At 48.1% G+C, this 72089-nt stretch overlaps 1 protein-coding gene and 1 long non-coding RNA gene across 2 annotated transcripts; one reads left to right on the forward strand and one right to left on the reverse strand.

Annotated features, from left to right (window-relative positions):
- Nucleotides 1–32479: 32479 nt before the first annotated feature.
- On the forward strand, nt 32480–33990 carry LOC136475274 (5-pentadecatrienyl resorcinol O-methyltransferase-like). Its single transcript, XM_066472828.1, has 2 exons — nt 32480–33342; nt 33492–33990. Exons 1-2 carry the CDS (start codon nt 32524–32526, stop codon nt 33801–33803), a joined length of 1131 nt encoding a protein of 376 aa, XP_066328925.1. The 5' UTR covers nt 32480–32523; the 3' UTR covers nt 33804–33990.
- An 18266-nt stretch (nt 33991–52256) lies between these two features.
- LOC136475275 (uncharacterized) lies at nt 52257–52761 on the reverse strand. The gene is made up of 3 exons (XR_010763145.1): nt 52615–52761; nt 52439–52531; nt 52257–52357 (listed from the first exon to the last, which is right to left on the reverse strand). It is a non-coding gene; the product is annotated as an uncharacterized lncRNA (long non-coding RNA).
- Between the last annotated feature and the right edge of the window lie 19328 nt (nt 52762–72089).

Here is a 72089-nt window from a genome sequence, read left to right on the forward strand (position 1 = left end):
ATGGTTTCCTCATGTACATGCTATAGCCGGTTGCATTGGAGATGGTTCGGGTATGTGTCACCTTCTTATTGCACAACATGGACATCTCTGGTTCTTGTATGTTTCAGGTTCTTACTGGACCACGTGTCGGGACCCTATTGTTCCACATGTCAGTTTCTATTGGCACACGTGTCATGTTGTGGTTGGGTCACGTGTCACTTCTTCATTAGACCAAGTGTCATATTTTTATTGGTCCACGTGGTGTGACCATAATACCCCATGTGTCTTTCTTTTACTCGACCACGTGTCTTAATTCTGTACATCCGCGTGTCAGTATTTTATTGGGCCACATGTCGCGCCCTGAGCTACCAACGTGTTTTTTCTGATTCGACCACATGGCAGGACAGATTTGTACCACATATTTTGTTTGTATTGGCCCACATGCCTTGTCGTGGCTCTTACACATGTTGTCGGATACCGTGAGAAGGGGTACCCTAAGCAAGATCCAAAAAAACGATTGCTTAGACTTCGTAAAAAGGTCGAAACCAGTTAAACACCGCTAGCCTCGGCCAATTCTCCGACTCGCCTGAGGACCCCTCACCGCTGACCTCGGGCGATCCCCCACCGAAGGCCTCGGCCGCCCCCCTCTCGTCGTGGGTCTCGACCGGGCCGCCGACCCTCCGTCTCGCGCGAGGCAGGCTCGGCAGCACTCTGCTGCCTCTTCCGTCACCCATCCCTCTAACAAAACGTCGCGTCGCATTACCTCAGCCAACCGCCGCCCCTGGCGTCGGCCGCATGCTCAACACAGTACAGAGGAATGGCCGACGGGACAGGAGGCAGGACTGGGCAGGAGTTACCAACCACTATGCCAACCACTACGCACATGGTTGACGCCCATGCCTCACTGTGCTGCCAACTCCTGCTCCGAGAACAACGCAGCATGGGGAGAAATGTCTGGGATACTGTGGCCTCGGAATCAGTAACAAGGACCAATAAGACAAATGAGGTCTCAGCCAGAAATCTCCGATTCGCCCGAGGTCCCCTCGCCGAGGCCCCTTCACCCGAGGCCCTCTCGCCGAGGCCTCAGAAGAAGTACCGATTGTCCGATTCGCCCGAGGCCTCCTCGCCAAAGTCTGTGATCCTCCTATTTCGCGCGAGGCCGGCTCGCCACCTGCCCCGCGACCACCGATCTGACTAGACTACCCGGCTGGACATCACATCTAATCAAGGCGCTCAACCGCTCCGACAACCACATGACGGCACAGTACGGCGAAGTAACAGACCAGCACGTCAGCGCCCTGCCATCCACGACGGGACTATGCAGGGGTTACCGGCTACTGTGCTGCCTAAACTCCTACACCAAGGACGAACACGACGTGGGGAGTCAGAACTGGGTTCCCGTGACCTCGGGACCTGCGAACTGACCGAGTTCCGCCTCGCCTAAGACTCCCGATAGGGCCTCAGGCGAGCTGGCCATGCTCCGCCTCGTCCGAGGCTGGGCACGTCCCGCAACCTCGTCGCCTCCGCCCCAAAAGTCGCCCTAGCAAGCTGTCGCATCCAATCAATGCGTCCCGCTGCACCCACTACGTAAGCCACGATCGGCAATGCATCACGACAGGAGCGACGGGACAACGGTCAAATCACCTTTTTACCACCCCTTGCTGACAATATAGGGTACCATATCCTGTAGACGCATGTTCCGCACTGATTTCGCCTAAATCAACTACGACGATGGCCGCCAAGACCCCGCATTGCCGTCTACAAAGGCCTCGGCACAGCAAGCCTCGGCACAGCGGGTCTCGGCCTCGGCACAGCAGGTCCCGGCACAACCGACCGCAGCAGTCCCCAGGCCTCGGCACTTCACCAAGTCAACAAATGTACAGGAGCGTAGCAGGTCGCCGGCCTAGAGACCATACCGACTAGACACCGACGGGAACTCCCACGACGCCGCGCTGCTCCGAGAAGCAGAACACGTCAGCAGATAGTAAACTTCTCATGTACTTCTAGCTTCCTCCTTGTGGTTATAAAAGGAGGTAGCCGGTGCCATTTCAGGGGGGAAGGAGGGGGAACAAGAAGACGAACACACCGATAGAACCACGCTTCCACGCTGCTTGGGAACAACGTCTCGAGCAGTCCGCACCACCCTCGCCGAGACCTGGGGCTAGCTCCCTCTCTCACATAGCTTGTAACCCCTACTACGAGCACTTAGGTGCAAGGAATACAAGATCGATCTCTCAGACTGGACGTAGGGCCTCGATTGCCTGAACTAGTATAAACCTTGTGTCTCTTTGCATCACCATCCGGGATTAGGGGCACGCAGCACAAATTCACTCGTTGGTTGAGGGACCCCCGGTTCCAAAACACCGACACATGTCATTCACTGGTTCGTTCACGTGTTAGATTCTTATTTAAGAACATGCCTATGCTAGATGTACTACGTGCACACCAATCATTACATCAGAGAAAATGATTCAGATCTACACTGCTGCAAAATGACTACATGCATAATTATATTGAACCTAAATCAAATAACAGTAGTTCAGCTTAGCAGCAAACCATTGACCGAGTTCACATATCAAACCGCCAAAATTTCACATCAAAACAACAAACAAACTACATGTTCACTGTATCAACAAGACTGATAGTTACCAGTGCTTAAGAGCATGATATGCTCTCGGATCCTATTGTACTCCTGCTATTGCTATTTCTTAAACTTCTCAAACTTCCTATAAATGTTTTCTACCTTCCTCTTTAGTTGATCCACTTGTTCGACGAGGACAGCTGAACTTTCCTGATGAGAAGCAAGCCGTTCTCGAAGTCTGGAGCAGCTTGTCCTGATACCAGCATTCTTCAAAGGAAAGGTATTGCAGCTGGCCTAGGAGAGGACATTGGAAACAACATCAGCAACAGGTTCTGCTCATATAGTTTCCATAGCTTCCTACGAAAACCAAAGAGTAAACATTAGGAAGAGGACTTAAATTGCAGAACCAAGCGATTGTTTCGTTACAACTAATGCATAGGTCTTCCTCAGCCTACTGCCGACTGAGATTCATAAGCACAATGCATAAGTAACATATTAACTATTGTAATATTACAACTTCAAAATGATGGCGCCACTTTAGGCTGCTCCTACTTTTTCTTCTTTTATGCCAATGGCTTCAGCAGATTTCAAGGAAAGCAAATGAAGGTACTTACCACTGCTTCTCTTGTAGCATGGCTCAGTCCCGTGTTGCTATTGGTATGGAAGTTGTTGAAGATTTCCACTGCATCAACATCTTCATGAGGTCGGTCATGTTCTTCAATGAGCACTTCTTGATCGTGTCCTGCGTCCTTCCTATTTTTGTCCTTCTGTTAAAATTGCACATGCATTTTTGTTGATACAAAAGGCATTGCGTATTTGATATAAAAAGAGTAACATAACCATCACTTACATATGCTTGCAGGTGGGCAATATAGGAGCAAGATCCTATAACCTGGTGGCACTTGACTTTTGCACGGTTTCGCTTGTTCTGCTTCGAGACTGCCTATAACCACAATTGTGTTAGACCACAGCACAAGTAGACCACATAAAGACTAGACAAGAAATAAATGAGTTCACATACACATACACATACCTTGTTCTTGGAACTTAACCGCATGTGGACAAGTGCACACCACTGTGCGTCATTCATGCAAGACATAGGAGAGGTCTTTCTGATTTCATCAGCGGGGACACCATTGAAGTAAGATCACTTGAACTTGTACTGTGTCTACCGTGCAATAGAATGGAATATACTCGTGCATGCTTCTTTTGTTCCTTCATCATTGTCATCAATGGCCAGCCTCAACTGCAGAAGTGTGAATTCAAATTAAATCCATTACTAAGTTGCTCAAGGCTGAGTTGAATGTCAACAGAGGATATACATACTTATAGATAGCTTAGCTACAAATCTATTGAGATGTTTGATCCATTGCTTGTAATGTTTCCAGTGCGGGAAAATTGGTACTTGAGACCTGACTACTACACCTATCTTTGAGGCACACTTGGCAGCTTGCAATGGATCATGTGGTCTTATGTTCCCCTTGACAACCGAGATGGGCATTTTTGTTCCCATTGATTGTGTGGTTTTGTGATGCCCAACCCCCTTAGTTGCTTGCCTCGACTTCCTCGCTCTTCTCTGCAATGGTACTACATAGTTTTCATACATTTAGATTGTTAGAAAAGTAACATGGATATCAAATAGTGTGACTTGATTTATAGACATGTCTAAGGTAGTACCAACCTTCGTAAGTTTTGTCATTCTGCTGGTGGGGTGGTGGAGTCTCCTCTTTGGCATGGCTAAGGTCATCTTCACATGACCAGTCCCTCACATGACTTTATTCGCCTTGTGCGTGCTGACTTTTGGACCTAGTTGGAACTACAAGATGCTGCAACTATTCTGGACTAGTTGGCTTCACTCTCTTGGATTGCCATCCCCTAGGACCCATATCGGTGCTACCTTTTGCCCTACTGACAGGGACTTCTCTATGGCTTGTTCAACCCATAGCCTGAAATTGGATAAACAAACTTAAGCGACAAGCATGTAAAAATTGCATTGCTATCCACACAGCAAAGAATTGAATTGCACTGCTACCTAAACCAACCCCCTCCCATCCCAACATGACAAGATAGAACAAACACCTCAATTGCAAGGGGTACTCGCTCTTCTAAATCTGTATCTGTATCACCATATCCCTGAACACGCTCCCCTGCTTCAGGGAGATATTCTGGATGTCAACATGTAGATCACAAAGGCATTTATTGAGTTAACCTTGTGCCGAATGTCAACAAAACAGAGCAGGAGCGTACAAATTAGGCGCCTAAACTATAGCTTATACGGAAGCCATTACTTGAATAAAGCACATGTGAACTACAACTTATACGAAAGCTTTTATACTCGAATAAAGCACATGTGAACTACAATCAACTAAGAAACATGTAACCCCGTCACTATATATCTACATGTCCCAGGTTCAACCACTAGAGTACAACACGCATCATAAAAGTAATTTGGGTACCTCTTCCTATTCCTGGCTATGCTGCATCGTCGGCACCACCCTCTTATCATCCCGGTCATGGCATCGACGAAGGGGTAGCAGATCTAGTGTGGCGGTCGTCAACAATGACGCTAGAGCTTGGTCGTGACAGGTGCCGATGTAGGGGGGCCAGATCTAGCGTGTACCGCCACTGACGGCGGTCCTTCCACCATCAGTGGACCTACTGTCGACGAAGGGGATTGGATTCGGCTCCGGCTCCCGCTCTGGCTAGGGTTTAGAAAGGTATGAGAGAGGGTGCGGCTGGAGAGTGGAGAGGGAGTCAAGCTGCTGTACTGATGCGCGTAGCTAGGGTTCGAACTAGGGTGGTAGAGGGGGCTAGGCTTTGGAGCAGGAGGAGAGATGATACGGCTGGTCCGGCTAGAGAATGGAGATGGAGGTGGAGACGATGACTCCTTGTGCTTTTATGTGGCCATCACAATACCGCAAATACCCTTGTCTGAAATCGATGGCATGGTAAACCAATTTTCCACAAGGAGGGCAAGAGAGAGAGAGAGAGAGAGAGAGATGTAATTTTTGGTTCGTGTTGGCGGCACTGTTGGACGTGGGGATTTCATTTTTGCCCGAAATCAAAATTTTCGTGCGGGTAGATCGCCGCCCCATCTGGCGTCTTGTGAGCAGAGATCGAATTTTATATGACGAATGGTGATGATATATACGGAGTAATACACTAATGTGTATTAATCATTGGATCACCAATATTAATCCCCCAAGTTTCGGTGGACGGTGACTCTCGACAGCGTTTATGTGTCGGTGATGCAATTACGCGGCACGTGGGACAGTCCGCTACTAAAGGCATTCTCTGATCAGTACCCTTCTTTTCCTCTTTTGCGCACCATTTCCGTCGCCGTTCGCCCCCTCCGGTGCCACCCACCCCCTGCACACCTCCCTCCTCCACCCACCCCCTACACACCAAAACCTCTTGCCCAGATCCTTCTATGCCACGGAGATCTACCGCGCCGCGGTGATCTACCGCGCCGCCGTCTGTCAGCGCGCCACTCCTCTAGCGAGCAAGCCGGTTGAGATCGCCTTCTCGCCTTGGCACGGTGAGGCCGTCTGCAATCTCCTCTTTTTTTCTTCATGAATTTATGGTGTTTGATGAAATGAATGTGTAATTTTTTTTCTGATTGTTACAGATGACGCGAGTTAAATCAAAGCGGATAGAACTACCACATCGCAGAAAGAGCCAGAGGCAGGTAACCATTCTCCGAGAAGTCGAGGAACAGGCACTACCACAGTCCAGAAAAGAGCCAGAGGAAGGCTCGCAGTGTCCCAGAAGCAGAGGAACAAGCACCACCACAGCCCAGGAAGAGGCAGAGAAAGGCAGGCTGTGACAGAACCACCCAATTTATACAAGATCAAGTACGGCTGTCCCCGCTAGCACATTGACATGCGCATACTTTCACTTATATAAATCCGGTAGTCCGCCGAGTGTCACGAAGGACCTTGGTAAATCAACATCGCAACTAAGATCGTATGATTAGGCAAATACATATCACATACACAGAGTTGCAGCGGAAATAATAATATTACAAATGGGTTCACAAATAATAGTACAAGCTTGGGTTTCAAAACCGGTTAAGGGAAAACAACATAACTTTCAAATGATTACATTAATATAAGTTCCAAATACATTGCTAGCATAAGTGACATCCTCTGATAAAAGCATATAGATGAGAAATAAATATAGAGTCACCGAGCCCACTGGTGGTTAGCCACCATCTTCAGCAGGCCGAGAACTTCACCTATAATATGGTGGGATAAACTCTGAGTACTCGAATATAGTTAGCTAGACTTACCCGTCATAAACCAGAAATAAAGTGACACCAAAGAGTATGCAATGATTTATCGGTGGAGCTAGCTTGATAAAATTTTGCATAAAAGCCACTAGTTGAGCTATACATTTGATAATTCGATAACCAAGTTAATTATAGCTATTCATCTCTAGATTAGCAACTAACATATGCCAAACATGTGGAATATCATTTAGTAACATGCAATAGTAACCATAACCGGTGTAACAGTTCCATATTCATCATAACCATCAAATTACACCGATTAATGCTACGTTGCCACTGCTCAGTCAAGTTCTCACTATCCAGGAGAGACGATGACTCGAATTGATTCCAACCTAGCTGGAGAGTTATTCCTAAATAAACCCAGACATACCTTAGCCAAGGTAGTCTTAGGTCACCTTTGGTACAACTCAGGAACCAACTTCACGGGTCCGATCAGGGCCGCACCCTCAGAGATTCTACCAGTCTGCTAGGAAGTAGGCCCGGCCTGCCCTTAGACTCACACCACTGGCTCTCCGCACATCCTTACTGCCTCCAGTGTGCGCACTTTCACTTACCGGGTCCCGACCTGAGTTGAGCTACTCGGCTTTACAGTCAGAACGAGTTATCCGGCCAACTAAGTGCTAGGCATGCGTTCAACATGACATGAAGACGTACAACACATCGGTCCTTAACTGACACAGACGGGGATAAATAGGCACCAAGACCTCCATGCCTTGTTGCTTCTCTATCACAATCCTGCCCGGTCTCATTTTATTTATCAACACATGGTTATTTCCACGATAGCAAATATAGCCAACCGTGCTTTGATATCCACCTATATCTCGCAGGTGATAGAAAATCACACGACTTCTACCGGTCTAAGCATTTCTAAGCATACATTCGATCCTAGACCTACATAGGGTTCAAGGTATATTTCTGGACAAGGTAGTTCTATGCATCAAGTGGTTCCAATCTCTTATAACCTAATACATCAAACATAAAGGACTCAAGTGATATTTGTAAAAAGATAGAAGGCTTAGAATGCTCTGTGGCTTGCCTAGGATTCAACACTAGGTTCGTGTTTGTGAGATGACACTCGCTTGGCGAGCATCTCCCATCTCAGCACTTGCTTAGTCCTTCCGTCTTCTGGATTCACCAAACTCCATCTTCGGGTTCGGCTCCAACATCACGTCCTTCACGTGATTCATCTAGCGTACTTAGATGAGATGCAAGATACAAGTGTATGAATATGAAGAATGGTCACATCATATTGATTTAAGCACTAGAGAGCAAGTCATTCAACTAAGTAACTAGGGCTACATAATGGAAGTGGATCTCTGCCATTGACGTGAACAGAAGAAGAGAAAACGGAGAGATGAGATAGGTGACATGAGAGCATTCACTTGTACGTGAACTAAGCTTGATGATGATAGTCGAGTTCAAAAATTAAACGAGCCTAGCTATACCATTAAAAAAAGGCAAGTTAATTAATTAAATTAAACACCTAAAATATACTGAGGGTTATCGTCAGCGCTCTGCCAGTCGCCCTGCTCACCCCTCGCTCTGAACGAGAAAACGTCTGCGCCGGTCACCCCGCTTGTCCCTGTACATCTGGAATCCAAACAAAAAACGAATACAAATCGAAAATGACACCCACTGGTCGCTCCTGAGTTCCAGTGCGCCACCACGCCATCGCCAAAATCATGACCCCGCTCGGCTGCCAGGCGAAGGGATCTCGCCCGCCACCGCCGCTCGCGTCGGGGAGGTTGCTGACACGCCAACTCGCTGCCCACCAGGTACCATGGTGCCGAGGGAGAGAGAGCCTGCGTGCCAGCTAGCTCTCCGCGCCGGAGATGGGAGACGTCGACGGAGGGAGGGAGCTGCCAAAGCCCTAAGCCTAGTCTCCGTGCGAGATCCCCGTCGCGCAAACTTGCCGTAGTACCAGCCGCACCGTCGTTGTGCCAGCATGCTGGGGACTCGCCGTGCATGCGCGCCAGGACCAGCCACTCCTGCTGCTTCCGGCTGCGGAGTTTTTTATTTCATCCACGAGAATAGAGAGAGAAACAGATAGGATTACGTGAGGGAGGCAGGTGGTGTACTGTCGAAGGATAAAGGATGGCGGTGGACGACAGTTAATAAATGAGGTACCCTATCTCCACACCGCTCTATCGTTTCTGAAATCTTGAATGAAGCTGACGTGCAATGTTACTGATCACACCTAAAAATAAGGTGCTATTTAGATAATGAGTTGGACTTCATGTTTTCAATGTAATTGATTTGTAGATTTCTTAATACTTTCGTCTAAACTGCAAGCCATGCCACGTGCGTCACCGTAGGCATAGATAAAAACATGACCTCCGTACAACGCACAGGCGTATATCTAGTTTATTATAAAAAGAAGATAGCACTAAAAATAGTGCCATGTCAAACCGAGGAAACGTCTAAAGCAGTCAGCCATGGATATGTGATGTTTCCGCAGATGCCACCACCTACGATCGAGTAAGTTCCTGCTGGAGCTGGTGCCCGGATTAGAGGATGCCGCATTCATGCGCATACATCTTCATAAAGTTTGCTGTTGGCGCTTAGGGATGGGCTCCAGCAAAGCTAACCACCACCGGCCGGTGTGTGTGTCCCTCGCCAATTCAAAAGCTACGATTGCACCAATACGGGAGACGGATACGCTGATACGGATATATACGGCGATCTTATATTTTTTCAAAATCTATGATACGCCGGTACGGCAAGTATATATTATATAATAAATAATACTAGTAATATGCATATGTATATGTATAATGTATATTTAATAATAGTAATAGAAAACAGCAAACAGAACTACTGCAACTAGCCACACAAATTAGTTAAGGCCCAATCATGTACAGGCCATCAGATTATAATACTCCAGCAGACCCAAAGTATGTCTAAAAATTCTATATTCACGAGCTGCTACGAGTGCTGGCGACGTGCGGCGATGCCGCGACGTGCGCACCTGTCTCCGTCGATGAGGAACGGAGGAAACAAAATGAGTGGCCACCGAAGAAAGATGGAAGATGCGTTCGATTTTAGTTGAAATCAGGGTGGTCAGTGATAGACACGGGGCCCATGCGGATCCGAGGAAAAACAATTGAGAAAAAAAAATTATTTAGATTGTCTGCTTTGAGATCAGCGCTGCTTTTAAAAATAAGAAGTATCGGAGCAGTTCTCTCTTCTTAGTGCTACCTCCTTTGATTTTCCTTGACAAATTGGATGCCATGTGTCGGACTCGGAAGTATCGGAGCTGTATCGACGAAGTATCGAGATTAATTTTATTTATTTTTTAGCCTGAGTTTTTAGATACTTCCTCCATATGGTATCGGCGACATATCGGAGTATCGGATATGTATCGCGATACTGGTACGGCACTTCGGTGAAGTATTGGGGTATCCTAGCTCAAAAGTCAAAAGAAATGTTCATTTGCACAAGCACAACCGCACATGGTGCTAAAGACTTCTCATTTGATTGCCGCTTTGCCTTAGTTATTAGATTTGGGATTCTGAAAAGGTAAAAACAAATTTTATTTTTAATTGAATTAAGGTTGTACTATTGTTGTATGAATAGTTACATTCTTAGTGCAATGTACATGGATTGACGTGTTAAAGTTTGCATTGTTATTATTTCTCTCTTGTGTATGATTTTCTTCAATGACACGTGTGTGTCGCACAAGCTTGTCCACTAGTTGTCGGTGTTTCGAACAAATACCGGCAAGTAAATTTATAATTGATGCACGTTAGGTCCGGATGGTGCACTAAAGGACATGGGGATTATACTGGTTCGGGCAGAATGTCTCTACGTCCAGTTTGCTGCTGCTGCTCGTGTTATTAGTACTGAAAATGGTTCGTAGTAGGGGGTACAAAACAGTCGAGAGAGGGACGAGTCCCAAGTCTCTGATGGAATGATCGAAAAGGTTGCCGAGAGCTTGGTCGCTGCTCAGCTGTGTCTGTTGTGTCGTGTGTGTGTTCTATTTATCTGTCAAGAGTCGGTCCCCCTTGTTGGAGGAAGCGCCCCCCCTTTTATAGATGAAGGGGACGGCTTTACAAGTGAGAGAGGAAGGGCGCGTATGTTGCCGAGCCTTGTTGCCCACGTCTACCTAGCCCTGTTACCCATACCGGCGGGTACCAGATAATGGTAGGCGCCTACAACACTGTTGATGGCTACAGAGTACTGCTCTACGTAGGGTATGGTCTCTGGTACAGTGGTTTTGACTTATGAGCCTTGCCCTGCCTTTCTCCGCACGCCTTCTAGTTCCTATGAGCCCCGGTCGAAGGGACGCGGGGGTCGAAGTTAGAAGTAGCGCTTTGGACAGGCCTTCCGATCGGAGAGGGCGTCTGGAGGCCAAAGCGAGTGCTCCGATCTGGTGGGCCCAAGGGGTCATGGAGCGGGCGCCGCTCCTTTGGGACCACAGTGTGGTGACAGTACATCTGTCATTGTAGAGGGCGCGAGTCTCTTCCTGGACCGTAGTGGTTGTCATATGTCTATGTCGGGTCCCGCGTCTGAGGGCTGAAGGCGGCGCCTACAATACTGTTCAAACTATGCAATGCCGGAATGGTCTAAAGCGCCCATCCCGTCGTACCCTGGCGGTACTTTTCCTGCCGCGGTGCAGGGCATGGTCCTTGGCGCTGCGTTTGACTCGAGTGCCATGTCGTACCTCACGCTCATCCTGATGATGGAGCAGGGTGTACTTGTAGGGCGAGGCGGAGTCTACCCTCGGCCGTCGGGCGAGGCGGAGCCTAGCCCTCGGGGGTCGGGTGAGGCGGAGTCTAGCCCTCGGGGGTCGGGCGAGGCGGAGTCTGACCCTCGGGGGCCGGGCGAGGCGGAGTCTAACCCTCGAGGGTCGGGCGAGGCGGAGTCTGACCCTCAGGGGTCGGGCGAGGCGGAACTAGTCTCCCGTCGGTCCGGACAAGAGACGCAGCAACATTGTCGTCTGATCGAGAGTGTCAATGTTTGATGGTTTATCAATTCCACCTCACCGGGTTACCCCGATATTAGGTCCCCGACAGTAGCCCCCGAGCCCCCGGGTGATTCGAGCAGAATCGCCCGGGGGGTATTTTGATTTGCCAGAGGGTGCGCGTGAGCATACCCAATGGGTGTAGCCCCCGAGCCCCTTGGTGATTTGGGCAGAATCGCCTAGGGGTGCTTCCGACCCTTCGCGGGTAAGGCTATGAGGTTTGGTTTCGTCAACCGGAAAGCTTTAAGGGAACCCTGGTGTCCCGTTTGCAGGGATTTTGTCCAGGGTTAACCTGGCTGGGGCTCGACTTCGGATCTGGGCCTAGTTGATGCTCGTGTACCTGGGTTTCGGTTGCTTATAGGCCCATCTTCTATTGGGTTGGTCGTCGAGACCGTTGGGCCGATCCCTGGACGTTCTAGGCCCAGGTGGGCTAGAGAATAAGCGTTCTGATCCATGTCCCATCTGTGGGAAAGGAGTCCGGTCTGCTTGGGAAGGCGAACCATCCAGCACGGTTTTAGTGGGAAAGGATAGGGATCGTGGGATCGTATCCTGTGAGGTGATGTGGCGGTGCGCGTGGCAGGCCTGGAGATCGAGGCGGACGGTTGCGCTTCTCGCATCCGTCGCCCCTATAAAACCACGGGGTCCGCCCCCGTGGTTCCGTACTCCGCCTTTTCGCCTTCGCATCACCAACCTCCGCCATCAATCGCTAGAGCCTCCGACACGCGCACTGCTCCCGCCGTTAAACTCGCCGCTGCCTTCTTCCCCGTGCTGCTCCTGCCGTCGTAATGGACCCAGGGTACAAATCCAACATCTCCCCTTAGCACTTAGAGGGCCTCATCCGCCGAGGCCTCCTTCACCCGTTGACCACCGCCGAGGAGTGGCGGCTACCCGATGAAGAGGAGGAACCAGAGCCGCCCGAAGGGTACGCCATTTTTTCACCCACTTCCACGAGCGGGGATTCGCCACGCCCGCCCATTAGTTCCTTCAGGGACTGATGGACTACTACTAGGTGGAGCTTCAACACCTTACCCCCAACGGGATCCAGCACATTGCGGCGTTCGTCACCCTGTGCGAGGGGTTCTTGGGGATCAGTCCCCACTTTGACCTGTGGCGGTATCTCTTCGCCGTCAATCTTCTGAAGAGGCGGTCCGGGAAGCAAGAGCTGCACACACCGGTGGGGTGCGCCGGCATTCACCTCCGCAGCAATAGGGCAAGAGCGTACCCGCTAATGCGTCTGTCCACCTCCAACAAGGGGTGGCATTCGCAATGGTTCTATGTCAAGAATGACGCCGCAGCCCCCTTGCCAGCTTTCACCGGGCGCTACATCTTGGAGGCCCCAGAGTCATGGGGGTGGGGTGTCGAGGCCAAGGAAAAGAAGCATCTCAATGGCCTTCTCGCCGCCCTCCGAACTCTAAAGGAGAGGGGCGTGAAGGGGTCGGGGATTATCGGCGCCTACCACGCGAGGACGGTTACGCCGCTGATGGCGCGCCTGCTTCCCCTGTATTAGATGGTGCTCAAAGCGTCGTTCGAAGGGACGATGCTCATCGACGAAGCGCTCCCTCCTTCCGAAGTGGCGCAGCGTATTAAGGAGGCGATGGAGCCTACAAAGGACTCCAGCCGGGAGGACTGTTCTTCAAGGACAGTCCAGCTCCACTGTCGAAGGACCCAACCCGGGCGGCAGCAAACCGCGCCGTGGCCGGTTGGGACAAGAAGACGAGGGAGCTCATGAAGAAGAAGGCGATACGGAAGCAGCAAGCTCGCGATCAAGGAGAGAAGACTAGCAGTGAAGATGATGATGATGATGACGGGTCTGACGAAGAAGAAGGCGATACGGAAGCAGCCGGCTTGAATTGGGGTGACCTAGAGGATGAGGACTCGTTGCCCACATAGGGACCCTTCCCGTTCCATGCAGGGGGAAGCGAGTCCGCGGGGACGGTGGAGCCGGGCCTGCCTCTGGGTCCGACGGGAGCCGGAGGATCTGCCGTCATCCTCGGGGTGTCGGTGGAGGATCGATGGATGGGAGGGGATGGATCCGAGGCTGTCCCCGAGGTACTGGTGGAGGGGGGCGGCTCCGACGCCACGCCTCACGAGCTGATGGAGGGGGTGACTCTGGTGCCGCGCCCCATGAGCTGATGGAGGGGGTGGCTCTGGCGCCGCGCCCCATGAGTCGATGGAGGGGAGCGGCTCTGGCGCTGCGCCCCCGGAGACAAGGGAGACGAGCCCCCCCTGCCTCGGAGCAGGGGGTAGGCTCAAAACGGTCCTGTCCACATGAGTTGGAGCAGGGGTCTGGGGGTTCGTCCCCGAAACATACCTATCGCCCGAAAGCGCCAGAGTATGTCACTGATTCCCCTCGTTTTCCCTTTATTTTTCCGTTTTGACCTTATGCCCCTTTTTCCCTTTTGCAGATTCTTGCAACGGGGCCACCCTTTGGGGTCGGCGCCCAAGAAGAGCCTTGCCCTTCAGGAGGGACAGATGGCACTTCCCGACGTCGCCCCTATTCTAGGCAGGAGCGGCGCTGACGTTGCGGCCTCGTTGGCCGGTCCGACGGCGCCCGCGGTGGCGCCCATGCCCTCGGTGGTTGCTGAGCAGGTGGCCGTGACCGCGCCAAGCTAGGAGCCGCCGGACACAGCCGCGGTGGTGCCCGAGGGGATGGCACAATCCACACCACCGGCCGTCCAGGCCATGGAGCCCGGGGTAGGCCGGATGGAGGAGGACACGGCTGGAAGGTCTCCGGGCGTCGTGGCGATGGTGGAGAGGACCCGCAGGAGGCCACCCACAGTCTTGTTGTTGGGGGGCAGCCGCTCCCCCACGAGGGGTGAGCCACCGCTCTAGTGGATGGCCGCCGAGGACCCAACATCGACCCTTTTCTCTCTTGACGATGCTGCCGAGAGGCTGGAGCGGGAAAATCTTGACATCGGGTTCTCGGCTGTGTTGAATGCGTTGAATGAGGCTAGTGGTGCCTTGCGCGAAATCCTCGTTCCTTCTAGCCAGGTATCCACTTGATCTTCTCCTTTGTTTTCTTCTTTCTTCATGCAATTTTGTGTTTTCATATTTTTGATATCGGTCTTCTTCTCAGTGTATCGTTGCTCATAGCCGGAACAATTCCTAGTTCCTCCGTGAGCAAAAGGTGGAGTGGGACCGCCTTACCGAGGAGGCTAGACTATGAGGAGATGTGGGCGCATAGCTTGCTGCTGCCCAGCAGTGGGAGGCTGAGGCGCGTCGGGACGCGGAGGAGGCTCATGGGATGTTTGAGTACCTGTCGGCGAGGGTGAAGCTGGACGAGGAGGAGGCCGCCAGGCTTTGAAAGGTGTGGGACGAGCTGCTACAGAAGGATGCCGCGGCTCGTGAGCGGGCCGGGGAGCTCCTAGCGGAGCTAGACATGGAGCAAGACCTCAAGCTAAAGGCTGAGGAGAGGTCCGCGACATTGCAGCAGAGGGCGGACCAGGACGCCGAGATGATCACCCGGTTGCGCGAGGAGCGGGACAAGCTATGCCGGACCGAGGAAAGACTTCGCTCGGAGCGCAGTATAGCCCGTGAGGATCGTGACTGGGCCATCCAAGAGCACGACAAGGCGCGTGGGGTGGCCGACTCCCTCCGTGCGGATCTTGGTGTCGCAGTGAACCGAAGGTTGGACGCTGAGAGCGTTGCCTCTAGGCTGGAGAAAGAGCTTACCGAAGTGCGAGGGATCCTCCGGGTCAAGAGCGACGAGCATGACCTTCTACAAGCCACTGTCGGGGTGGTCATTGATGCCCTAAGGGTGGCGCAGCTAGTGGAAACCAGCTCGCTCGTGGCTTGTGCCGCGGGTATCACAACGTGGGTGGGCCAACTTGAGGAGGACGCCTTTCACGCCGAGATCACCCAAGCCTTTGCTGTCGTCCGTTCCCATTATGATCGGGAGATTAACCTGGAGGTAATGAGCCATGGCTTCATGCCTGTCTATGAAGATGCTGAGCTGGACGAGATGGAAAAGGCGGTGACTCCCCTCGTGCGGAACCTGGCGAACAGGCTGAAAGAAGAGGTTCTCCCTTCGCGGAAGTAGTTAGTTGAATAAGTTTGATAAACACTTATCTGTAATATGTGAACAAATGTCGGTACTTTTGTGTCCAAAAACGGATTCATGGCTTTTGTTTCGTAATTTGGTTTTGTTTGTTTGGTCTTACCTTCTTCCCTTTTTGCAATGAGAAAAGATTTACGCGATCTGACCCTTTCGTTTGTTTAGACCATAGGGCCCATGGTGTTTAGGGGAAATTTTGATTGTGCTAGTTGAGCAAAATTACCGTAGCCGTCTGGGCGTGGGCCTTTTGCAGTCTTACCAATCTGTTCCCCCGAACTTTGCCGCTAGTCTTGGTGCAAGGAAGAGGTCTATTGTGAACACTTTTTGGAAAAGTGGAAAGGAGGTACCTGTACCTTTATCAGCCCCGAGTGAGATCTGGCCCCTTGTGGTTGCTGGGGTTGGATGTTACTGGAGACCGGAGCGAGGGAGGCGACGTTACTTGCCTGGATGGCTTCGAGTGACATGTTTTATGAGCTTGTTAATGGGGATGTTCGGGCGGAATCTGATCCCAATGCTTTGTGACATAGTTGGCAAAGCCTTTGGGTGGTATTCCGTTGCTCCTTGCCCCACCTTCCAACAGATTCCCCCTTAATGGGGTTTCTATGGGCTCGGCTAGGGGCTAGATTGAACTAGAAGGTTGAGATGACCCTACCCACCTCAATGCGGGTTGGGTAGAGGCTGTCGAGGCTCATCTGCGTTTTCTCCCCTAGCTGTTGTTGGATGCGGGGTGGCTCCGGACCCTTCGCGGGTCAGCCTTCGAACCTTGGTCTATCGATCAGGCTTGAGCCCCCGAGCCCTTCAGGGTCTAATGGGGGTCGGCCATGTTTTTGCGCGTTACCCCATCCTCGATTTCCATAATTAGAGGGGTTGAGTCGACGACACTTGCCTCGATGGCTCAAGTGTCACGCTCAATGAGCTTGCTATCGGGTATGTTCGTGTGAAATCCGGGTCCATCATTTGCTGACGGGATCGGTAGAGCCCTCATGTGGCATTTCACTACTTCTTAACCCGCCTCCCGGTAGATGCCCGAGCCATTCGATAGGCTTAGGTGGCCCGTTGGCCTCTCCTCGACAGAGATTCGGTGGGTTTGGCTCGGGGTTAGAATCGAATGAGAAAGGTCGAGACGCCCCTGTTCGCCTCTGAGCGGGGTCGGGCAAGGCCGCTGGGGCTCGTCTCTGTTTTTCTCCTCTGGCTCTGTTTGACGCAAGGCGGCCTCAAGCCCTTCGCGGGCCGGCCTTCGAACCTCGGTTGGTCGCCGCTCATATTGAATGAGGCGGCTGCCGCCTCGTGACGCAACACGAAGCATTGAGATGCAGAGACTTGCATATGCCATGCTTGGATGTATGGTTTCAATGTATTACTTAATTGAAACAAAAGTGGGGTTTGGCTATGTTACCTTGGTGACACGAGCGATTGGAGGCTCTAACCAGAACATCCCATGGGGGTTTGGACCCGATGTTTGCGACGAGGTTGGCATAACCTGCATAAGAGTCATTGTTTTTTGTTCTTGTTCCTCGATGGTAATTTGTGATTTAGTCAATCTAACATCCTCTCCTCGAAGGAGGTTCTGCAGGTGGACCCCTCCAAACCCTTTTTGGGAAGGCAGGAGTCGAGGCTTGCGGTGCGGGGAACTATGAGTTCGATTTATGCTGGTGAACATAAAACATCATAGCTGTCGAGGCGTAAGGTCCGATGGTTCATCTAGCTATATTCAAAGTTTTATACCCACACGCCGTGCTTCCGGTTTTTAAACGTAAGGAGGGGTCAGGCGAAGGGGGTGTCTAAACAGATAGACACCCTCGGCAGCCCCCGAGCAATGTCCGTGCCTCTGCCATTGCTAGGGTAGGAGGCTCGGTAAAGAAATTTACACTCAAAGTAAGTAAACAGAGGTGCTCATCTTTCAATGGTCGTTTGTTCGTTGTTTTGCCTGGGCTGTCCGCTCGACCTAGGTGGCCTGTTGGGCTCCCCCTAGAGGGGGGTTCCATTGTTGGGTTGTTCCACGGTCCTGCCTGGGGAAGCGGAGAGTTGCCTGCATACGAGCATGACCCGGTTCTTGCGCGCGGGGCGCATTAGTGGCGGGCCATGCCCAGATGACATTCCGCCTGACTGGGCGACGTCTTGTCGACCAGTGCACGTCCCTCCGGCTCTGTCGCGTCCCCTCAGATTTCTGTCAGCATTGATTTCGCATTTGCATTGAATAGGGAAGGCGGAGAGTTTTTTGTCTGAACCTTTTGCCTTTCCTTAGCTGCTGAGCCCCTTCTTTAAATTGGGGGGAAGGAGAGTTCTCGTCCCACCTCCTCGCCAGCCTCTGAGCCGCCACCTCTTCTCCTTCCTTTCCACTGAATGCATCGATTCCTAAGTAAGAGAGGGTAATGCCAGGGAGAGAAAAACTCACAGATCCACTCGTGAACCTGGAGAGTGATGTCGAGCTGGAGGTCATCCAATGTAGATGAGATGGCGTGGGTCGCCTATGCTAAGGAGGGGTCACCGCTGCTAAAGGAGGAGGGGCACTGGAGGGTGCCGAGCGTCATCAACTTTGCCGAGCGTCATCGACTTCGGCGGGAGGCTAAAGGAGGAGGGGCACTGAACAGTCCTTTTTGTAAAGAAATCACTTTGTAAGTGGTGAATTTGTGCGAAAATGACTAAATTTTCATCTTTTGTTACAGCAAACAGGCTTTCAGCTTTCTCTTTTTGTAGGAGAGGTTTTGGTGCCCTCCGACCCTTCCCATGGCTCAAGTTAAAAAACTAGGAGTGCGGGTGAACTAATTCTGATTATGCTGGTGAGCAAAGAAGTCGTAGCCGCTGGGGCGTGGGATTCTCGCAGTCCTACCAGTTATACTCAGAATTTGCTCTCAAAATCCTAGCCCTTAGGACTTGTTACGGGAGGAGTGGAAAAGTTAGAGAATGTTTGCAAAGTTAACACAGGAAGCGTTTGCAAGATAAACGTACTTGTATCATTTGTACCAGCCCCCGAGTGAGGTCCGACCCTTCGCAGTTTGCAGGGGTCGGATGTCACTAAAGATCGGGGATTTGCAAAGACAAGAACTGATAAGAAGAAGTATGTGTTTATTTAAGGGTAAAAACGATGTAGCTGCTTGATGTTCCAGGCGTTGGTGAAGACCTCGCCGTTGATGGTTTTCAACTTGTAGGCGCCTGGGCGGAGTACTTCCGCGACGATGTACGGCCCCTCCCAGGGTGGGGAGAGCTTGTGGCGGTCCTTGTTGCTCTGCATGAGGCGGAGGACAAGGTCCCCGACGTTGAAGGCTCGGTCCCACACCCGTCGGCTGTGGTACCATTGCAACGCCTGCTGGTACCTGGCCGAACGGAGGAGGGCGATGTCGCGGGCTTCGTCTAGCTGGTCCATGGCGTCTTGGTGGGATGCTTCGGCCCCCTGTTCGTCGTAGGCTCTGATTCTTGGTGCTCCATAGTCAAGGTCCATCGGGAGAACGGCCTCGAAACCGTAGACCATGAAGAAAGGTGTGTAGCCAGTGGCCCCGCTGGGAGTTGTCCCTAGGCTCTAGAGGACCACCGGGAGCTCAGCGAGCTGGCGCGCGTAGAACTAGTTCAACTGGTTGAAGATCCTGGGCTTAAGGCCCTACAAGAGCATGCTGTTTGTGCGCTCAACCTGCCCGTTCGTCCGGGGGTCCGCGACGGCTGCCCAATCAATCCGGATGTGTTGTTCATTGCAAAATCGAATGAATTTCCTACCGGTGAACTGCGTGCCGTTGTCTGTGATGATGGAGTTTGGTACTCCAAAGCGATGGATGATGTTGAGGAAGAACGGTACAGCTTGCTTGGATTTGATCGTGGAGATTGGTCGAGCTTCGATCCATTTTGTAAACTTGTCTATGGTGACAAGCAGGTGAGTGAAACCCCGAGGCGCCTTTTTGAGTGGCCCAACCAAGTTGAGCCCCTAGACCGCGAAGGGCCATGTGATGGGGATCATCTAGAGTGCCTGGGTCAGGAGGTGAGTTTGCCGAGCGTAGTACTGACACCCTTTGTAGGTGCGTACGATTTGCTCGGCGTCGGTCACTGCAGTGGGCCAGTAGAAGCCTTGTCGGAATGCATTTCCGACCAAGGTCCTTGGTGCGGCATGGTGACCACAGGCCCCACCGTGGATGTCGCTAAGCAAAAGTCTTCCTTGTTCACCGGGGATGCAGAGCTGTAGGATCCCGGTGTGGCTCTGTCGGTAGAGTTCACCCTTTACAAGGACAAAGGACTTGGCGCGACGTGTGAGTCATCGAGCTTCCATCCTATCCGTCGATAGTGTGTCGTGGAGGAGGTAGTCGAGGTAGGGCATTCTCTAGTCGTCCAAGGGGTCAGGCTCTGTGGCTGGATCCTCTTCAAGCTCCATGACCTCAGGGTCAGATGGAACAGTCGGTGGGTCAACCCTCGGGGCCGGATCAAATGAACCATCCTCGGCCCGATCCGACTCTTCGTAGCGCACCGAGGGTTTATGTTGGTCGCTGGCGAAGACGCCCATTGGCACCAGCTCTTGACCGGACGCCGCCTTCGCGAGTGCATCGGTCGCCTCATTAAGGCGCCTCGGGACGTGGTTAAGTTCGAGGCCGTCGAACTTGTCCTCCAGCCATCGGACTTCTTGGCAGTATGCAGCCATCTTGGCGTCATGGCAGCTGGACTCCTTCATGACTTGGTTAACAACTAGCTGAGAGTCGCCCTGAATGTTGAGGCATCGGATGCCCAGCTCGATGGTGATGCGTAGGCCATTAACGAGCACCTCGTATTCGACCACATTATTTGATGAGGGAAAATAGAGCCAGACCATATACCTCATGCAGACCCAAGGGGTGATACGAAGACCAGCCCTGCGCCGGCACCCTTCTTCATCAGTGACCCATCGAAATACATCATCCAGCACTCCTAGTCGACGACCGCCGGTGGCATCTGGACCTTGGTCCACTCTGCGATGAAGTCAGCCAGCACCTAGGACTTGATCGCCGTTCGGGGGGTATACCCGATGCCTTGATCCATTAGCTCGAGTGCCCATTTTGCGGTTCTTCCTGTTGCATCCTAGCTATGAATGACCTCGCCGAGTGGGAACGACGTTACTACTGTCACAAGGTGTGACTCGAAGTAATGGCGTAGCTTTCTTTTGGTGATGAGGACGGCGTATAGGAGCTTTTGGATTTGGGAGTAGCGGGTTTTGGAGTTGGATAGTACCTCGCTGATGAAGTACACCGGGCGCTGGACCTTGAGGGCGTGCCCCTCTTCTTCCCGTTCTACTACCAAGGAAGCGCTAACCAATTGCGTGGTGGCCGCTATGTATAGCAAGAGGGATTCTCCATCGCTTGGAGGGACTAGGACCAGGGGTTTTGTTAGAAGCAGCTTGACCGTGTCAAGTGCCTCCTAGGCCTCAGCTGTCCACTCGAAGCGGTCGGTTTTCTTCAGGAGTCGATAAAGGGGGAGTCCTCGTTCGCCAAGGCGTGAGATGAATTGGCTGAGGGCGGCGAGGCACCCTGTGACCCGTTGAACCCCCTTTATGTTCTAGATCGGACCCATCCTTATGATGGCTGAGATTTTCTCTGGGTTGGCTTCGATGCCGTGCTCGGAGATGATGAAGCTGAGTAGCATGCCCCTTGGGACCCCAAAAACACATTTCTCAGGATTGAGTTTGATGCAATTTGCCCAGAGTTTCGCAAAGGTTTGCTCAAGATCAGCAACAAGGTGGTCAGCCCGCTTGGACTTAACCACGATGTCATCGACGTAGACCTCAACGGTTCGCCCAATGAGGTCCCCGAAGCAATTGAGCATACAGCGCTGGTAAGTGGCCCCAGCATTCTTCAGACCGAATCGCATTGAGACATAGCAGTACGGTTCGAAGGGGGTGATAAAAGACGTCACGAGTTGGTTAGACTCTTTCATCGCGATTTGGTGATAGCCGGAGTATGCGTCAAGGAAGCAGAGGGTTTCGCACCCTGAGGTGGAATCGACTATTTGGTCGATGCATGGTAAAGGAAATGGGTCGTTTGGGCATGCCTTGTTGAGACCAGTGTAGTCGACACACATCCTCCATTTCTCGCTCTTTTTTCGTACAAGAACGAGATTTGCTAACCACTTCGGGTGGTGAACTTCCCTGATGAATCCGGCGGCAAGTAATTTTGCTATCTCTTCACCAATGGCCCTGCGCTTTTCCTCGTCGAAGCGGCGCATGTGTTGCTTCACCGGCTTCGAGCCTGGGTGGATTTTTAGGGTATGCTCGGTGACCTCCCTCGGGATACCTGGCATATCCGAGGGTTTCCACGCAAAGATATCTTTGTTGTCGCGGAAGAAGTCGACGAGTGCACTTTCCTATTTGGAGGAGAGCGTGGTACCTATGCGTACCGTTTTACCCTCAGAGCTGCTGGGGTCTATGAGGACCTCTTTAGAGCCCTCTACCGACTCGAACGATCCGGACGACCTCTTTGCGTCGGGTGCTTCTTCGACGACCTCCTCCCTGAGGGCAGCGAGTTCCCCGGAGGCGACGATTGCTGTGGCGTGGCCGCAGCACTCGACTTTGCACTCATAAGCTCGCTGGAAGGAGGTGCCGACGGTGATGACCCCATGTGGGCCTGGCATCTTCAGCTTGAGGTACATGTAGTTGGGGATGGCCATGAACTTCACATAGCATGGTCATCCCAAGATGGCATGGAAAGTTCTGGGGAACCCTACCACATCGAAGGTGAGGGTCTCAGTCCTATAGTTGGACTGATCCCCAAAGGTAATGGGGCAGATCGATCTGTCCGAGTGGTGTGGCATGTTTTCCGGGGATGACGTCGTGGAAAGGTGCTCAGACTGGGCGGAGGTGCGTTTGGTCGACGCCCATCACGTCGAGCATCTTCACGTACATGATGTTGAGGCCGCTGCCTCCGTCCATCAGAACTTTGGTGAGGCGCTTTGGGCCAACGATCGGGTCGACGACAAGTAGATACCTTCCCAGATGTGGGATGGCGTTCGGATGGTCGGTCCGATCAAAGGTTATGGCGGCCTCTGACCACCAGAGGAAGAGAGGTGTGGCTGGCTGGGCCGTGTAGACTTGGCGACGTGTGACCTTCTAACGACGTTTGGAGTCGTAGGCCGTAGAGCCTCCGAAGATCATGAGGCAGCCGTCCGGCGTTGGAAAGCCATCGTCCTTCTCCTCAGCGTCATCGGCAGTGGGGGTAGGTTCCTTCCCCTGCTCCCCCTTATTGGCGCTCCCAGCCAAGAACTTGCGCATGAGGCCGCAGTCCTTGAGCAGATGCTTTACGGGGAAGGCGTGGTTCGGGCATGACCCCTTGAGCATTTTCTCGAAGTGGTTTGGAGCGCCCTCTGTGGGCTTCCGACCACCCTTGCTGTCAGCCACAGCCACGAGTGGGTCCTCGCGCCGTTGCTTCTTGTTTTTCCTTTTGGCAGAACAGTTGGAGGTGCCTTCATCGGCACCCTCGTCCCGCCTTGCCTTGCTGTTGGAACAGTCGAAGATTGCTCCGACTGCCTCTTCTCCTGAGGCGTGGCTGGTGGCAATGTCCAGAAGCTCCTTGGTGGTCTGCGGGCCCTTGCGTCCCAGCTTGTGCACCATAGATTCACAGGTTGTTTCGGACAGGAAGGCTCCTATCACGTCAGCATTGGTGATGTTTGGGAGCTCGTTGCACTGTCGGGAGAAGCACTGGATGTACCCATGGAGGGTTTCGTCGGCCTTCTAGCGACAGTTCTTGAGGTCCTAGGGGTTCATAGGACGTTTGTACGTGCTCTGGAAGTTCCCCACAAATATCTCCCTTAAGTCCATCCAACCTTGGATGGTGTCGGACGGAAGGTGTTCCAACCCCGCTCGTGCCGAATTGGCAAGGAACAGTGGAAGGTTGCGGATAATGAAATCGTTATTATCCGCACCACCGGCTTGACTGGCGAGCCGATAGTCTTCAAGCCAAAGTCCGAGGTTTGTCTCCCTGGAGTACTTAGGGATGTTGGTAGGTGGCCGATACCTCAGTGGAAACGTGACATTGAGGATGTGACGGCCGAAGGCCTGAGGGCCTAGTAGGCCGAGGCTCGGGCTCCGGTCCTCGCCGCTGTCGTAGCGTCCGCCACGTCGAGAATGATAGCCGCGACGGGCCCCTTCCCTTGGGTCATCGTGGGTGCATCTGCGGGCGTCGAGGGTGCTACATGCGTCACGGTTGTGGCCGAGACGTTGATGCACCAGGATCGCGATGTGCTGCCCGTCACCTTGCGGCGCCTGGTGTACTGATGCATCCTTGGCGGGGCACGCTGAGGGGGTTCGCTGGCTAGCGTCGGGTTCGTGTCACCGAGACATCAAGCTCTGAACCTACTGTGCTGCCGCACGCTCAAGTAGCGTGCGAATCTCGCGGTGGACCCGACGATCCTCGGGCGTCACGGCCTCTGGAAGGCCATGAAGCAGGGCCATCGTGGCAGCGATGTTTTGGCTCGCACGAGCAAAGCGGGGAAGGGTTTCATCATCGACGATGATCCTTTGGTTCACGTCGTGGGCCACGGCGCGTGCGTGTCCTCCATCTCCGCGGCGCCTGATCTCCTCATCGATCCTCTTATATTCCTGGACAAGCTGCTGTCCGGTTTCGTCTATTTCCCGTTTTTGGGCTTCCAGCTGCTCCACCCCTACGTGAGGTGGGGCTCCTCCTCCTCCTTTGGCTCCATCGCCAAAGTTGCCCGCCGGGGTGACCTCCTCCTCGGAGGCACTTTCGACATGTCCCTCGGAGGTTTCTGCCATGAAGCATTCCTGGGAGGGATGATGGCTCCCCCGACCGGAGTTAGAACCAGAGTTCGACCCTGGGCCCTCCGCGAGGAGGCCGTGGAGGGATTCAGTAACGCTTTCGATCATCCCCATGAACTCGCTGTTCACAGGAAACGGGATCACGCGCTAGGCCACAAGGTGGCTTATGGTTGCCGCAGTGTTGCAGAGACCGAATGGAAACGCCGTCGAGGCACGTCGTGTGGAGCGTTCTGGAGAGAGGGTGATGCGGCGCGGGGCCTCTCTAGACAGCTGTGGTCCAAGGAAGATGCCCGGCTAGCCCTCAAGCCTCCGGTAGCTAAGGTTGGTGGATGGGGGAGACTAGACGGCCGCGTGGGCCAGCGCCAACTCTCCTCCCAGTGTGACAATGAAGTCCAAGTTACCGAAATGCACGTGTGCGCCCGGGACCTAGCTGATTGCATGGTTAGCCATCCAAGGCTTGATTTGGAACGCGCAAAGGCCCCTACCTGGTGCGCCAACTATCGGTGTTTCGAACAAACACCGGCAAGTAAATTTATAATTGATGCGCGTTAGGCCCAGATGGTGCACTAAAGGACACGAGGATTATACTAGTTTTGGCAGAATGTCCCTACGTCCAGTTTGCTACTGCTGCTCGTGTTATTAGTACCAAAAATGGTTCGTAGTAGGGGGTACAAAATAGTCGAGAGAGGGATGAGTCCCAAGTCTCTGATGGAATGATTGAAAAGGTTGCCGAGAGCTTGGTCGCTGCTCAGCTGTGTCTGTTGTGTCGTGTGTGTGTTCTACTTATCTGTCAAGAGTCGGTCCCCCTTGTTGGAGGAAGCGCCTTCTAGTTCCTATGAGCCCCGGTCAAAGGGACGCGAGGGTCAGAGTTAGAAGTAGCGCTTTGGATAGGCCTTCCTGTAATAACCCAAAAATCCACACATCAAAAATCCCAGCTACGAAATTTTTGTTTTAACCCTATGTGATGTTGTGTGACACATGTAGAAGCCAAACCCTAGTTTTGGATTGGATGTGACCCAACTAGGTTAAAAATTATAAGCCTAGTTTGGTTTTATGCTACATGTGTAATTAAATTTCTAAATAAATAAATCATGCATGCATCCTTAAACCCACTTGTGATTTGGATTCTTTTACCTTATGTGATGTTTAACTAACCTACTTAATATTTATGATAAACCCTAACCAAATTGGCAACAAATAAAAAAGAAAGGAAAAAATAGGGAGCAGCAGCAGCCCAGGCCTGCTCAGCCTCACGAGCTAGCCCGCCTGCCCTCCCACTCGCGCACGCGGCCCACGAAGCCGGCCCAGCTTCGCCTTGCCACCCGCGCGTGCGCAGACGCCGACCACCGGGTCCCACCTGCTAGCCCGTACCGCTTCACCGCGTCATGACGCCCCTGAGCCGCACCCGTTGCCAACCGGACCCCACGCGTCAGCACAGTAGCATCTTCTTCCCCTCGCCCATGCATTCTTCCCACGCGACCGAGGGTCGACCAGCGTGGTAGGCGCGGGCCCAGGGTCACGCAAATCGCATGACCTTGTTCCCCTTGCGCCGCGCTTACGCTACCGCACGTGAGCCGTCGGATACGCCGCACGCATCACCACCGCCCGATCGCCGTCCGCCATTAGAGCCCTTGGAGCTCGGCTATAAAAGCCAACGTCCATGTGCCCTAACCCTCAGCCCGTTCGCCACCGCCTCTGGTGGCACAGCACCCACAAGCGACAAGCTGAGAGAGAGGGCGGAGGGAGAAGCAAAGTGGAGAAGGAAGCCGCTGCGCGGAGGACCTCGCCAGGAGCCAGGAGCGCCGCCCCGATCAGCTACAACGACGTAGCTGCTCGGCACGGCACTGCATCGCCTCATCATGGCCTCGCCTCGCCACCACACCGCCATCCTACCGCCACGAACCCTGCGATGAGCCATCCTGCTGAGACCATCTCCCTAGCCAAATGGAACGTGCACCGCCATGATCGAGACCTTGCTGAAGCTTCGAGCTCCGGCCTAGCCCAACTGGTTAGCTAGGGAGACCACCATGGCCACGCTTGCCGAGACCAAGGACACGCCAGTGCGCGCTGCCATCAGCCAAAAGGAGGACCCCAGCCACAACGTTGTACATCGAAGCAGGAGCGCACAAGCACGGGCACGCTCACCATGGCCGAGAGCACAACCATGGTGAGACCACCATGTCTTCTACGTTGTGGTAAAGGCGACGTTGACACCTCGACTGGCTCCGCCATGACGAGAGGCAGACCACGCTCACCTTAGCCGAGGAAGAAGCCCATCGGAGCCCTGCGTTGCCGCACCGCACCTCGTCGGAATGCCATCGCCACCGCTTTGCCCCCACCACCATGGCCAGAGCCACTGGGAGCACCAGGAGCTCCTTCAACATGTCCACTGTGGCCGTAGAAGCACCGTAGAGCTCACACGCTCCTCCAACTGGGCTCTCGCTACCACTGTAGCCCTGTTCATGCATGCCGACGAACCCACGCCGCCGTTCACCATGGCCAGAGCCCTAGGAAGCCCTAGCCACCACCTTGACCCCACCACTGCACTCGCCGAGGCTTGGCGACGCTTTTAGCTACCTTAATCACGCACCAGTACCGCCCGAGAAGCTCGCCGGTGACCTCACCGCCGGCTGGAGCCCCGTCGGGGAAGAGGAGGGGATTTTCCCCTTGTCGACCACGCCGACCACGTCCCGAGTTGCTCCGCTGAGCTTCGACCATGACCACGCCGACCACGTCCCGAGCAGCTCCGCCGAGCTCCGACCATGACCACGCCGACCACGTCCCGAGTAGCTCCGCCGAGCTCCGACCACGACCACATCGTGCACGTGAGCCGAACCCTGGGAAGGAGTAAGTGGTCCGAGTCCTTCATAGATCGGCTCTGCAGTCTATGGACCAACATAGGCGGGTTCACCATGAACCGCGCCTCACCTGCACCCGTGGACCACGGCCCGTTAGTGGCCCAATAAGACGATGTGGCCGCACCAGCACGTGCCACGTGGTGGGTCAAAGCCCAGCCCATATCCTAGGCCCAACCGGCCCAGTTTGGACCCGGTCCGTGTTGACCGTTGACCGGTCAATGTTGGACCGATTGACCGGACCCACATGTCAGCGTCATAGAGACTCTGGACCCACATGTCAGTAAGTGACGTCATGCTAACGTCATGAGAACGTCACGCGGGTCCCACCTGTCAGTAACAACATAGCCGAGGTGACAGTCATGTTGACGTCACGATGGTGTCAGCAACTCTGGCCCCACACGTCAGTGACTATGACCCGTTGACCGTTGACTCACCCGTTGACTTGACAGTTGACTTTGACCGGACCCACAAGTCAGTGACCCAAGAGACCCTGGCCCCACCTAGTCGGAATTGATGACGATGATGACGTCAGCAGGACCCCACTTGTCAGCTCGGAGCCGAGAGGATGACGTCATGCTGATGTCATGCTGACGTCAGCATACCACGTGGACCAATCATAGTGTGACATGTGTCAGCCCAGGATTAATTCAGCCTTTTCCATTTTTAGAGATGAATTAAACTTCGGAAATTCATAACTAATTCATATGACCTCAGAAAAATACGAAACTAGGACCTAAAATTCATCTAAAATCGAGCTTTATGCAATGAACCCATGTTTGAGTGCATTTGGCTCTTTTGAATTTTCATTGCTTCTTTGTGCTATTCTATAAACGTCGCTAACGCGACTATAATTCGAACGTATGCAGACTCGGAGGAGAACTAGACGGACGAGGATCGTGAGTACCGTGAGGAGTACGGAGATGACTACACTGAAGGTGCCACATCCCACCCAATCTCGTAGCACCTATTACGCATGGCTAATATAGAATTGCTATTGCTTTACTTTACTGTTATAACCATACTATGATAGGACTTGCATGGAGTATGCTTACTTGATGGCCTTTACCTTGACTGCAACCTTACCCCTGCATACCCTGCTATTAGGCTAGACACACGCTTACTACTATATTACATTGCTTATACTTCTACTACGCTTATACTACATTAAATGCATGGTGGAAATTGGTGCTATCTGGACTATGGGGAGAGTGCTGCGTGTGTGACTTCGGTGTGTGGAGGGTGAGGGTTGTGTCGACCAAGTTAGAGTATACTGACGAGCCTAGGGGCAAGTCTTGCCATGGGGTGCTACCTGGGCACCCCTGGAAATGGATATCCTGTGGTGGGTAAATGGTATATGAGGTGGTCCTGGATGTGAACCTGTGATGGGAGGAGCCCGGGATGGAGGTGCTGTGGTGGCACGGTAAATGGAAACCCTGATGGAGACATTCTGGCTTGGTCATCCCTAAGGACTTACTAGTACTCAGATTCACCGGGAAGCCTTTCGTACCACTTGCCCTATATGGTGCGGGACGACCAGGACTACTTGGTAGGATATTGCCACTACTGCTAGGTTGATAGCGGACAGTGTAAGGAGGTATGGGGCGTGGAGGATTTCCCCCACACCCTTCCAAGACTTCATGGAGACCTTGTGGACCCAGCTCATGACTCACAGTTTCAGCCACCCCAGACTAGACTTGGGGTGTACCTGGGCTGAATGGTAGAGTGGCATTATCCTAGGCTAGCAAGCGGCCGGTATCAGCTCAGTTGACGACGGTCAGCGAGGAAGGCGGATCTTGTGGTTATGTAAAACCTCTGTAGAGTGTATGGTTGATCGATCGATACATGAGCCGACTTGTCGGCTATGGACCTTTCCTAGGTTTCGCTTAAACTAGATAGAGAGATGAGTCCTTCTCTTCTTCCCCCGTGAGAGAGTGTCGGTCGTAGGCCTGGGGCTACGGGCCTTGAGGTAGTGTCGAGAGGGAGTTGGCCTGTCGACTAAGCGATGGTATGGTGATGATATGAAGATGGTGGTATATCGATCCTAGGATCGAAACCTGGCTCTGGACGGGAATGGAGTGGAATGTGTGTGGGAATGGTGTTAACTTGACCAACTACTATTATACACTTGATATGCTAATACATAGGTAACCCCAGCTTTACAGGTTCCTTTTTGATTATATCCAGCTTGCATCTATTTTCCACAAAGCAATGCTCATAGGGTGGGAGAGGCCAGTACAAATTGTACTGAATAAATTTTGGCACACAGGTTCTGCTGAGGAGTATAGCTCCGAGGAGTTTGACGGTTGAGGGGTTCGTTCCTACGCTCGAGTTTGGCGATCTAATCTTCAAGCTGTTATGAATGAATGCTACTTTTGATTCTGCCAATGCGGCGATGTAATAAATTATGTAATTCCTGCACTATTTGTACTCTGATATTATCGTTATATGGATGTGGTATCCGACTGGAAATTTGAGGTAATATGATCTACAACGGTCTTATTACACTTCGACTCTGTGGATTTCCCTTCGTGGAAATCAGGTCGTTTCACTTCCGATCGGAGAGGGCATCCGGAAGGCCAAAGCGAGTGCTTTGATCTGGTGGGCCCTAAGGGGTCGTGGAGCGGGCGCCGCTATTTTGGGACCACAGCGTGGTGACAGTACATTCGTCATTGTAGAGGGCGCGAGTCTCTTCCTGGACCGTAGTGGTTGTCGTATGTCTATGTTGGATCCTGTGTCTGAGGGCTGAAGGCGGCGCCTACAATACTATTCAAAGTCTGCAATGCCGGAATGGTCTAAAGCGCCCATCCCATCGTACCCTAGCGGTACTTTTCCTGCCGTGGCATAGGGCATGGTCCTTGGTGCTACGTTTGACTCGAGTGTCATGTCGTACCTCATGCTCATCCTGATGATGGAGCAGGGTGTACTTGTAGGGCGAGGCGGAGTCTGCCCTCGGCCGTCGGGCGAGGCAGAGCCTAGCCCTCGGGGGTCGGGCGAGGCGGAGTCTAGCCATCGGGGGTCGAGCGAGGCAGAGTCTGACCCTCGGGGGCCAGGCGAGGCGGAGTCAAGCCCTCGGGGGCCGGGCGAGGCGGTGTCTAGCCTTCGGTGGTCGGGCGAGGCAGAGTCTGACCCTCAGGGGCCGGGCGAGGCGGAACCAGTCTCCCGTCGATCTGGACAAGAGACGCAGCAACGTTCTCGTCTGATCGGGAGTGTCAATGTTCGATGGTTTATCAGTTCCACCTCACCGGGGTACCCCGGTATTAGGTCCCCGATAGTAGTAAATATATAAACAAACTCAAGGCACTACCGGATACAGGATATTTGCCGAGTGCCAGAGGCACTCGGCGAAGCCCCAAAAAACACTCGGCAAAGGGTTTGCCGAGTGTTACACTCGGCAAACGACACTCGGTAAACTTGTTAATGGCAAACGCTAGTTTGCCGAGCGTTTTCTGTCTGGCACTCGGCAAAGAAGTTGTCGAGTGCCCAAAAACACTCGGCAAACTTTTTTTTTCAAAAAAATAAAAAAAGCACGCCGGGGAAGAAGGGAGGGCCCCACCACGCCGCACCACCACCATCCACGCTGCGGCCACCACGCCGGGGAAGAAGGGAGGGCCCCACCACACCGCACCACCACCGCGCCACCAGCAAAGCCGCCTCCTCGAGCCGCTCGCCACAGCGACGTCGTCATCCGCGACCATCGCGGGCTCCTACTCCGCCATGCCGCTGAGCTGCGACGCCCTCGCCGTGGCCACCTCTGCTCACCGTCACCAGGAAGCCGCGGTGTCGAGCCTCCACCGCCGTGCCATCCACCTCGACGAGCCTCGCTCAAGCCCGTCCTCGCCAGTGTCGCGTGTCGCCCGTTCCTTCCTTGTGGAGCTACGAACTCCGACGAGCACGCCACCGGATCCGCCGCTCCTCCCTCTGCCACCACCACCACACCCATCACCGTCGGATCTGGAGAGGGAGGGCCGGGAGGGGCGCAGCGCAGCCGGATCCAGGAGTGGGTGGGCGGGCCACGCCGGCGAGGGAGGAGGGGAGGGCAGGCCGCTTCGGCGAGGGAGGAGAGGAGGGCAGGCCACGCCGACGAGGGAGGAGGGGAGGGCGGGCCATGCCGGCGAGGGAGGAGGGGAGGGCGAGCCGCTCCGGCGAGGGAGGAGGGGAGGGCGCGGCCGTGCCAGCGCCGAGAGGGAGAAGGGGGCGGCGCGTGCGCCGAGAAGGGTAGGGGGCGCTGGGGGCGGGAGGAGAGAGAAGGGGTGGGGACGGGAGGGTGGGTGGGGTGCTGGACGCGGTTAGGTTAAATAGATATTTTTGTTGTTTGCCGAGTGTCCCAGATGGGGCACTCGGCAAAGTTTTTTTTTTAATTTTTGTCTTCTCCTACTTCTTTTTGACGAGTGTTTAGATCTGAGCCCTCGGCAAATGTTCTTTTTTTCATTTTTGTTTCTTCTCTTTCTTTTTCAGAAAACAAAGATTTTATTTTTGTTTGCCGAGTGTATTTTTTAACGCTCGGCAAACAACCTCTTTGCCAAGTGTTTTTGTTTTGACACTCGGCAAAACGTCCTGTTTGTCGAGTGTTTTTTTTTTGCCGAGTGTTTTTAGCGCGGCATTCGACAAAGAACTTGTTCGTCGAGTGTCCGAGAGAATACACTCGACAAACTTAAAAACACTCGGCAAATTTGAGGATTCCGATAGTGTGGTTTCGTCCGTACACCCACCAACACAGCGCTGGAAGATCGATCGAGCAAGAGGATTAGCTAAGCCAGTAGTGTATACACACTACGTGCGCACACGATGGCGCTCATGGAGTTGAATATACATTGATTCATGTGCTATGGAAACACTTGCAGTCGTGGAGCACCAGAAGCAGAACACTTTTGTATAAATGAACACAAGGTTTCGTTCGTGCACCCCACCAACACAGCGCTAGCAATCGATCGAGAAAGAAAATTATTAGCTAAGCCAGCATAACACTGTATATAAATAAACACAAGGTTTCGTCCGTCCACCCCACCAACACAGCGCTAGCAATCGATCGAGAAAGAATTAGCTAAGCCAGCAGTGTATACACACTACTACGTGGGCACACGATGGCGCTCATGGAGGAGAGCACCACCCAGGGCTTGCTCCAAGCTCACGACGAGTTCTGGCACCTGTCCCTGAGCTACATCAAATCGATCGCGCTCGCCGCGGCGCTGGGCCTCGGCATCCCCGACGCGATCCACCACCACGGCGGCGGCGCCACCCTCCCCGAGATCCTCGCCAAGACCGAGCTCCACCCATGCAAGCTTCGCGCCCTACGCCGCCTCATGCGCGTGCTCACCGTCACGGGCACCTTCAGCGTCGTCCAGCAACCACCAGCTGGTGACGATGATTCAACCGTCGCCGACGCGTCGGACGAAGCTGTCTACAGGCTGACAGCAACCTCCCGCTTCCTCGTCAGCGACGAGGTGAGCTCGGCGACCTTGGCTCCCTATATGAGACTGGTGCTCCTTCCCATCATCTTCTCCCCGGTCGGGGAGCACATCTGCGCGTGGTTCCGGCAGGAGCACCACGAGCCGTCCGTGTTTGCCCTGGAGTTCGGCCAACAAGCCGCAACGGTCTGGGAAGAAGGTGCGGACGCGAACGCCATACTGAACGAAGGCCTTGCTGCCCAGAGCCGCTTCCTGGTGCCAGATATGCTCAGGGAGTGCGGCGAGGCGGTGTTTCGTGGGATCGACTCATTGGTCGACGTTGGCGGTGGGCATGGTGGCGCCGCCACCGCCATCGCCGCTGCCTTCCCGCATGTCAAGTGCAGCGTGCTTGACCTCCCGCACGTCGTCGCTGGTGCTCCATCCGATAGCAATGTGCAGCTCGTCGCTGGCGATATGTTTCAGAGTATTCCGCCGGCAACCGCTGTTTTCCTCAAGGTACATATCCGATACGTCAGACGATCGTCACTGCTCACGTACTCCATTCTTCGTGGTATTTGTATTTAATTTTGGGATCAATGTCAGAGTCAAACTTCAAAATTTTGGCCATCCTTTTCTCATTCTTGTGATGATTACCTTTGTGCCAGAATGTTTTACATGACTGGGGTGACGATGAGTGTGTCGAGATATTGAAGAACTGCATGCAAGCCATATCTCCACGGGATGCAGGAGGGAAGGTAATAGTCATGGACGTGGTACTTGGACTTGGACATGATGATAAGTCAAACATAAAACGTCTAGAGACACAAGTTATGTTTGATCTGTTCGTTATGATGGGCAATAATGGGGTTGAGCGCGACGAGCAAGAATGGAAGAAGATTTTCATCGAAGCTGGATTCAAAGACTACAAAATTATACCTATTGCTGGCACCCATTCAGTCATCGAGGTCTATCCATGAATGTTTGGTGTGAACAAAGGCCTCCCATCAACCGAATAAGACTGTGAAGGTGCTGATGTTAATTATTATTATTATTACAATTCTCCTAAATTTCAAGTGCCTAAATTATTCTAAGATTATTTCAGGCAACACTTTTGTACCACCGAGTTAATCAAGACATTATTCTTTGTTTGTTCTGTTTCGTTAAGAGCATGGTTCTTTGTGGGCTGTGCTCCTACATTTGGTCGACCGTATGAAAAACGTGAGATTTATTTTCAACGACGAACCAGCACCTTAAAAATGTGTCATTTTGTACTTTGCTTTGTGAGTTTAGTTGGTTTTGCTGTAAAATATCAAATTTATCACAAGTAGCGCATGTTTAATTTGGGCCAAGTTCGGTGATTTTGCACGCTTGTCCCAAGCATATGATAACAAATCTGTATATACTATATAGCTCATACCCACTCAACATTTATTCCCTTCAAATCTTGCTCCACGTTAAGTCACGTCATCTAGAGTTGCAGCCGTTAGATCAGCATGAATTCCTTGACCTGACCCTCCGACTCTCGCCTGCGTCTGCCAACTCTTTGGCTCCCCCTCAGCATCCACCAACAACATCGCATGGCCTTCGAGTAACTGAAACCGGCCCAACTCGCCCTTCCTAGTGCCACAAGACGCTAGACCACTAAGCAATGCACTAGAGGCTCTCCAATCTCACTCAAATGATCAAATCAAGTATGCAAGTGAGTGGATTGTGTTCTTTTGCTCACAATATGTTTTCTCAGCACTTTGGGGGTCCAAGAGAGTGTCCATGGCCGGCCAAAGGGATATTTATAACCCTACACCCGAAATAGAGCCGTTACCCCTTGGAACAAGTTTCTACGTGGACACCGGACATCCAGCGGTGCACCAGACACCCTCTCTGGTGACCCCAACGGTTGAATTCCAAGGACTAGTTTGAACTAGCCCTTGGCTATCAGTTGTCCGGTGCACCGGACAGCCCGCGCGGTGGCCTAGCCTGTGACATTTCAGTTTTCCACCCTCTCTAGAAAAATATGGTGGTGCACCGAACAGCCTGTCCTGTGACCCTACAACGTGAAGTCCAGATTTCGCAACTCTCGGGAAAAATAGGGCGGTGCCCTGGAGGTGCTCCGGACACCCTGTCTTGCGACCATTTTCACCGAGTCCCCGAATGCGTAAGCCTCTAGAAAAAAGCGGCGGTGCACCCAGCGGTGCATCGGACACCCACTACTACAAAAAGCATTTCTAGGGGCGTCTGGTAACCCTTTGTAGGGGCGGTTTGCCCAGCCGCCCCTACGCAAGGGTCTCTACAAATCATGTATTTGTAGGGGCGGTTCCCAGGCCGCCCCTACAAATCGATTTATAGGGGCGGCTCGTATTACCAGCCTGCCCCTATAAATCGATTTATAGGGATGGCTTGTATTACTAGCCGCCCCTACAAACAGGTATTTGTAGGGGCGGTTCAATCTAGAACCGCCCCTACAGTACGTTTTCCCGCAAAAAAAAATCAAATTTACAATTCAAAATCGCGTTGCCGAATGTCCCACGACCAACGTTTCAAACCGCGTTCGTGTTGCCGAACGCCCCGCGGCCAACATTTCGAACCGCGTTCGCGTTGCCGAACGCCCCGCGACCAGCGTTCCGAACCGCGTTCGCATTGCCGAACGCCCCGCAACCAGCGTTCGCTGTTGCCGAACGCCCCGCGACCGTGACTACAAGCACAAGAGTCTTCTATAAACTACAATTACAAGTCCAATTCACAAGAATATATATAATCCATCATTAAATATATAAATTCCATACACATTGTTATCAACGTCCTAGAGGTAGTCTTTCAGTCTCACGAAGGTGTTGGTACTAAGGATTTGTACCTAACTCAGACTCTCGGTCATGGTAGGCGCCTCTGACGTGTACAATCTGGTCCAATATGAAGTTGCAAAGGTCGTCGACGAGCTCTAAGAGTTGGTCATCCTTGTATGGGTCTCTTTTCATTCCTTTCTCTTCTCTCCACTACAAGAGAACAAGTTTCGATTTAGTATTTCATACCATTTATGAAGTTTTTATACTACGGGTGAAGAGGTTCAAACTTTCCCTTAAGGAGTGTCTCCTGTAGGCACCAGTGTTACTCATTATAGAACATATATAGTATCCATAATGTACACTCCCAGGCTTCTGCTTGGGGCACTGTGTGTTTTACATATGAAAATGTTAAATAATGCTTTTGACAGCCTTGTAATGGAGTACTGAAGAAGTAAGTTACACTTACCGCACATAGTGTTTTTATAGCCAGCTTTTCCTTCCTTGCTGGATCATGCCTTCCATGATGATTAGTGACATAGAACCTAAATGCCCTGTTCGAATTATTTTAGCAAATACAACTTGTTAGTATCCAAAAGTGATCGTTACAAGTATATATACAAACATATAAGCTAATGAGGATTGTCGATATGTATACGTCTTGAGAATCGATATGAAGTCTTTGTATATCGCCGGGTCTTTATCTAATGAATCAAAGACCCATGCCATGCTCCTCCCGACATCGACGGCTATACAAATCCAGTGGTTGCTGTATGGATTTAATCATAGAACTAGATAAGCTCTTTTGCATCGAATAAAATATATCGAACAAAGCTTTAAGTATAGAGTTGAGCTTACTCGAAGTTGTATGGTAGCCATATAGTAGAGTGTTGTTGGAGATTTTTGAAAGCCAGGGCAATGTATGCCGTAACCTTAAGGGACTCTTCCCTTAGTTTCGCTGTACGGATGTGCTCTTTCTCCCGAAGAGTCTTTGCAGCAGCTAGCTCTTTGGCATCAAGTGTCCACCGTTTAGGGTAATTGAAATTTGTTTGGGCTATAGCTTGAGGGTCCACATACCCGACTTTTACACTTGGCATTTGTTTGACAATGTGCACTTGCATTCTACAAATCACGGCGTGGGTTAGTTACAACAAAATTCAAAGATTATATTCATATCATATCAAGAGGACAAGGACTTACAGGCACCACGTGCGAATTAGATTCATCTCCATTTCTCCTAGGTGAAAGCATGTTTGCATATCATTGAAGTCAAAGACAATTTTCTTGGCTGGGCTTCCAAATGTGCCGATGGGAAAGCATGCTTGTATGATATTTATGCTCGTTGGGAGAACACGCAAGTACCAATCATGGAACCTTCTCATTCCAAGTGGTAGGTGCTGGATGTCCTGGTTTGGTAGGAAGGGCTTGCCTCTTTCATATGTTTTCGGGCAATCCTTTGACCATTTGATGGCATCAACATTTGGATACTGCTTTGCAATTGGTGGAGTTTGCTAGTGACAGCCTCCTCATAACCCCATGATGGGACTTTTTAACTTAGTTCTCAGGCTTGAACTGGTCATGGGAATACCACTTGGACACCGACGAGACGTCTTTAATCGGAACATAAACTGGCCTTATGGTGATTGGATGCTTCTTTCAAAGTTCCCATTCAGGCATGTCCTCATCTTCTTGTGCTACAGCTTCTTCAGGAGGCACTCGTTGTTCATGTATCGGCTGTGCTTGTTGAGAAGACTGTGGTATCTCATGATGCACTTGCTCGGTACGAGCTGGAGAAGGTTGTGGCATCTCATCAGGCACATGCTCGCTAGGAGGCGGGGAAGAACGTGGCATCTCAGGAATGTGGGGGTCATGAGATGGTGAAAATATCTCCCCGACCTCAACAACTCGCTCCAAATTTGGGAGAGGGGGAGGCGGCGAAGAAGCAGTCAATATAATGTCCCGTTTATGCCAGAGGATGAACTGCCCCATAACGTCTCCGAGTAACACCAGCCCCTCGGAAGTTGCGTAGTCTATCCTCCACTGCATGAACTCGGGCTTCACTATATGCACCTCGACCCTAGTGTAGTCCGGAGGTATCTTGTTATTATGGTGTAAGCCACCCGGAGGATGTGCCACACCCGTTGCCACCTCCATCACAGTGTTCTACCGGCCGCTGAGACACACCAAGGTGCAACTAGTTGGTTCCCGTATGCGATCGACTGGGGTTGTGGCTGCAGTGGAACCTTGGCTGCTAGAAACTTTCGGAGGGCTGCCAACTAATGCTAGTTCTCTCGGCGGCGTCTCTAATATCCGTGGCTCCTGTAGATAGTCCTTGCTCCTCCAACGCCTTCGCAACTAGAGCCTTCACTTGGAGCTCAAGACTAGTCTCCTGGTCTCGGCCATGTTTCTTATACATGTGCCTATCCTCTTCGAATCCTTGCTTCCAGGTCGTCCTTTTCCCTAGCCCCCTGGTGCGGCCTGTGTGCTCCTTGTTTCCCAAGCCAAGGCTAAGCTCGTCTCTCTGGAAGGATTGAATGAGCCCTTCTCCTTGTCTTCAGCATATTTCAGTATCCTTGACACCGCCTCTTGGGTCTCTGGCTTATCAAACTTAAGATTACTACCGGATGATTCTATACTCCTCGCATATATTTCCAGCAGTTGTGGCCTCTTCGTCCATCTTCCTAAACTGTTCTTCCTTAGCATAGTAGCCACCGGGGCCTAGATGATGGTGGTATTTGTTCCTCTTCGCCAGCTCGGTGTTACGGGCACTGAGCTCCAATGCCTTCGGTGAAGTCTTCTGAGCCATGAGCTCCTCCTATTGACTAGGAGTTATTTTGCCAAACTCGTTGAAGGGAGTTAACCCCTTTTGTATATACTTCGTGTTGACTCCGACCTCCAACGTCGGAATGACTCTCCCATCATCCTGATAGCATTTTTTTACCAAATCATGCTTACCCTCTGGAAATCTAAAATTGACCTTCAGCTACCTATCCCATAGTGCATTCTTTGTGTTCTCTAGTACCTCTTTCCAGTTAGGGATTGCTGGGTTCAATTTATCTCTTACTAGGGCCCCGATCGCATTATAGAATTTTCCTCTTAATTCCTTCGGCTCAAGGATGTCCCCTGCTGGCCCGACCTCCGTTATCACATAGCATGCCTTATCTGGATATAGATTTCCTTTTCTATCCCCTCGTTTCCTCTTAGGCTTGGTAGTCATGGTTGCGTCTTGAGTTTGTGGAGCAGAGGCATCGTGATCCGTCTCTATGGCTGTTGCCTCTGCTCTCCTTTGTTCTACTCTGTCTTGTCTAGCAAGATGTCGCGGACGTCGACGTCGTCTTTTCCGAGTTTCAAGGAGGGACCTGTATATACGACTAGGTCAAAGTGTTAGCAGAGGTAACACAACCAAAGCTTTAGCAAAATTTACAAGCTAAGGCTTTTTCCCTACCTCCTCATTCGGGTCAAAATCCTTGTCCAAATCTTCCTCCGTTGGCCTCCTTCTAGCTTCACGTGGGAAAGGATCCTTGGGACTTTCATATCCCTCTTCTGAGTCATCCTCTTCTTCTTTGCCTTCAGCAGCCTCTCGAGCTCTTCCTTCTGCTCCCCCTTCCTCCTCGTCACACTGCTCCTGAGTAAGCATCACTTCTAGATCCTTTTCTAACTCATTATCGAACTGCTCCTGAGTTAGCTGGTCCTCTAGTGCTTGCTCCTCATTGGTTGGGTGCTCATCATGCTCGGGGCATCGGGCTGCACTGTCTGGTGTCCGCGAAATTATTTTGCGCTTTGTTCTACTAGATGCAAGAAAGTGTGCTTTAGGTACGCGAGAAGGTATAAGAAATCAAAAAGGGCTATAAACCAAAGTAGTCCTATAAAACAATAATATATCAAAAAAAGAGTAGTAGCAGTGGTAGAGGCCTCAGAAACATGTCAATCATCATCTGATTTTGAACTTGGAACATCAAGGCATCATAACAGAGAAGAGAGGAGAAGGTAATGTAGGGGTGGCTGCTAATGATGCCAAGTTCCTCACAAGTTCTTGATCATCAGCTCATATTCCATATAATGTATGGACTTGGACAATTTCATCATCGGCAAAACAAAGGAGAGGAGAGGAGAGGGGAGATTTGGCAAAAAAAAACCAACAGCTGCTTAGCAAACAAAGTGCAGCAGCTGATGGCAAAAGATAGGACAACAAGTCCTGGGCGAGTCCTGGGAGATTTGGCAAAAAAAGCAACAGCAGCCAACTAGTTAGTAGCTAGAAGTAGCCACTTAGGAGTAGTAAGTAGAAAGTAGTTGAGTAGAGTAAGTGTAGCAGTAGAGTGGTAGTAGTAGAGTAAGAGCAGCAGCCACTTAGGAGTAGTAGTAGTAGGAGCATCACTGAAAGAAGAGCAGCAGTAGGAGTAGCAAGTACAGGGAGGAGTAATAGGAGTAGTAAGAGGAGTAGTAGGAGTAGTAAGAGTTGGAGTAGTAGGAGTAGTAGTAGTAGTAGTAGTAGTGGTAGGAGTAGGTAGTAGTAGTAGTAGCAGCAGCAACAACAGCCACTACACACCAGCAGTATATAAGCAAAAAAACAGAGAGGAGTAGTAGTAGGAGCAGGAGGAGTACTAGTAGGAGTAGTGGTAGGAGTAGGAGTAGTAGTAGCAACAGCCACTACACACCAGCAGTATATAAGCAAAAAAAAAATAGAGGAGTAGTAGTAGGAGCAGGAGGAGTACTAGTAGGAGTAGTGGTAGGAGTAGGAGTAGTAGTAGTAGTAGCAACAGCCACTACACACCAGCAATATATAAGCAAAAAAACAGAGAAGGAGTGGTAGTAGTAGAGTAAGAGCAACAGTCACTTAGGAGTAGCAAGTAGTAGTAGTGAGTAGAAAGTAGTAGAGTAGAGTAAGTGTAGTAGTAGAGTGGTAGTAGTAGAGTAAGAGCAGCAGCCACTTAGCAGTAGAGTGGTAGTAGTAGGTGCTATAATGACATATTATATATCAAAAAAAGAGTAGTAGCAGTGGTAGAGGCCTCAAAAACATGTCAATCATCATCTGATCTTGAACTTGGAGCATCAAGGCATCATAACAGAGAAGAGAGGAGAAGGTAATGTAGGGGCGGTTGCTAATGATGCCAAGTTCCTCACAAGTTCTTGATCATCAGCTCATATTCCATATAATGTATGGACTTGGACAATTTCGTCATCGGCAAAACAAAGGAGAGGAGAGGAGAGGAGAGGGGAGATTTGGCAAAAAACCAACAGATGCTTAGCAAACAAAGTGCAGCAGCTGATGGCAAAAGACAGGACAACAAGTCCTGGGCGAGTCCTGGGAGATTTGGCAAAAAAAGCAACAACAGCCAACAGTTACTAGCTAGAAGTAGCCACTTAGGAGTAGTAAGTAGAAAGTAGTTGAGTAGAGTAAGTGTAGCAGTAGAGTGGTAGTAGTAGAGTAAGAGCAGCAGCCACTTAGGAGTAGTAGTAGTAGGAGCATCACTAAAAGAAGAGCAGTAGTAGGAGTAGCAAGTACAGGGAGGAGTAATAGGAGTAGTAAGAGGAGTAGTAGGAGTAGTAAGGAGTAGTAGTAGGAGGAGGAGGAGTGGTAGGAGGAGTAGTAGTAGTAGCAGCAGCAGCAACAGCCACTACACACTAGTAGTATATAAGCAAAAAAAAAACAGAGGAGTAGTAGTAGGAGCAGGAGGAGTACTAGTAGGAGTAGTGGTAGGAGTAGGAGTAGTAGTAGTAGTAGTAGCAACAGCCACTACACACCAGCAGTATATAAGCAAAAAAAAAATAGAGAAGGAGTAGTAGTAGGAGCAGGAGGAGTACTAGTAGGAGTAGTGGTAGGAGGAGTAGTAGTAGTAGTAAGTAGAAAGCAACAGCAGCCAACAGTTACTAGCTAGAAGTAGCAAGTAGTAGTAGTAAGTAGAAAGTAGTAGAGTAGAGTAAGTAGAAAGTAGTAAGTAGAAAGTAGTAGAGTAGAGAAATCGGATACACTATGTCAGCACTCAGTAACCTAACACTACTCAACAGAAATAATGAGAAGTTGGGATAGATCAATATTGTTGAACCGCATGAAATGAGAATTGAGCTGCGTGTTGGCCAGGGTTATCTTCATGACCCATCATGAGCTTGTTGATGGACAGATAGCGATAGCAAGAAAGAAAGAACATTGCGTTTGGCAAGGTCTTGTGGAGATGTGGTTATCATGTTGTCAGAAAGACAAGTGATGCTGAAGGGTGAAGGGAAAAGAAAAACCTTGCATTTGGGCGGGGGCCTTTGTTCCAGTTCATTTGTGCATCATTGTAAATCCAATCAAGTTTCTTTTGTGTTGTCATACTACCTTTTAGTGTTCTCACTAGCCACTGAACAAATAAATCAACTGTAAATCTGCAATTAACTGATGTTCTCCGTGATTATTCTCCCTTCTATCTGCTTATACTATAAACTAGTGTGTATGCATGGTTTGCAATTTCTGTACCTTCTTCTTAGCATAGATAGATAGAGCTGTCCGTTCTAATAAGCATTCGTGCAGATCTAGGATTTTCAGTAATTTTGGGGATATATACAACACAGTAATGCTTTGATAATGTGACTTTATCCTATTGGAAAGGTAGAGACGGAGAAGAAAACACACATGACGGACTGTAACTTATTAGTCATGATGGTGCACTGTTTTGGACTAGTTAGCTCCTTATTAGTCCTTACTAGTTGGAGCATTGGACCACAAATTGGCAGTGGATTTTGACATTTTCAATCACTTCTAATCGGCCAAACAGCTAGATATAAAGATAAAGATATGTACCAATTCAAATTAAGGTAGCGAAATCAGGTGTCGCTCCTTTCTCTCTCAAGCATCAATCAATTAACTGGACACAACTGAACCGAGAGGTTTAACAAGAAGCAAGCGCGATAGATTGCACCAAGATGCATGTATTCGAAACTGAAATGGCCGAGCAGTGCTAAACAATACTGTAAACACATACAAGTGCTAAACTAAAATTGGAAATGAATTATCTTGTTTCTCATCAAACACTTACAGAGCTTAAGTTATGTGGTTTCAGCTAAACACATAGCCTAAGTTCTAGGGATTGCAACAAAAGCAAGCTGCCTTTTAGTGATGGTGAGTCATGTTATTTCTGACTAATTTATAAAGGTTTGCATCACTAAAAGATTTAAAACATATTTAAATTATACAAAAAAAAACAGTAGGCTATCAGAAACATGTCGTGGTTACTGTCGAGACAAACAAAAACAAGGCCTACTGGAGGCGTCCTTGTATGCACGCAATAGTGAAGAGGGAGAGAAAGGGTGAGGAAAATGAACACCCTGCCGTCCATTGTAGATTCGAGATGTGGCGGGGACTAGTGGAGGCTAGAGACGAGGTGCTGGCGACGCGCACAGGTTGAAGACGGCCGTCAACCACTGATGCGTCGTCGACGTGCGGGGGCGGGACACCGGGGGCCTGGGCGTGGGGCGCCAGAAGCCTGCATCGTCAGTGCGCGGGGGCGGGCGTCGAAGGCCGGGTGCGGGACCGCTGGAGGCTGAAGGTTTCTCGCTCGCCGGTGGCGTCGCCGCTCCTCTGGAAACCCTAGGGTGGGTGAGCGGGAGGGGGCGCGGGAGGGGCGAGGGGCATGGGTGCGGGGAGATGCGCGGAGATGGGGGTGGGCACCGGGGGCCGAGGTGCGGGATCGCTGGAGGCTGAAGGTTCCTCGCTCGCCAGCGGCGTCGCCGCTCCTCTGGAAACTCTAGGGCGGGTGCGCGGGAGGGGGCGCGGGTGCGGGGAGATGCATGGAGATGGGGCGCGAGGGTGCGGGGAAGGGGCGCGTGACGGCGTCAGGCGGGGAAGGGGCGCGGGCCAACGTCGGCGGGGCAGCCTGACGGCGTCGGAGGAGAAGAGAGCGCCCAAATGAAGACGATACCCGTGTGCCCTCTGTTTTATAGACGGGATGATTTGTATGGGCGGTTTCTGATCCAGCCGTCCCCTACAAATACATTTTTAGGGGTGGTTCCTGATCTAGCCACCCCTACAAATGAATTTATAGGGGCGGTTCCATGATCCAACCGCCCTAGAAATATATTTTATTTTTTTTAAATTGTTAATTCTGTATTATAAAAACAATTGTGTATATATAAAACAATTATGACCAAAATAAAAGTAATATAGAAACAATTATGTATATGCACAAATATAATATTTTTGTATTATTCTATATATGAAGAAATATATATATAAACAATTGTACTCAAAACAATATAGAAAATAAAAAACAAAAATTAAAAATTTGAATTTTAAAACTTCGACTATAATTTTATGACATTAAATGAAATAAAATGAAAATGTTGTAAACATAAAAGTTGTATAACTCATCAAGATGTACAACTTTTATTTTGGTCATCTTTGTTTGAACGATTTAAATTTTGAAACTCAAACAATTTCAACTTGAAACAATATTTTGAAAGAGTAAATGATTTTAGATGAAAAACTCATGAATACCAAAGTTGTAGAACTTATCAATATGTACAACTTTTATTTTGATCATATTTTCATTTGACCAAATTTGAACAGTTGAAAATTTGAATTTTAATAATTGGCAACTTCAAACAAGATTTTGAAACCTTAAATGATTTCAACAATAAAAGTCGTGAACATAAAAGTTGTTGAAATCCTCACTATCTACAACTTTTATTTTGGTCACTTCTTCATGTGACAAAGTATTAGTAAACATTATTCATAAATTCACATATGACTCATAGTTTCATGAACTATACGAGAAACATGTTGATTTGTGAACAATGTTTACTATCACTTTATCAGATGAAGAAATGATCAAAATAAAAGTTATAGATCTTGATGAGTTATACAACTTTGGTAGTCATCACTTTTTCAGCTGAAATCATTTAATGGTTGAAAATCTCGTTCGAACTTATCATTTTTTTAAATTTGAAAATTTGAAGTGCTCAAACTTTGTCAAATGAAAAGAATGACCAAATCAACACACTAACTTGATAGGGCAAGATTTTAGAAAATTTTAGGAAAAAAATCATCACATTTGGAGTTAGTATGAGGGAGAAAGACTAGTTACAAATTTTAACCAGAGATTAAAAAGAAAAATCACAGTTCATGATGATCAATGATGAACAAGTGTGATTTCTCTTTTTAATCTGTGGCTGAAACTTGTAACTAGTTTTTCTCCCTCATACTAACTCCAAATATGATGGTTTTTCCCTAAAATTTTCTAAAATCATGCTCTATCATTTTAGTCTAGTCATCTATCTTTGTCACTAATTTTGAACAATTCAAATTTTAAATTTCAGAAAATGACAGCTTCAAACCTGATTTTCAAACACTAAATGATTTCAGCTGTAAAGGTGATGAATATAAAAGTTGTATAACTCATCAAGATCTCCTACTTTTATTTTGGTCATTTCTTCATTTCATAAAGTGTTAAGTGATTTCATAAAGTTTTAGTAGTAATAGAGTGGATGTTCAAATAGAGTCATCTGGATGTTGCAAAGGGTAGTCTCACATACATGCATAAAATGTAGTCTCACACACATACAAAAATATGTAGTCTTAAACACGTACATAAATATATAGTCTCACACGCATGCATAAATGAAGTCTTACAAACACACACTTACACAAACACTACACGTTCAACAACTAGCTAGCCCTGTAACGACTTTCCCCTTGACACCTTTTCGTTCCCATGGCATTATGTCTTTGGGGAGGTTCTTTTCCACAACACTGATCTTTTAGGAAAGTCTGTGAATAGCGGCATCTCATAGTTATTGTAAGCTTCAACATCCACGCCATCAACTCCAATAATGTGCTGTTTTCGGAGGCAACCACGTGCTTTGTCTTCTTCTTGGGGGAGGTTACTTTGTGGGTCAGACATATAGAAAACTTGTGCGACACGTGAAGCGAGCACCCAAGGGTCATCTTGGTAGCCTAGATTCTCGAGGTCCAGGACTCTCAATCCGATCTCGTTCAGTTGGTGTTGTTTGATCCAGCGGCATCGAAACAGGGCCACCGTTATATCCCTTCCATAGTCAAGTTCCCATATCTCTTCAATGATGCCAAAGTATTGGATCTTTGCCCCAATCCATCGATAGCCTCTATTCGAACGCCGCTGTTTTGGTTCACATATTTACTATCCTTGCGTGCGTTATAGTACGTATACCCATTGATGTCATAAGCATTCCAAGATGTCAATTGTCTCGATGGCCCCTCCGCTAACCTACTGATGGTAATAGAGTCTATGGTTTCTCTAGGCGGTATGTTTGGTCCTTCGACCATGTAGTTAGTCGTTGCTTTGTTGTTTCATGACCCAATCATACGAATGGCTATTCTCTCCGCCATAATGATAGCCAAGTGTTCATCAATTACGGTTGCATCAGTTGTATACTTCTACAAGACACTGTAATTGCGCCCGACTCACCTCTTTGTAATCATGGTCGATGAACACTTTTCTACCATTGGTGCCCTTCCCAGCCAGCCTACCCTTGTGATGAGAATCGGGTTTACCAATCTCTTTCTGTACTTTTAGGTACTCTTGACAGCACTCAACGACTTCTTCAGTATTGTAACCCTCTATCATGGAGCCCTCTATGTATGCTCGATTATGCAAGTATGACTTAGAACCAACATGAACCACTCGGTAGACACATTTCATGCAAGGTAGCAATGGCCCAGCGCCTGTATCTGACGAACCATGTGAATCATGAGATGTGGCATATATAAAAAAAGCAGGAGGTAAACACATCTCCAGTTGATTTTGTGTCTCCACCATAAATTCATGTAGGTCACTCAGCTCTTGCTTGCCAATCGTCTTCCGTGAGATCTTCAAAAAGAAGTGCACATGCGGGTGATGGCCATTTTCAAGAACTCTGGCTTTATAGCCCTGATTGCAACAGGTAGAAACACTGTCAGCATCACACTGGGCAATGTGTTATTGACAAGTACCTTCATCGACACTAGCTTCTTCTCATTTACTAAAAACCCAGTCGGGACTTTGAATCCCCCTCAGGAAAAGTGCCATATAGCACTCTTCTTGTCTGGTGTTTGGTTGAAGCACGCCGCGGGCAGAGTGTATTTTCCATTAGCCTCAGGTACTAGGTGAAGCTGTGGCATCACGTTTAGCTGCACCATGTCTTTCCGTACTTTCAGACCATCCTTTGACTTGCCTATGTCCATCAAGGTAGCAATGAGACTCTCAAAGACATTCTTCTGCACGTGCATAGCATCAATGGCATGGGGGACCTCCAAGTCTGGCCAATAAGCAGATACTGAAAAGAAGATCGATTGTTTCTTGAAGGTACTCCTTCGATAGGAGGTGCGCTTCATATCTCTGTTCGTTCCATCCAGATTCTTCTTTCCATAGACAACCCGTATGTTTTTACCATTCTATACACGTGTTTCTCCATTATGACGTCTCTCCGGAGGGGGGTTCAATCTCCTGGGGCGTTGTCATAAAATCTAAAGAACAATTTGCTAGCGGTACTTAGTGACTTGTCTTTAAGAAGCGTCGGTTCTTAGGTAAACTATCTTCTTGGATGCATCCAGGTACAACCCATGTAGTACCATCCAAGCAAACCAAGCATCCCGTCTTCCCTTTGATCTGTCCAGACAAAGCAAACAGCGTGGGTAATCATTGGATAGTAACAAATATTATTGCTCTACATATGAAGTCCTCCTTTCGGAACACATTGTACATCTGCTCCCCATGCCTCCATAGCCTCTCCATTTCTTGCATCAAAGGCTCGAGGAACACGTCTATATCAATGCCTGGTTGTTAGGGCCAGAAATAAGAATAGTGAGGAGAAGGTACTTTCTCTTCTGAACATAACCATGTTGGGATGTTGTACATGGTCAAGATCACTGGCCATGTGCTGTGGTCGCTCATCCTCTCATTGAAGGGATTCATTCCATCGGTGCTCAAGCCAAACCGTACATTCCTTGGGTCATTGTTGAATTCTTTGTGCTTCTCATCAAACCTTTGCCACTGACTACAATCAGCCGGGTGTGCATCTTATCATTAATCCACCTTGCGCTCAACATCCCACCATGTCATGAGTGCGGCTTCTTTAGGGTTTAGGAAGATACGTCCTCAAGCGGTTGGTCACTGGCAGGTACCACGTTACCAAGGCAGGAATTCTTCTCTGCTTTGCATCGTTGTCTAATGGAGTGTCCTCTAGGGGCTGAGATTCTTGTACCATATTTTTGTACCCTTCTTATTCCTCTTTGCTTTGCTTTGTCCCCACCGTAAAGGTCATTGTTCTCTGCTTTGCTTCGTCCCCACCGTAAAGGTCATTGTTCTTGTACCGGCTGGCCCCCACGCCGGGGACATTTATCCAGTGACTTGAACGTTTCACCACAAAAAGTATACAGTGGTTGGGACATGCATGGATTTTTTCAACCCCCATTGTCAATGAACTTATGACCTTCTTCACTTGGTATGTGTTGGTGAGAACTGAGTTTGGTTGTGGCAGCACCCATGACAGGAGATGCAATAGATCATTGAAACTACAGTCTGACCAGCCGTACTTAGCCTTCAGAATGAGCAGCTCAAGTACAAAACATAGCAATGTCCAATGTGTCGGACAACCCTTTTCAACACCATACACAGTCTTCTTCGATGCTTTTGTCACCCTTTCCAAATTTTCTAAACCTTTCGGGCTATTTAGTAAAATCTCTGGTCCAAGGGCTCGAATCATGTCCTCCAAATCATCTTCATCCCCGACACGTGCTCCACCATCATTAATGGCACCACCTTCGTCGTTACCATCCCAACCACCAGCATCACCACCTTGTTCATTGCCAGGGATTCTATGGTTTTATCATCGTATTCCTCCTCATCCTCGTCGTTAACAATAACCGTTTCACCATGATGAATCCACACTGTGTAGTCCTCAACAAATCCTCGCATAATCAAATGTGATATGATGATAGCCACATCTGTCCATGCCATACGGTTCTTGCAATCTTTATATGGGCAAATAATTGTATCCTTATTCTCTTTCAATGTTGTTGCATGCTTCTTTGCGGCTTCAATAAATTTATCCACCTCTTCACGGAAACCTGCCTTGAAACCTTAACGAACCATACATCCAAGAGTTCCTGTACTCCATCTTTTACAACAACAACAAAACAAACATTAAAGGACTACTTATTCAGATATATATAAAAATAAAACAAATTAATAATTACTTGAGAATAATTGTATATACTTCAGATATATATGAATATAAATCTAATATAATTACATGAAGCATACAAACACACCATGGTAAAGGAAAATTAATTAATGGCCCATTTATCCATAAATAATTAAAATACATATTTATTGATTACAATAAATAATTTCAAAGACAACAATTAGCAACAATTATACTTTACCCAATATCTTTCATACAAACCCTAGTCCAATTTCATCAAACATAAATTTACAAAAATGAAATTAATAAAAAAACCAAACCCTAGATCTAGATCCACATGCACATGAAACATCCATAAAACTAACTAATTGTTCACTAAAATCAAGAAACATGGACCAAATAAGGGTATGATCTTGTTTCCCTCCCTAATTTACCCTAGTACATTTAAAACTTGGGTCTAATTTGCTTCATAAGTAGCTCAAGCACCATAGAAGAGAGAGAAAAACAAAACTCTAATTACTCACTAATCAACCATTAAAACTTTAAAAAAAGTATGGAATAGCATTTTATTACCTTCTACAACCTCTCCACCAATGGATTTGAGACCAAAACCTTCCCCCTTAGTAGAGCAATTTTTGGGAGGTGCCCAAGGCCTCCCCACCTTTTTTCACGGGTTAGAGTGAGTGACCCGAGGAGGAAGAATGTGCTGCATCTGTTTTATATGTGGGGCATTTGTTGGGGCGGCTGGTGATTGAGCCGCCCCTACAAATTTGTAGGGGCGGCTCAATCACCAACCGCCCCTACAAATAGCATTTCCAGGGGCGGCTCGTGATTGAGCCGCCCGTACAAATCAGACGCCATTTGTAGGGGCGGCTCGTAACACCAGCCATCCCTACTGTTCCATTTGTAGGGGCGGCTGGTGTCTGGGCACCCGAGCACGCCACTGTAGGGGCGGCTTCATCACCAGCCGCCCCTACAAAAAAACGATCCGTTACTAAAAATCGTTTTTTACGTAGTGACCCTGTCAAGTGCCCTGTCCGGTGCACACCGGACAACAAGGTGACCACCAGAGACTTGGGCATGCGCGCGACCGTTGAGCATCCGTGTCCGGCCCCACCGGACAGCATGTCGGTGCCCCCAAGGTGGCGGCACCAATAGCTCAAACTTTCCCTTGCAAGCGATGCTAACTCTCAAATGTTTTCACAAACATATTTAGAGCCAAGTTAGTATTTCTAAAATATTTTTAATAAACATTTTCGCTTGCTTACCATTGTGCACTAGGTCTATATGCAATGCATTGTTTTTCAACACCTAGTGGCACTGGATAATTGAATTTATCCTAAACCCAATCACGCACTCTATTGCGTCTAGATTGGCAAAACAAAATCCGTATTTATACCTTGCCTTGATCTTCATAGGGTTTTGTTTTCTCTCTCTTCTTTTCAAGTTGGAGCACTTGATCTCCATCTTTTGGCCACCTCTATCACCATTAGTGTCATCTAACTCCATCACTTAGACTTGGACCAACCTATCTCAAATACACGCCTAGAGCATAGGGTTAGTCCAATAGGTTTCATCAACTAGTCAAAACCAAACTAGAGATTTCAAAAGTTCTTGACGCTTTTGTGCCCTGTATCTTGCTAGCTAGCCCATTATATTCACAAGTAAAAATGATGCTATTTTGGCTCGTTAAAACAAGGAAATAAAACAAACAGAGCTAGTCCTGAGCCGGGCAAGCTAATAGCCACAGGTGTTTTTTTTGACGGATGCCACTGTATTAAGGAACAAAGACAAACTGAACACGCTTATATATTTTTTATTTGAAACTGAGGGTGTTCTACCGTCACGGTTGGTTGTTGACCGTTGTTAAGGATGTCTTTGGTCGCTCGAATAGAATCTCCTAGACGCACTGATCCTGAATAAGAGGAAGCAAAGAGAGAGTCTTGTCTGGAAAGAACATAAACAACTCTCACTCTCCGTGCCGAAAGACAAAGCCTTTGAGCCGGCGTGGACTGGCTTGGATTTCCGTCCAACGGTACCTAGTTTTTGCATGGACTGTCAAAGGATGGAAGCGGATCTCTGCCATTGACGTGAACAGAAGAAGAGAAAACGGAGAGATGAGATAGGTGACATGAGAGCATTCTCACTTGTACGTGAACTAAGCTTGATGATGATAGTCGAGTTCAAAAATTAAACGAGCCTAGCTATACCATTAAAAAAAGGCAAGTTAATTAATTAAATTAAACACCTAAAATATACTGAGGGTGGTACAACTATGAGCCATCGCCGTGCCGTAGCGCGTGGTACATGCGCCGTCCTTGCTGCTGCCACGCTGCTCTTGCATTAGTGAAAGTTTGCTGGGATGCTGCTATCGTGTTTCTGCTTTCTTGCTTCCCTCCCTCACTGCTTGTTCCGTCGCTTCACTCTGCGGTGTCATGAATGTCTCTTCTCTCTGAGCTTGCTTGCCTTGCCTAGCTCAGCTTGTGTCTACCTGCTGCGGCTTGTCTTAGTCTGTCCTCACTTGTCTGGACTGCCTCTATACCGAGCCAAGCAATAAATTTGACAGCGCCCCCGTCACCTTGGCCTACTCCTCGCGTGAGAGCACGCGCCACACCTTTCTTCCCATGCTGGAGCCGCAGTTCCGCTCTTGCTTTTCCCGCCCCATGGCGCCGCCTCGCTCCCTGCTGGCTCCTCCGTGTGTAGCCCACAGCCACCTTGCCCTGGAACTCCGCCCGGCTCTCCTTCGCGGAGCACCCGCGCGAGCACCGGCGCCCCTCCTCGTTTCTCCTCCCACGCTGCTGCTGCCACACGCCACCGGTGCTCCCCCCTCCTTGCCCCTGCTCGCCTCTCCTCTGGGCTACTTCGTCCTCCCGCGCCTCCCACCCGCAGCAGCCCCAAGTGCCACTATCCACTACTACAGAATGTTACCGTAGGGCCGGCTCTAGAGCCTCTGTAGAGGCGGCTGCGCTAGCCGCCCTTCCCAGGGTGTTCCTACAGAGGGTGCCTCTGTAGGGGCGATTTTCCTAACCGCCCCTGCAGTGCCCTCTGTAGGGGCGGCTGGTGTTTTCAGTCCGCCCCTACAGTTCCCTCTGTAAGGGCGGCTAGTAATATCAGCCGCCCTGTAGTGAACTTCTGTAAGGGCGGCTGTATCACCAGCCGCCCCTGCTGTAGTGTATTGGTAAGGGCGGTTCAATCAAGAAACCGCCCTATAGTGGATTTTTCCAGCAAAAAAATAAATAATTCAAATTCAAACCTGACCGCCACAAATATACATATATACATCCACAAACACAAGACCATCATCATAAATCATAATTCACAAAAGTCCATCATTACAACATAGTCCATTATGAAGTCCATCCTTATAACAAAGTCCAAACCGTTCCAAGTCTGATCCAAATCATACCACAAGTCCACATTGTCATCAACGACCTAGAGGCTAACCTATCAGTCTCCCGAAGGTGTTGATACAGAGGATTACTACCTAAGTCGGAAAGAAGATGATGGTAAGTGCCTTTATGATACACAATATGATCCATTATAAAGTTGCAAAGGTCGCCGACCATCTCTAAGAGCTCGTCATCCTTGTATGGGTTCCTTCTCGTGTCTTTATCTTTCTCCAACTACAAGAGAACAAGTTTAGGTTTACTATATCACAACATATGTGAACTTTTCATACTATGAGCGAAGAGGTTCAAACTTACCAGATTGGGGTTTCTGTTGTAGCCACCGATGGTACTCATCATAATACATGTGTAGTATCCACAATGTAGACTCCCAGGCTTCTGCTTGGGGCACTGTGTGTTTTGCATATGGAGATGTTAAGTAATGCTATTGACAGACACGTAATATATGGAGTACCAAAGTAAATGACACTTACCGCACATAGAGTTTTGACATACAACTTTTCCTTCCTATTTGGATGATGCCTCCCCTTATGTTCCTAGACATAGTGCCTGAATGCCCTGTTTCAATGGTTTTAGCAAATGCAACTTGTTAGTATCCCACATTGAACCTTACAAGTATGTATACAAACATAGTAGCTAAAATGAGGATTGTCAATATGTATACGTCTTGACAATCGTTATGAAGTCTTTGTATGTCTCGACTGGGAAATCCGCTGAATCAAAGACCCATGCCATGCTATGTGAGAGCCAGACGCCTATGCAAATCCAGCGATCGCTGCATGAATTTAGTCATAGAAGGAACACATAAGCTCTTTTGCATCGAACAAAGTAATTTGAACAAAGCTAAGTATACAGTCGAACTTACTTGAAGTGGTATGGTATCCATATATCATCGTGTTGTTGGAGATTTTTAAAACATAGGGCAATGTATGCCGCAACCTTGAGGGACTCTTCCAATATTTTCTTGTTCCTGATGTCCTCTTTCTTTTTAAGTGTCTTTCCAGCTCCTAGTTCTTTGCAATCTAGTTTCCACTCTTTAGGGTAATTAAAATTTGTTGATGCTATAGGTGAAGGGTCTATATACCCGTGTTTCAGAGCTGGCCTCTTTTTCACAAAGTCCGCTTGCATTCTACAAATCACAGCGCGGGTTAGTTACAACAAAATTAAAAGATTACATTCATATCATATCGAGAGGGCAAGGACTTACAGGCACCATATGCGAATCAGATTCATTTCCATTCGTCCGAGGTGGAAGCATGCCTGGATATCCTTAAACTCAACGGCAATTTGCCCACCTGGGGCTCCAAATGTGCCGGCAGGGATCCATGCTTGTAAGATTTCTAGTTCTGTTATCTGAGCACGCAAGTACCAATCGTGGAACTTTCTCATTCCACGTGGCAAGCACTGTAGGACTCGGTTTGGTAGGAAGTTTCTTGCCTTTTTCATATTTATCCGGGCAATCATCTGACCATTTGAGGTTATCAACAGCTTGGATACTTGTTAAACCCTTTGTGCAGTTTGCTAGTGGTGCCCTCCTCAGTGGTGCCCTCCTCAGAAGCTGGTGCTCTGAATTCTTTTACTTGGTTCTTAGGCTTGAACTGGTCATGAGCCATCCACTTGTGCACTGACGAGACATCATTAATGTCCCACATACGATGGCCTTATCTTGATTGGGATTTTGTTTTGAGCTTCCCATCTGGGCATGTCCTTGTCAACTTGTGCATCACCTGCTCTAGGGGCCACTTGTTCTTCATGTATCGGCTGTTCACGAGGCAATCGCTGTTCATGAGACACTTGTTGTTCATGTATCGGCTGCGCTTGTTGATAAGAATGTTGCATCTCATCATGCCTTTGCTCGGTACGAGCTGGAGAAGGACGTGGCATGTCATCATGCCCATGCTCGATACGAGGTGGAGAAGGATGTGGCATGTCATCATGCCCTTGCTCGGTACGAGGTGGAGAAGTCTCTAGCGTGTGGTGGTCATGGTCATGGGCCGGTGAGTATACCTCCCCGTCCTCGATGGGTCGCTCCCAGGATGAACTTCAGTCGGAGTTGGCGAAGACTCGGTCAATACAATGTCCCATCTATGCCAGAGGATGAACTGGTTCATGACGTCTCCGAGTAACACGAGCCCCTCGGGAGTAGGGTGTTCTATCTTCCAAGTCATGAACTCGGGCTTCACGGTATGCACCTCGACCCGAGTGTAATCCTGCGGGATGTCCCTAGTGTGCCGCGTGTCGCTCGGAGGATGTGCCACGCCCGTTGCCACCTCAATGATCATGTTTTGCCTGCCCATCGGAACCACCAATTTACAACTGGTTGGCGCCCGTATGCGATCGACGGGGGTTCCGGTTGCATTGGAACCTTGACTGCTGGGAACATCCGGAGGGCTGCCGACTACCACCAGTTCTCTGGGCGGCCCCATTGGTGTCTGTGGCTCCAGCGTAGATAGTCCTTTCTCCACCAACATCTTTTCAACTAGAGCCTTCACTTGGCGCTCAAGATTAGACTCTCGGTCTCTGCCATGTTTTTTGTACATGTGCCTCTCCTCTACGAATCCGTGCTTCCAGGACATCCTCTTCCCTAGCCCCCTGGTGCGTCCTGTGTGCTCGAGGTTTCCCAAGGCAACGGTAAGCTCGTCCCTCTCTCTGGAAGGGTTGAATGCGCCCTTCTCCTTGTCTTCAGCAAGTTTCAGTATTTTTGATACTACCTCTCCGGTCTCCGGCTTAGCAAACTTGAGGCTACTACCGGATGAATCGACACTCCTCGCGTATATCCACTGTTTAAGGCGTGGCTTCAACTTTGGCACTTCTGTATTCCCGGCAGCTTCGGCCTCTGCGTCCATCTTCCTAAAGACCTCTTGCTTGCCAGCGTAGCCACCGGGGCCTAGACGAGGGTAGTGTTGGTTCTTCTTCAGCCTGCTCGCTGTTACGGGCACTGAGGGACAATGATGCCTCTGAAGTCTTCTCAGCCATGAGCTCCTCCCATTGACTAGGAGTTATGTTGTCCATACTCGTGGAAAGGAGTTAACTTCTGTTGGATAAAGTTCTTGTTCAGATCTGACCGCCAACGTCGGAAGCTCTGCCCCATTATCTTAAAAGCATTTTGTTGTACCAACTCGTGCGTTTCCTCCGGAAACCTGAAGTTCTGCTTCAGCTTCTCCCATAGGTCTACCTTTTGGCTCATAGGTACCAGATTCTAGCTACGGATAGCTGGGTTCAACTTATCTCTAACTACAAACCCGATGTGATTACGGAATTTCGCCCTGTATGTATATGGCTCAAGGATCTGCCCGTCTGGTCGACCTCCGTTATCACATAGCATGCCTTGTCGTGATATTGGTTTGGCTTTCTAATCCCCCCTCGTTTCCTCTTTGGCTAGGCAGTCTCAGTCATGGTTGTGTCCTGAGGTTGTGGAGCGGAGGCCTCATTGTGAGTACCTATGGCTCCTTCCTCTAATCTCCTTTGCCCCGCTACGTATTGTCCGACAAGACGAGCCGGAGGCCGACGTTGTCTTTTCAGAGGTTGAGTAGGGACGACCTGTGTATCCGATAGGTCAAAAGTGTTAGCAGAGGTAACATAAAGCCATAGCATTAGCCAAATTTACAAGCTACTAAGGCTTTATCCGTACCTCGTCGTTCGGATTAAAATCCTTGTCCAACTCGTCCTCCGTTGGCCTCCGTCTGGGTTCTTGTGGGAAAGGATCCTCGGGACTTACATATCCCCCTGATGAGGTGTCGTCATCATCATCTCCTTCTTCGCCTTGGGCATCCTCTCCGCCTTCTCTTCCCTGGGCTCCCCCCACTGGATCATCATCATCGACAAGGTCCTCCTGAGTAAGCATCACTTCTAGACCCTTTTCTAACTCGTTATCGAACTGCTCTTGAGTAAGCTGGTCATCTAGTTCTTGCTCTCCATGGGATGGCTGCTCATCATTCACGGGGCATCGGGATGCACTCTTTGATGTTCGCGACATTTTATGCCTTGTTCTAAGATATGCAAGAAAAAAAGTAGTATAAGTAGTAGAAATAGTAGTACTAGTGGTAAAAGTAGTAGTACTAGTAGTACAAGTAGTAGTACTACTCTAGTAGAAGTAGTAGTACTAGTGGTAGAAGTAGTAGTACTAGTAGTACAAGTAGTAGTACTAGTACTAGTAGTAGTAGTAGTAGTACTTGTAGTAGTACTGGTAGTAGTACTGGTAGTAGCTTGTAGTAGTAGTACTGGAAGTAGTAGTAGTACTGGTAGTAATAGTAGTACTTGTATGCTGTAACTGTAAGAAATGAAACTGAACCTTTTTTAAGAATCCACTGGCACTTCGATGTTTCTCATGAATTGCACTTCATGCCAAATGGAAAGTAAAAAAAGACGATTACCAGTGACTAAAACTACAACCTGGCTCCTGTATGCACCTTAATGTAGTCCTACCACAATTGTGAAATTAAAAGCGTGCTTTTGGCAGAGTAACTGAGAACAGCTTTAACTTCATAACATCTGCCACCACTCTATGCTTTCAAGCTGCAACTTAAACTTGACGCTGCGGTCACCTAAAAATAAACAAAATCTGCCCCATCTCCCTAACCATAACCATATCAGACCCAATCTGCCCTTTCCCCATCTCCCTCGCTCTGACAGCCATAATCTCAAACTAACTCATGTCTCATCAATTTATTTATTCATGAAAAAAGAACAAAAAAAGATAATCCAATCAAGACTGACCCAACAATTCAAAATCACCCTAGAAACTATATATAATCAATCAACCCACAGAATTGCATCTTTTAGTGCCACCTGGAACCTCAGATTATCTATGAGACTTGTTATGACTTAAGAAGGTAAAATCACTACAAATCAGGACAAGGAAAAACAAAAAAGAGCATGTGAATTCAACATGTAACCTGTACGTGGAATCAATATGTAAAATCACTATATAATCAATGCTCTCCATTTAGAAATGGCAGAAAAGAGAAATGAGTGAGAGAGAGTTGAATGCATATGCATAAACAGGTGCAATGGCTGCAAGCGCCCTGGAAAGCTCCCTGTTCCCTATGCGAGTTAAAGGTCTATTTGATATAGTTGATGAGAAAGCAGATTTATCGGATCAATATACATTTACATCTACAACAGAACTTGTTCCACAATCTGTAGTAAAACCACAATGCTATAAGTTATGATTAAGGTGATCACTGAAAGAACCCGGTTTCTATGTCCACCAGGATGAGCATCCTGGACTGGACATCCTGGTCTTCATCGTAGGAGGGAAACAAAGCCGTCATCGTCTCGATCCCCACCCACACCTCTTCCGTCTGTCCCGACCCCCCGCCCGCCCAATGTACCGCATGCACAGTGCCTCCCTCCCTCACCATGGATCCTGCTCCCCCACCTCCACTGCCCTCCACCACGGACGGCACTAACCACTTCGAGCACAATGCCCCCGCCTCCATGCCTGCCCAACCACTGTCCACCACCGCCTCGCGTTTCCGCACGCTACCGGGCCGGCGAACTACCCTGCAACCCTCAGCCATACCTCTGCAGATGGGGGCCACCAAGATCCCCAAAACCAAAACCTCGTACCCCAACCTGAAACTATAACCTGCCAGGGTTATTGGAGATCTCCAGACATGGAAAAGAATGAGATCAGCATCCCGGAGGAGGTATGCATTCCCACCCTAAAAAATCTGTCAATAGATGAATAGCGGCTCAAATTTCTCTCCGTCAGAACAAATTTTGACGTTACAGCATAATGGCCTGGATGTCCAGGGTTTGTGCTACCCTGGGCGCCATATAATTCCTGTCAGTGAAATACTTGATTTTAGTGTCACAAGGGCTAGTTCATACCAAGGACTTGTGTGTTTCATTCTTTCTAAATATCTCCACAGAAATCGTCTGCTTGGCCTTCTCAATGTATCCCTTCAGAAGAGAAAATGGAGGATACTTGTCCTCCAAATTTAAAATCTGCAGAAAAGATGAAGGCAAGAGGAAACATTAATAAGAAGGCGAACCCTTGCATTGCGAATGAGGTACAGACATGGAGATGAGTGCCTACATTTCTGTCAAAATCAAACTGAAAAATGTAAAGAAGATATTGGCCAATGTATGAAGTCTAGCTGCGTATGAAAACAGTGAAAAAAGTTCAAATAATGGCTAAGCAATAAACATACAAAAATGCATTACAGCTACAGACCAGACAATCAACTGATGTACATACTTGATATACTAAGCAAACTAGGGTTTCTATCGAAATTTAAAAGTATATCCATATAAACCGTCAGTTGATATCAGTTATCACGTGAGATGCAATAATGAACTTTTTTTCTTTTTTTTGCGAGTAGCAATAATGAACAGAATTGCCATTTTGGTCACAGGATTCAGACTCTTTCACAGATTGTATTGACAAATGACAGGCTAGCAGCAAAGGAAAGCATGTAAGCACACCTTCACGGAACAGTCTCATGAAGGCACAACACCAAAGAACAACACAGTGAACATAATTGGTGGTGCTTTCTTGAGCAACTTTTGGTTGATGTCCCACATTAGTGATAACCGACAACTATATTTTTCAATACCATCATTTGATGCATATTGTATATATTATACACTGATCTTTGATACTTACATTGACTATTGAACATAGTGAAAGACAAAATATCAATTGGGAATAAACAAAAACCTCCCCTAGCAGCCTTGCACATCCACGTACATGTCCAACAATAAGCACTCTTATTTTAATGAAAATTTAGGAATTCAAAAACCAATTTCTTTGGCGTTTGATGTGAAAGTCTGGGCCAAAGGATCAGAATGGTTGAGGCCCACCAACTGGTGGTGTCTGAGATGCTGCTGTCAATGGTGAGCCAAAGGTGCTGTGTCTAGAAAGTAGAAACAAAGAATGTGTGGAGACTAGAAACTTTTACAGTAGTAAATAGTTTAATAACTGTTAAATCTTAGTAATGAATAGTTACTAGCATTGGAGCGTTGCAGCCAGAGATCAAACACTTGCATGATCAAGCAGGTATTACTCGAATACATGTTAATCGATTAGGCAAAGAAGGATACATAGCACCAGGTGCAACAAACATGTATGAGTTGTGTCAAATGGTCCTTTGTCTGCATCTTACACTATCCGCTACCAAACTTTCAAGAAAGTCAAATTGGGAAAATTTCGCATACCATTGATTAGTACAAAATCAAAAGATGGATCAGAATAGTTCCCTGTTTCCTACAAATATGATTTCTTTTATTCGGCTATATAGTTTTTAGGTGTACATCTACAATATTCTACGGTGTGGCTACGCAGTATCTCTACTCCTAAAAAGAATCACTCGGACCCGTCTACCATCACCGTGGTGAAGCCGGAGCGGCCCCCACACCTCTTATGCTCCCTGTTCCTACCAGAGGTCCATACTAGAATTCAGGGTACTGATTAGAACAAAGTAGTTTTATATTAATTTGCTACATGACAATCCTTAGTGCCTACTATGTCATGTTTGGGTTTTGAAGTCTCATCTGCTAATTCTCATCGCAACGTGCAGCATATATATGTTTCAGGGTTACAGTGAGTACATGGACTCGTATTAAAAACATGTAAAGAATGTAATATGAATACAAGGATTTCCTTAAGAAAACAACGGACACAAAGAAAATAAGTTTGCGCTGAAAGTTACTGCAATGAAATTCTAGTTTTTTTTTTACAGAGAGAAATTCTAGTTTAGGGGAAAGATAACCTTTGAGAATGTATTTGCAAGATCATCAAGATCTGAGAATGAACTATCTTCAGCCTGAAAAACAAGCTGTGCAATCAGTACCTCTTAAGAGTCCATTCATTGATTCTTGAGTCATGCAAAAAATTGAGAGAAAAAGTAATGGGCCAACCATGCTTAAGTAAATGTTCATACTTAAACTGAAGAGATCCAGGCCTCTTAAAAATTCGTTTTTGAGTCATGCAAAATGGAAAAAAAAACAGACAACGCAAAATCTACTCATAATGTCCGTACACATATAGATGCATAGATATAAATCCATTATGAAGCCTTACTAAGTGAGAATATCATAGTCTATTTTTCCAGATGAGTAGCCAAGTAGTGTGCGCATTGAGCAATAAAAATAAAGATGAGCCAAAACAATTTGGTATATTAATACTGGATTGACGAATATATGTATCTGTTTTACTATAATATGTTACTTCTACAAAAAAAAACTATACTATATATGTTCACAACCTAGTTTCATGTTCCACACCAAGAGAAAGCATAGTAGCTGCTACATCTAGTTGAAGGAACTGACAATCAAATGGCACATACCAAAAAGGACTAGCACACTAGCCCGTGCACGGAACAAATGGACAGCTTTAGAACCTAAAACACGGCGAGCAAATTTACTTGGCTATCTTTTCAGTCAGCAACAATTAAGAAGCTTGAAAGCTGGATTTTTTAGGTAATCTTTAGAAAAATAATGTGATGATATTTTTGTATATTCACTGAAGCTAAACGAAAATAGCAAATTCAGCTTGCTGACACAATAAACTTTATGTAAATGTAAAAGGGTACTCTTGCTTCCTACAATCAGTAGTTGATCACAAGCTTTTCACAATAAAATGCCATAACTCATAACAGAACAAGTTTTATTTTGCATAGATTAAAATAAGAAAGTGAAGCAACAAGAAAATCAAGCAAGCTGGTAACTTCTAGCTCTCGGAGCGCACTTAGAGTGATACATATTCGGTACTGAATGGACTCTTAAGAGCACAGAAAAACCTAATCCTTCGTTCTGGTTTTCAGCAGAGTACGGATCCGTGTGGCCGACTCGGATTAATCAAGCTGAATTCAAGGAGAGAAGCCATGAACCAACCCCAGTAAGCACTTGACTCCCAAAGAGCAGGCGCTTCGATTACCTGGGCCGCGGCCGGATCTGCGGGTCGAGCGGGGATCCTACCCGCTGGTGTCGGCGGCGTGAGGGGAGGACTCCCGGCAGCGGAAGCGGAGGTGGGCGCCAAGCGGAGGCTCAACGACGACGAGACGGCGCTCGACGCGCGTGAGCGGTGGGGCGTGGACCGGCGACGGGGCTCCCGGTTCCGGACGCCGCTGGTCTAGCTCGGGGATAAGGCGGTCGCGTGCGGTCCTCGCCTCCTCGGTGCCGCGGGAACCCTAGCCTCCTCGCTCCGATCTGGGCGAGCGGAGAGGGAGAGGGAGGGGGCCGGCCGCTGAAGACGCGTCGGGAACCCTAGCCGCCAAGGAATTGGGCAGCCTGACGGCGTCCACAGGAGATTTTGCCCAACACTCAACGGGTGGCCACAGCGACGACACTGATATACCTCAGAGCACTGTAGGGGCGGCTGACGTTATAAGCCGCCCCTACAGAGAAACTGTAGGGGCGGCTGAGGTTATAAGCCGCCCCTATAGAGAAACTGTAGGCTCTGTAGGGGTGGCTGAGGTTATAAGCCGCCCCTACAGAGAAAACTGTAGGGGCGGCTGAGGTTATAAACCGCCCATACAGTTGAATTTTTTTAAAAAAATCTAAATCAAAACGGGAAAAAAAATTAAATTTTAAAAAATTAAAATCAAAACTACTAAAATAATTTTGAGACACCAAATGATCTCAAATGAAAATCAAAGTTGTAGAGGTCATGAAGATTTACAACTTTTATTTGGTCATCTTGTCATTTGACAAAATTTGAACCTTCCAAATTTGAAATTTCAAAAAATGACAAGTTCGAACCAAAATTTGAGACCCAAAATGATTTCAACATAAAAAGTGATGAATACCAAAGTTGTTCAACTCATTAATATCTACAACTTTTATTTTGGTCAACTTGTCATTTGACAAAAATTGAACCTTTCAAATTTGAAATTTGAAAAAATGACAAGTTCGAACCAAAATTTGAGACCCAAAATGATTTCAACATAAAAAGTGATGAATACCAAAGTTGTTCAACTCATTAATATCTATAACTTTTATTTTGGTCAACTTGTTATTTGAGAAAATTTGAACCTTTCAAATTTGAAAATTTCAAAAAATGACAAGTTCGAACCAAAGTTTGAGACCCAAAATGATTTCAACATAAAAAGTGATGAATACCAAAGTTGTTCAACTCATTAATATCTACAACTTTTATTTTGGTCAACTTGTCATTTGACAAAATTTGAACCTTTCAAATTTGAAATTTGAAAAAATGACAAGTTCGAACCAAAATTTGAGACACAAATTGATTTCAACATAAAAAGTGATGAATACTAAAGTTGTTCAACTCATGAATATCTACAACTTTTATTTTGGTCATTTTTTCATTTGACAAATTCTTAGCCCACATTGTTCACTAATCTTACACATGTCTTATATAGTTTATAAAACCTTATGAGAGATGTGTCACATTTGTGAACAATGTCATTACCACTTTATCATATGAAGAAATGACCAATACAAAAGTTGTAGATCTTGATGAGTTATTCAACTTTGGTATTTATCACTTTTTCAGCTGAAATCATTTGGGGTACCAAAATCTTGTCTGAAGTTGCATTTTTTTATATTCAAAATTTAAATTGCTCATACTTTCATATGTATATATTGACAAAAACCAACAAAATAAATTGATAGAGAATTATTTTAGAAAAATTTAGGAAAAAAATCATCAGATTTGGAGTTAGTATGAGGAAGAAAAACTAGTTACAAAGTTGACCCATAGATTAAAAAAAGAAATCACACTATTCACTATGATCATGTAAGGATCATCTAGAACAGTGTGATTTCTCTTTTAATCTGTGGGTAAACTTTGTAACTAGTTATTCTTTCTCATACTAACTTCAAATGTGATGGTTTCTTTTCCTAAAAATTTCTAAAATCATGCTTTCAGCATTTAAGTTTGATCAAATTTGGATGTGACAATGTTTTACACATTTTAAAATTTGAAATTTGGAATTTGACAAGTTCAAACTAAATTTTCAAGCCCTAAATGATTTCAGATGTAAAAGTGATGAATACAAAAGTTGTTCAACTCATCAAGATCTAACAACTTTTATTTTAGTCATCTTATCATTTGACAAAATTTGAACCTTTCAAATTTAAAATTTGAAAAAATGACAAGTTCGAACCAAAATTTGGACCCCCAAATCATTTCAACTGAAAAAGTAATGAATACCAAAGTTGAATAACTCATGGAGATCTACAACTTTTATTTTGGTAATTTCATAATTTGTTAAATTCTTAGTACACATTGTTCACACAAAACATACATAAATGTAGTCTCACACACACATACATGAATGTAGTCTCACACACATACATAAATGTAGTCTCACACACACATACATGAATGTAGTCTTACGAACACTGACACACTTACATAAACTAGCTAGCCCACCATGACAACTTTTCCCTTGACACCTTTTCGTTCCCATGGCAATACATCTTTGGGCAGGTTCTTTTTCCACAGCCTCGATCTTCTTACAAAAGTCTGTGAATAGCGGCATCTCATCACACTTATTGTAAGCTTCAACATCGTCCACGCCATCAACTCCAATGATATGTTGTTTTCCAGAGGCCACCACGTGCTGTCTTCTTCTTTGGGGGGAGGTTACTTTGTGGGTCGGGCATATAGAAGACTTGCGTGACTCGTTCAGCGAGCACCCAAGGGTCATCCTGGTAGCCTACATTTTGGAGGTCGACGACTCTCTGTCCAATCTCATTTAATTGATGTTGCTTGATCCAGCGGCATCGAAACAGGGCCACCTTTATATCCCTTCCATAGTCAAGTTCCCATATATCTTCAATTATGCCAAAGTACAGCACCTTTCGCCCCACTCCGTCGAGAGCCTCTATTCGGACGCCGCTGTTCTGATTCACAGATTTCCTATGCTTTGTGTCGGTATAGTATGTGTACCCATTGATGTCATAAGCATTCCAAGACGTCACCTGTTTCGATGGCCCGGCCGCCAACCGACTGATGGTAATAGAATCTATGGTTTCTCCAGGCTGTATGTTCTGGTCCTTCAACCATGATGTTAGGCGTTGCTTATGCTGTTTCATGACCCAATCATCTGAACGGCCATTCCTCTCGGCCATAATGATAGCCATGTGTTCATCAATGTACGGTTGCATCACTGCCATACTCTGCAAGACACTGTAATGCGCCCGACTCACCTCTCTGTAATCATTGTCGAGGAACACTTTCCTACCACTTATGCCCTTCCCAGCTAGCCTTCCCTTGTGACGAGAATCGAGATTACCAATCCCTCTCTGTACTTTTAGCCACTCTTGGCAACACTCGATGACTTCTTCGGAATTATAACCCTCTATTATGGAGCCCTCTGGGTGTGTTCGGTTATGCACGTATCGGCTTAGAACCGACATGAACCGCTCGTAGGACCACATTTCATGCAAGAAGCTAGGGCCCAGCGCCTCGATTTGATGAACCAGGTGAATCATGAGATGTACCATTATATCAAAAAAAAGCGGGAGGTAAACACATCTCTAGCTAGTTCTGGGTCTCCACCATGAATTCATGTAGGTCACTCAGCTCTTGCCTGCGAATCGTCTTCTATGAGATCTTCGAAAAAGAAGTAGCACATGCGGGTGATGGCCATCTTTAGGAACTCTGGCTTTATAGCTCTGATTACAATTGGTAGGAACACTGTCATCATCACATGACAATCGTGAGCCTTACAGTATGTTAATGATAGGTCCTTCATCACACTAGCTTCTTCGGGGTCACCAAAAACCCAGTCGGCACTCTGACCCCCCTAAGGAAATTGCATATAGCTCTCCTCTCCTCTAGGGTTAGGTTGAAGCTAGCCGCAGGAAGACTGTACTTGCCATTATCTTGCTGTACCGGCCAAAGCTCTCGCATCACGTTCAGCTGCACCATGTCTTTCCGTGATCGGAGACCATCCTTTGACTTGCCCGTGTCCATCAAGGTAGCCATGATACTCTCAAAGACATTCTTCTGCACATGCATCGCATCAATGGCATGGGGGACCTCCAAGTCTGGCCAATAAGACAGGTACTGAAAGAAGATCGATTGCTTCTTGAATGGTACGCCTTCGATAGGAGGTGTGCTTCTATCTCTAATCGTTCCATCCGGATTCTTCTTTCCATAGACGACGTGTATGTTTTGGACCATTCTGAACACATGTTCTCCATTACGACGTCTCTCTGGAGGGGGTTCATCCTCCGAGATGTTGCCATAGTATCTTAGGTACAATTTGCCGCGGTACTTGTGACCTGTCTTTAAGAAGCGGCCGGTTCCTTATGTAAACTATCTTCCTGGATCCATTTAGGAACACCCATTTAGTACCATCCAAACAGACTAAGCATCCAGTCTTGCCTTTGAACTGTCCAGACAGGGCAAACAGCGCGGGGTAATCATTGGTAGTAACAAATATTATTGCTTTGCATATAAAGTCCTCCCGCCGGAACGCATCGTACATCGGCTCCCCATACCTCCATAGCCTCTCCATTTCTTGCATCAGAGGCTCCAAGAACACGTCTATATCAATGCCTGGTTGTTTGGGGCCAGAGATAAGAATGGTGAGGAGAAGGTACTTCCTCTTCTGACACAAATACATTGAGAGGTTGTACATGGTCAAGATGACTGGCCATGTGCTGTGGTCGGTCATCCTCTCATTGAAGGGATTCATTCCATCGGTGCTCAAGCCGAACCGTACATTTCGTGGGTCATCACTGAATTCTGCTTTGTACTTGGCATCGAACGATTGCCACTAGCTACAATCGGCCGGGTGTGCGATCGTATCATCATCCACCTTGCGCTCATCATCCCACCATGTCATCAGTGCGGCTTCCTTAGGGTTTAGGAACATACGCCTCAAGCGGTCGGTCACTGGCAAGTACCACATAACCAGGGTAGGAATTCTTCTCTTATTTGCATCGTTGCCTAATGGAGTTTCCTCTGGGGGCTGAGATTCTTGTAGCACCTTCTTCCCACCCTTCTTCCTCTTTCCTGTGGAGGCTTCCACCCCACTTTGAAGGTCATTGTTCTTGTACCGACTAGCCCCACACATAGGACATGTATCTAAAGTCTCGAACGATGTGCCACGCCGAAAAAGGATATAGTGGTTGGGGCATGCATGGATTTTTTCAACTCCCAATGTGAGTGGACTTATAACCTTCTTCGCTTGGTATGTGTTGGCGGGAACTGTGTTCGGTTGTGGGAGCAACTGTGACATGAGGCACAACAGATCATTGAAACTACAGTCTGACCAGCCGTACTTAGCCTTCAGGATGAGTAGCTCAAGCACAAAACGTAGCAGTGTGAAGTATGTCGGACAGCCCTTCTCAGCATCATACACAGTCTTCTTCGATGCTTTTGTCATCCTCTCAAGATTTTCTAGACCTTTCTTGCTCTTTTCTAATATTTCTGGTCCAAAGGCCCCAAGCATTTCGTCCAAGTTGTCATCGTCATCTGCATCCCCCTCACATGCTTCGCCATCATTGCTGACACCACCAGCATCATCACCACCTTGTTCATTGCCAAAGCCACCACCTTGTTGATTGCCATAGTCATGATCCATTTGTTGCTCAAGATCGTCTGTGAATCGGGACAAGTATGCTTGGGTTTCAGCTTCATCAGCTAGATCATCGTCGCTGTCATCAACAACCACTGTTTCACCATGATGAATCCACACGGTGTAGTCCGGAAGAAATCCTCTCCTAATCAGATGTTCTTTGATGGTACTCACATCTCGAAATGCAATAAGATTCTTGCAATCTTTGCAGGGACAAATAATCGTGTCACTATTCTCTTTCAACGTCGCTGCATGCTTCTCTGTGGCTTTGATGAATTTGTCCACCTCATCACGGAAAAGAGCGTCGTGTCTTAACGAACCATACATCCAAGAGTTCCTATAGTCCATCTTATAGAAACAAAACAACCAAAAAAAAGAATATTACTCAAGAATAATTGTATATACCTGAGACACGCACCATGATAGTAGAGGATAGTTAATTAATTGACTATTATTGCATAAATATTTTAAAATATAAATTGATAGGTTCAAATAAACAATTTCAAAGAAAACAATTAGCAACATTTAATATTTCATCCACTACCTTTCATGCAAACTCCATTCTAATTTCATGGTAGAGGATAATAATTAATGGCCTATTATCCATAACTAATTAAAAACACGCATTATAGAAAGGAATCAAAATAAATATTAAATGATAATTAGTAGCCATGGTAGAGGATATTTTACACATTAGCAACAATTAAAATCTTACACATTCACCTACATGCAAACCCTAGTCACATAAAGAAAAAAATAAAAAAGAATAAAAAAACAAAATCCTAGATCTAGATCTAGATATAGGGTTTCATGACACATGCATCAAACTTCACTAATACTACACTAAAATCAACAAAGATGTACTAACAAAGGGTGCAATCTTACTTCCCTACCTAATTACCCCTAGTATAGTGAAAATTAGAGTCCAATTTCACTCATAATTAGCTCAAGCTCCATGGAAGAAAGAGAAAACCAAAAATCAAATTACTCATTAACCAACGAATTAAACTTCAAATAAAGGGTTGTAGAAGCATTTCCTTACTTTTAGAGCCTCTTCATCAAAGGATTTGAGATCAAAACCTTCCCACCTTAGTAGAGCAATTTTTAGGAGGAGCCAAAGGCCTCCCAACCTTTTTTTGGAAGAAGAGTATGTCCCGAGGTGGAAGAATGGGTGGCTGCTGCTATTTATTCGTGCGTCATCAGTAGGGGCGGCTGGTGATTCAGTTGCCCCTATAGTAGAATAGCAGGGGCGGCTGGTGGGCAGCCGTGCCTACAAAATGGTCACTGCAGGGGCGGCTGGTGATTGAGCCACCCCTATAGATCACCCCAACTGTAGGGGCGGCTCAGGTTACCAGCCGCCCCTACAGTGCCATCTGTAGGGGCGGCTGGGCTGCTGGGGCCCAAGGACGGCCACTGTAGGGGCGCCCCCAACCCCAGCCGCCCCTACAGTAAAAATGGCCCCGCTCCTACTACGCGAATTTGTAGTAGTGATCGGCACGCGTCCTTCACTGGGCCGCTGGGGCCGGTCCCTTTTCCCCTCCTCGCGCGCATCAGGCGCACCCCGCACTCCTCCTCTTCCTCTCCACGCCGCGTCCATGCCAGGGCCGTCCGCGCCGATGCTGGTCTTTCTAGTGCACCCGTGTGCCCGCAGCTCCGTTTCCCCTTCCCCGCTCCTCAGCGAGTAACGGCGCTCTCCTATGTTTCTCCGTGTCGCGCGCCCCTGACGTAGCCGTGTCGCGTCTCCATGTGCTGCACCACCACCACGCCTACTCCTTCGCCCTCCACTCCATTGTCGTGCCGCGCCACCGCTGTGGCCACGCGCCGCCCGGCCAGCGCCACTGCGCGCCGAGGTTGCCGTGATGCGTCCTGCAGCACCGTCGTGGCCACGCTGTCCATCACCTGCCGCGTTGCTACGCAGCCCCACCTCCGCTGTTGCGGTCTCGCAGCACCACCGCCCCTTGCCTCCCCTCCCGTTCACCAGAACTGCCCCGCCAGCGCTCGTGGCTAGACCGCCTCGGTCCACGCCGTGGGCAGGCGAGCCGGTCGGAGCCGCGTACCTCCCCGCGCGGGCGTCCGTGCAGCTCTCCGTCGAGCTTTTTGGCGTCGCCGTGTCCTTCTCGGTCGGGATTGGCTGCCAGCCGGTGCTCCTATGCCATGTTCTGCTTTGGAGAAGGTAGAAAAGGGTATGAATCCAAGGAGAAAGTTATACAGGGTCCCTATTGTAAAATACTAGACACACGTAAATAGTACGTTAGTACCGCGGATTAATTTAAGGAAAGCATGGGGGCCTTCTTGCAAATTTACCACCGCCGCCGCGTTGGCCACGCTCGCCGCACGTGAGCCGCGCTGGGCCAGTCTGTGACCACCATGGCTGGGCCGACTTGTGCCGCTCATCCGCCTGGGCCGCCGCGCCATTTACCGCGCCGCTGGGCCGTGTCTGGCTAGCGGGCCACGTGCATGTCTGCGGACCGAGCTTAGTTTTCTGAGCACTTGTTAAATTAATTTTTAAAATAACTCGTAAAATCAATATAAAATTTTGTAGGTGTCCAAAAATTATGAAACCAGTTTTGTTGAGTTCCTAAAATTATGATCTACCTGTTAGTATATTTATTCACATAGTGTGATAATATTCTTAGAAGCTATATAATTAATTTAAGGTACTTAATATGGTAAAAATATAAACTTGTAGAAATTATTGTGTAAATTGGTAATAGTGTTGAATCTAAAATTTTTACAGTAGGCTCCTAGCAATATTAGGTACTCACTATAATTTTTGTAGCTCCAGAATAATTAGGTGACTAGTGTAGTTAATGATGTCCTATTTTGAATAATGATTAAATCGATAGAATGAAATAAAGAAATAACTTGGGTTTGTATAACTAAAGTATTTGTTGGGAAATAACGCCTTATTCGACAACATGGATACGTAGGTAAGTACGGTTGTCGTTAGAACTAGCTCGTTAACTTGAGAGGCATAAATCGTATTTTATGAATCACGATCGCAGTTGATTAATTACTTCTTGTATTGCATCGCATTACATATCATATAGGTACGATGATGGATCAACGGATCAATTGAAGGATGATTGGGAATCCAAAGATGGTGTAATGGCATTCTCTCTAGGAGATGATGCAATGGGCTTTCTATTCAGTTGATCGTGGATGATCTTAAGATGCAGATACTAACTTTTAATATATATCTTACCTAGGCAAGCCCTGGTGCATAACCCCTAGTTTTCTGCAGTTTAAATTATATTTGTGCATTAAGTTTTAAGAAGTTGAATGAAACCCACTTGCTTATATATATATCTTTATCCTATGAGTCTCACAAGTATAACAGGATCATGTAGATTGTTATGCTACAGGACTTCGGTAGAAGTAGAGTGATTGTCTGTCACTCGCGAGAGATAGGAAATATATTACTGTATTATCATCACTTGGAAAAATATAAATGGCAGAACGAAAAATGGTGACCGGGCAGGGATATGGTTTGCGTATTGGTAGGTGTAAGAGGTTGTGTCGCCGTGGACATGGGGCATGGCTTGGTTAAACTGCTTTCCCTGTCTGTGTTGATTAAGGACAGGTCGTTGCATAAGCCATCAAGGCAAGTCACAGATTTATTATCCCGAGGACATACTTTTGTATGGGCGCTTGGAAGGCTTGTTGCTCTCTTGTCGTGGGTTCCGACTCTTTCCAGACCGACTGTTAGAGTTTTGTTTTTGGTGGAGGAGGTCCTTGCACCGCACTGAGTTTGGGACTCAGGGGCGGGGGCTTGGAGTCCTAGTTTGGACGAGACCTAGGACCCGAGGACAGGAGAGTGATGGGTTGATCCTGCTTGTGCCCAGGGTACAAGTGGGGCGTGTGTTTTCGGGGTACCTAGCTGGGGGCATTGATTCACGAATCGCCGACGTTCCGGTATGGCTTGTCTGCGGTCTAGCACCGTAGTAAGAAGTGAAAGATGAAAGATGGAATGGAAAAATGAAATCCGATTACTTACCACCTACTTGAATGTAGCACAGGTGCTTACATAGAATGGTTAGTTAATGAACCAATGCGGCTATTAATAAAAATCGAATATAAGGACGCACGCTTAGTAATGCTTCCTGCAAATGCAATAAACCTACAAGCCAGATAGCCTTGCATATCCTTGGAGTCTTTTCTTTCCTCCTGTCGGATAAGTCTTGCTGAGTACAATTGAGTACTCAGGGTTTTATTTCCCCTGTTGCAGGTGACAGGTGGATGCTAGAGCCGACCCTTGTGTGTGGATACCTCCTAGTGGGCTCAGCGATGATTCCTTTACGCTGCGATCGTAGTTTTTATTTATAACTCTTACTAAATATTTTTATAAATGATAGTTTTATAATATGTTGTCCTAGTTATTTATCAATGCTTCATCATATCATGTATAGACATTTATTTCCGCTGTAATTCTGAAAACATGTTTATATTCCGCTGTTAAATTAAATTGTTCATTACTTTGATAATATGATTATATTTCGCTGTTATAATAATGAATATTATACTCTGATGTTGTATTAAAAGTGATGTAAGAAATGGTTAAGAATTATATATGCTTTATTCTCTCATTTGTGATCCTGATGGAAAAATATGGATTTTCCGGCTCTCCCCTGGGGTGTGCCCGACGGAACCAAGTAATTTAGTGTTCTCCTTTGGGTGCTTAGTGTCTAATGGAAGACGAGCATTCCTATGAGGCATTAGATTAGGCGGTTCTGCCACAGGTGGTATCAGAGCGCAAATGAGGAAATAAGGCTTTAAAAATCTTTTCTAAAATAAAATTTGGCAACAAATTCTTTTCAAAAATTAGGATGTCTTTATGTGAAGTTATATAAGTATTCAGGATAGGTGGCACTCTGCTAACTTAGGTAGACTTAATCAAGTTTCTGCAGGTACACTGACTCGAGCATAGTTTGATAGTATCGACTAGTTACAAGGAGAGAACAATGTGCCAAAAATCTGAGAACGGTTGCCCTATATGTTGACAACAGTGAAAGGACGTATAGGACGTGCATTCATGCATATCCTGTTTGTGCATTATAGCGCTCATATTGCTTGTAGATACGCCCTCCATAGGTGTCACGCGTGCCATATTGTGCACATCTGACTCGTTCCTATTCCAGAGTTAGGTATGCACTGTGGCATCGTGTTTCACGTTCGCCCGTGGTTCACGCCTGTTGTGACCCACGTCTCCTCGTACCCCTTTTCTACGCTCTTGTCGGACCCTTGCCCTACAGTCATACTAGTTAGTAATGGCATCACATGTCGCTCACCTCGAACGCATAGAATTTGGTCGATTCATTCGTAGTGATCCCTTGCGAGAACCCTGGTGGACCGCGCTAGGACCACTGAACGCTCCGCCTTTATAAGCAGAGCCTGACTTAGCCCTTCGTACCACCACTCGGCGCACTTTAGCTCGCTTAGCT

The sequence above is a fragment of the Miscanthus floridulus genome, chromosome 8 (genome assembly GCF_019320115.1).
Source record: "Miscanthus floridulus cultivar M001 chromosome 8, ASM1932011v1, whole genome shotgun sequence".
In the NCBI taxonomy this organism is placed as follows: domain Eukaryota; kingdom Viridiplantae; phylum Streptophyta; class Magnoliopsida; order Poales; family Poaceae; genus Miscanthus; species Miscanthus floridulus.

Coding starts and splice junctions, on each gene's coding strand:
- LOC136475274 (XM_066472828.1), top strand. CDS start 32,524: ATGGCGCTCATGGAGGAGAGCACCACCCAGGGCTTGCTCCAAGCTCAC. Junction 33,343..33,491: donor CAACCGCTGTTTTCCTCAAG/GTACATATCCGA, acceptor CCTTTGTGCCAG/AATGTTTTACATGACTGGGG.